Raw genomic sequence first — 72,089 nt, 5'->3', positions numbered from 1 at the left:
TTTAGCAGAAAACCTCATCAATCAATCTGTGTTTGATTCCACTCACTGGAGTCTGTCCTATACTGCAATCCTTACAATTCTTCCTTTAATTTCTCATTGCCAAGAGTGGTGAATAGTCAAAAAAGAAGATTTATTATTTTGAGATTTTTTTTTTTTTCCCAGAGAATAGTACTTTTCAGCTTTGGATGAGAAAATAAGACAGTGGTAGAGAAAACAGAAAGCTAAGACATTTATGATCCAGCATTTTTTTCTTATTCACTGTGAATTAGGGAACTTTACCCGTTGATGTCCACAGTCAGCGATTCCAATCAAACAGATGCTTTGAGAACGATGCCAGATACCTGTGCATAAGAAAAATGCACTCTCTGGAATTGCATTTTCTATTGCTCTATGCTTTCACACGGACCTATTTTCCAGAATCCTTTGAACATATAAGATTCTGTGTAAGAAGGGGCATGTTGCATTTTGCTAAAAAATTGAACATACATTTTGTAATAGAGCTGGCCAACATAGCTTTAATTTAGAGAGCACAACATACGGTATTTAATATTGCATTTGTTCAGAGGTCTAATTTTAAAAAGTTGGGTGCTTTATTGTGTGTTCTGCAATGTGACATTAAATGATGACTTGGTGTTTATTATTAACTTCCTGTTTAGATGGACTTCCCATGTAGCATGGCAGCTGATGGAATTTACTAAGTAAGGTTAAATAAATTTTGAGGTCTCGTAGAGTCCAATGGTTCTCTGATTATATTAAATCACTATAGAAAGTGAGTTTGACTAGTGGATGAGGTTTTGATACTGAAAAGTTACAGTATTTGACCAGAAGATGTGTATGTCAGTTGTCCAAGTTGCAGCATCGTTTTCTTGGATTCAAATGAGGGGCTTTCGTCAGGGTGGCACTGGTACTATACTCTACACTCTGGTAAAGGAGGCTTAGTCTTCAGCCCACCTTGGTTGGGACGTGATCTTATTTTCATTCACCCCACAGTCTCTTACTAGCAATCTTTTCTATGCATGGCATATTATATTGGTATCTTGCGTGCAGAAAACTAATGTTCCTGACATCCTGGAGGCCAGGGTCACTTCGAGGGTTCTCATTCACTTGGAAAAGACCACCGCCCTCCATGATATACAAGCACTGGGGAATATGCATAGTGAATGGACTCTGTCATTAATCCATAGGATTGTTACTAATCGATCTTATTTATCAAGGTAATTTCTAATCACCTCAGAGGTAAAAATAAACTTATGTTGTATTTTTAAAGTAAATCTAGTTTGTGTTTTTTCTCAGCATAAATTAGATAATGAGGAGATGAGAATAACTAGCTTTCGTTTCGATGAAAAATTGAAACTTTGAACATCTACATCTCCAATAAAAAAATTAAAATAATGATCACGGTGAACACAATGTCAATAATGAATATCCGTTAATGATATAAGTCATTTGAAAAAGAGAACGCATTAAAACATACAAAACAACTTCCTATACGACAAAATAAAATCAGCAAAAAGGAGTGGAGATGCCCATAATTTGAAGGGATTAAAGTGCTTGGATCTAGAAGAAGGTAAAGCAATTATTTAAGTGTTACCATGGTAAATATGTCCAAAAAGTTACAGAATTAAGAAAGATTCTATAACTTTAAAAAAAAATTTTTTTTTTGTTGCATACAATCATGGTTTACTCTGAGATTTCAGTATATATTTATTTGCAAGATGTTTGTAAGGTATTGGTTGCGTAGCTTATTAATGAATGTTATTAACTGTAATAGTCAAATTTGGAACATATTGGAAATTGCAAGGGAAAGGTAACAACACTTCCTTACTTGGCTCAGAAGGGCAATTCCAAAGCTTATCCCTATGTTCCAAAATGCTGATAAACCATCTAAAGGAAACACTGCTGCTTATCCTTGCCACAAGTGCTGACACATTCCACACTGCAGACAAAATTCTTACCTAGCCCTCTTCCTCTTCCTCAGAGGCATTCACCTTGCAGACTTTTAGGTCGCAGTCTATATTGACTAAGACACTGGATTAATGACTAATAAACACTAAAAATTATAGCTGCAAGTTCTTTTTAAAAATTATCTGTCTTGTGAGAGAATTCATCTTTTTAAGTAATACGAATCGATTTGAGGCTTACTGTTTCAGCAAGATGCTATTATTCATATCAAGCACAGGTGACACAGTCATCTCTAATTGGAGATTTCTCTACTTTGGAAGGCAACTAATACTTGCTATGCACATTTTAGACATACCGGATAGAGTTGACTGTGTTGTTGGCAAGAGGATCTAACATATGGAATGTTGTTGTTGTTGTTTGGTGCCATTGAATTGTTTCTGACCCATAGCAACCCTGTGTGCAACAGAACAAAACACTGTCTGGTCCTGCCCCATCCTCACAATTGTTACATTGCTTGAGCCCATTGCTGCAGCCACTGTGTTAATCCATCCCTTTGAGGGTCTTCCTCTTTTTCACTGGCCCTCTACCTTACCGTGCATGATATCTTTCTCTCGGAACTGATTCCTCCTGAAAACATGTCCAAACTATGTGTGTGAGTCATAGTCTCTCCATCCTTGCTGCTAAGGAGTGTTCTGGTTGTACTTTTTCCAAGACATATTGTTTGTTCTTTCGGCGGTCCATGGTATATTCATTACTCTTCGCCAACACCACAATTCAAAGGTGTCAATTTTCCTTCAGTCTTCCTTATTCATTGTCCAGCTTTCACCTGCATATGAGGCAGCTGAAAACACCATGGGTTAAGTCAGGAGCACCTTAGCCTTCAAGGCGACATCTTTGCTTTTCAACAATGTAAAGAGGCCCTTAACAGCTGATTTGCCCAATGCAACGTGTCTTTTGATTTCCTGACTGCTACTTTCATGGGTGTTGATTGTGGATCCAAGTGAAATGAAATCCTTGACAACTTCAATCTTTTCTCCGTTTATCATGATGTTGCTTATTGGCCCAGTTGTGAGGATTTTTGTTTTCTTTATGTTAAGGTATAATCCATACTTGATCTTCATCAGTAAGCACTTCAAGTCCTCTTCACTTTCAGCGAGCAAGGTTGTGTCATCTGTATAATGTAGGCTGGAAGCCCTGGTGACATAGTGGTTAAAGCGCTCGACTGCTAACTGAAAGGTGGGCGGTTCAAAACCATCAGTGGATTCTCAGGAGGGAGATGTGGTAGTCTGCTTCCATAATGATTTACAGCCTTGGAAATCCTATGGGGTCGTTATAAGTCAGAATTGACTCAACAGTAATGGGGCTTTTTAATTATTATTATTATTTACTGAGGAATTATGTACACTGAGATAACCTCAAATGATGCAAATGTATTTATCAAATGACACAATGAAATAGTGACTAAATTGTAAGTCTCATATTTAAGCAAGTTCTCTCAACTGCTGCAGGCAACACACCAAACCAAAGACTAGTTTAATAATTTAAATGATGAATGGTTACAATGATGAAGTAGCCATGTCACCGCATACACTCTTTTTAAGTTAATTAAGAATAAGAAGAGCTGCCCCTTGGGGTTTCCAAGGAGCGACTGGTGGATTTGAATTTTGGTTAGCAACCATAGCTCTTAATCACTGCACCACCAGGGCTCTTCTACCTGGTGGCATAGTGGTTAAGTGCTATGGCTGCTAACCAAAAGGTCAGCAGTTCAAATCCACCCAGATGCTCCTTGGAAACTCTATGGGGCAGTTCTACTCTGTCCTATAGGGTCACTATGAGTGAGAATCGACTCGACAACAATTTTTTTTTTTAAGAATAAGAAAAATAAAGGCTTAGTTTTATTTTTAATTTGTTGTTGCCATTGTTTTCATTCCTGCTTGGCGGTCTCCGAGACTCCTGAATTTGAGGTTTAATGTTTGTCATTAATTTGGGAAAGTTCTCAGCCATTGTTATGTTTTTTTCCTTCTTTAAGTATTCTAATTATGTGTATGTTACATCTTTTGAAAGTTCTTGGATATTCTGTTCTGTCTTTTTTGTGTCTCTTTGCATTTCAGTTGGGGAAGATTTCTGTTGACACATCTTCAAGCTCACTGATTCTTTCCTCAGTCGTGTCTACTCTGCCGATGAGTCCATCAAATACAATCTTAACTTCTGGTGCAGTATCTTTGATTCCTAGCATTTCCTTTTGATTTTCTATCTCTTTGCTGACATTAACATCTGCTCTTGTATGTTGCCCACTTTTTCCATTAAGTCCCTTAACATTTTAATTGTACTTATTTTGAATTTCCTATCTAATAATTCCAATCATCTGATGCTGATGCTTAATTTGTTTGTTCCAACTGTGTTTTTCTTTGCCTTTTGGTGTGCCCTGTAATTTTTTTGTTGACAGATAGATGTGCTGTACCAGGTATGGGCTTTTAGTGTGAGTTTCATAGTAATCTGATTAGGAGTTGGGCTACATTAAATATCTGCTGTACCTATTTGCACCAGAGGCTTTGGCTTCCTCTAGTGTTCTAATTTTTGTCTCTGGTCTTCACTTTGGGCTTCCTTAAATTCTGCTCCTCAGAGAGAACCTGTGTCTTGTAGTTCTTTCAACTGTAATCCAGTATTATTATACTGCAGACTTGTTAGTGTGCTGGTAGGTGTGGGGGAAGGAAGAGTTCAATAATCTCATGATCAAATCTCAGTCTTTTTAGTGGTCTACGTACCTGGCCTGTGACTTTAACAGGTGTTCCTTAGCTTTTTTTTCTCATCAACTTAGGTGGTACAGGAAGTATAGGGAAGGCTGGAGTGAGAGAAATGCCCTTTCCTCAGGTGAGATAAGGCTCTGGTAAAGTCTTTCTTCCTGGGGGTAGGTCATTGCCTTGGAGGAAGTTCTGGGCATATTTCACTAGGATTACTCTTCACCTTCCTTTGCCAGAGCCATGAAGGCATCCCACTTGACTCTTCACCAAGAGAACCTGGGGGAGTTCCTGGACAAACTCATGGATATGTGAGGTACCTCTAAGATTCTAATCCCCTGGAGTTTCTCACTCTCATGCTAGTCCCCATTCCTTATAGCTTCAGCAGCTTCTGTTTCCGTTAAGCAGATCTTGGTATGACTCCAGATTCACCTGTCTCTGCAGATTTTGGGGTTGCTATAAAAAAAAAAAATTTTTTTTTTTTTTTTTATTGGCCATGCAACCTCAGTTTTCTGATGGCCATGCAACCTCAGTTTTCTGATGGGTCCAAGAAAAGTCTTTGACTTTTAGGCTTTTCAGATTTTTCTTGCTGTAAGGATGGGAATGGCTGTTATTAGCTCTTTACATATTTGAACTGAAACCAGAAATCTATACACCCTGTAATAACCACTCCCAATGGCATCGCCTTCTCCAATTCAAAGAAAATTCCCTCAGCAAAAATAGTACCTTAGTGGAGAATGAATAAATTACTGATTATACTGGAAAATGACTATTATGAGATAAACTTTGAGAAGACCCAGATTCTAAATTCTACCCTCAAAATATGTGAACAAGCTGTTAGGATAACGCTGCATTGTTTTCCTGTGTACGCCTGACTTAAAGTTTAATCTAACCATTATTATGGATAAAATGTTTATCGTTTCTCAGTCTATTTCAGGTATGATAAGCAAGAAGATGATCCTGTGTCTCTCCTCACATATTTGGTACGTGGAGTCTAATTTTAAAGTTCAGAGATAATAGTGATGCTTCATATTTGATTATAATGGAAATCTCACATGCTTTCTTGATTATGGTTTTAGTAGGGCAATTTATTGTTTGAGCTCATGATTTGGCAAAAGGAAGTCTGTCCTTATGACATCCCATTTAGAGATGACTGTAATCACAGGGTTAATCACAAGGAACACATGTTTATAAAAATACTTGGATATTAATAAAGAAAACTTAAATAGCCATAAAGATCTATCCTCCACTATTTGAGCCATAGGAAATATACCTATGAAGACAGAAGGTAGTAAAAGTCAACTGATATATTGACCTGGCACTAATTGGCTTAAATAGACAAATACTCATATTAAAATTTGTGATGTAGTTTAGTAGAGAAAACATGGACTTTGAGACAACTTGGGTGGACATCCCAGATCAGTCATTTGTAATCTGCATGATCTTGGCTAAATTAGGAACAATTTTAACAACCTTACCAGATATTAAGGTAATTAAATAAGAAACCCCGACAAGTATCTGGCAATGCAAAATTATCACACATGGACAAATGTATAAACACGAACAAGTTCTATCTAATCATGGGATATTGGATACAGAATTCTCCTTAGGTTTCCAGCTGTTAGAATTCTGAACTAGAGGGAGATGAGACCTGAAAACCTGTTTCTACCAAGCCTCAAGAAAGATAGCACAGACTAAAACTCCAAAGGGAGGGGGGGGAAAAAACCTGTAATTTTTCATCATCACTGTTCTTAACCTTGATACCTCTTTCTCTAGTTTCCAGAACCATTGGATCTAAACATAATTCAGTTTAACCCAAATAAACAAACAATTATAGAGAATCTAATCGTGTACTGACACAAAGGCAACCCTCAAAAAGCTCAGAGTCTAGGGAAGAGTTCAGATATGAAAATAAAACAATAAAAAAGAAAGCATGGTACCGATATAGGAATAGGTATATAGCCCAATGGAAGAGAGGAGAGAATTGAGAAATAGACTCACCCATATATGGACACTTGATTTATGAGAAAAGGGGGCACTTCACTGCAGTCAGACCAAAAGGAGAATATTTTTAGCATATAGTGCTGGTTCAACTGGAATTTTGACACCTACTTCACACCATAAACAAACACACTCAAAAATAAATTTTAGATAGATGGTACATTTAAATGTTGAAAGTAAAACAAACAAGCTTTTTAAAATAGTTAAAATAAAATAATCTCATGAATTTGGGGTAGGGAACGATTTCTTAAAGAGGACAAAAAAGAAAATACTGATTTATTAAAACAGTTGCCATCAAGTCAATTCCGACTCATGGAGACTCTGTGTGTGTCAGAGTAGAACTGTGCTCCATGGGGTTTTAATAGGTGAATTTTTTGGAAGTAGGTCACCATGCCTTACTTTCAAGGTGCCTTTGGATGAGCTCAAACTTCCAAACTTTAGGTTAGTAGCCAAGCTCGTCAACTGTCTGTGACCCTATTGATAAATTGGACTAATGGAAAATAAGGTGCTTAAGCAGTAGTGGGGTGGAAAATAATCAAAAAATATATATAGCCAAAAGTGAGTGAATAGCTAGATTTCATAAGAACTCTTCCAAACTTAAGGAGAATACAGCCAAACAAATTAAAAACATGAAGAGAACATACACAGTTACTTCACCAAAAATGGATATCCAAAAGGCCAATAAACATGAAAAATAACCCCATCAGACGTTACAGAAATTTCAACTAAAACCACTATTTGTGACACATACACACTTGCTAGAATGGCTACAACTAAGAGCACCAGGAATTCCAAGTATTAGTGAGGATGTAAAATAACTGGAACTCTCAGGTCCTGATAGTGAAAATCAACGTTGAAATAAATGCAGGGTATCTCCATGGTGCTATCAGCTAAAGCTGAATAGGCGCATGCCATATAAACTATTGGAAACCCTGGTGGCATGGTGATTAAGTGCTATGGCTGCTAGCCAAAAGGTCGGCAGTTAGATTCCACCAGGTGCTCCTTAGAAAATCTATGGGGCAGTTCTACTCTGTTCTGTAAGGTCACTATGAATCGGAATTGACTGGATGGCAGTGGGTTACGTAAACTATTAATCCCACTCCTGTTTATATTACCAGTGGAAATGTCTTCCTATTACCAATAGAAATGTCTTCCTATCAAAATATACATGTAAGAATCCGAGAATATTCTGTGGATTATCCTCAATAGATCCAAACTGGAAACAACTCGTGTGCTCATCAACAGCAGAAAAGATAAATCAATTGTGGTATATTAGCACTCTGTATATTATACATCAAAGAAAATCAGCAGGCTACTGGTACACATAACAACACGGACAAATCTCACAAATACATTACTGAGTGAAAGAAGCCAGGTACAAAAGAATAGACACTGTACGATTCCATGTATATAGCTCAACAATAGGAAAACCTAGCGTACGGAGTTAGAAGTCAGAAGAGTGCCTTCCTCTGTGGAGTTCTGATTCTGTGTACAAATTAGTGTGTATGAATATTTTTACTAAAATCTCATTACAAGTAAAAATAAACAGCCTGACAAGATCAACAATGGAAGTATGACTGAGAGAAAAGGTAAGTCGAGTCAAAGAGTGATGCTCTCATTAGGGTAGGTGAAAGGAGAAGACCTGGGGAAGTTTTCACCAGAGGAGTGCTGATGTCACAAACTCAGTATGTCCAGCAGTGCAAGGCAGCAGGCAAAGCAAAAGAAAGAACTAGAGTGGGTTTAAAACAGCAACATGCATGGGATGGTAAAGGACATCTGGCATTCTGCTTCAGTATCAGGAAATACACAGGGAGAGATGGGACTGTGAGAACTGGAGGCTTGTGCCTTGTCTGAAAGGAACAGCTGCTGGTTAGCTTCTGGCAGTCATTGTCTTTCTTGAACACAGGTACAGGTTTTCTAGATTTTTTCGATGTAGTCTAGACATTTTTCCAGATATTCCAGTTTCTCAAAAAGCTGAACATTTGCATTTTTACACCGTAGCTTAGACATCATGCTTGGTAAAGTAAACCAAAAAACCAAACCAAAACCTCTGCCCTCGAGTTGATTCCAACTCATAGCAACCCTATGGGACAGAGTAGGACTGCCCCATAGAGTTTCCAAGAAGAGCCTGGTGGATTCAAACTGCCAACCTCTTGGTTAGCAGCCTTAGCACTACACCACCAGGGTTTTCTTGGTAAGGTAAAGGGTCAGTGGAAAAGAGGAAAACCCTCAAAGACATGGATTGACACAGTGGCTGCAATAACGGGCTCAAGCATAACAATGATTGTGAGGATGGCGCAGGACTAGGCAGTGCTTCCTTGTGGTGTACATGGGGTTGCTGTCTGTCAGAACCAACTCTATGGCACCTAACAATAACAACCTTAGTTTTAATTTGTGAAATCTCTACCCCCACACTTGTTTATGTAGATTAAGGAAAAATGTATCTTTAATCAAGATATGTCACAGAAGCTAAGAGTGTGTAACTTCTGACAAACTCTGATAGTTCAAGTGTGTCTTGTTCCCCTCTGTATCCTATTTTTCTAGCACAGGTGCCTTGGCAATACATTTTTGTTGAATAAATCAGTAGGGTAATAAATGAATTTGGGCGGGGTTTTAAAAAATAAAATCATGCTATGAGTTTTCAAGGCAGACGTAATGCAGAAGTGTATCCTGGTCTTCTTGACGACATGCAACAGGATGGAAAATTCTAAGAAGCAGCACATTTGGAAACTTGTAAATATGGAGAGGTCTTAGCATTTGCAAAGGTCAACACGCTAGGCTGCTAACCAAAATGTTGGAGGTTCGAGTCCATTCAGGGACACCTAGGAAGAAAAGCCTAGAAATCTGTTTCTAAAAATCAGCCATTGAAAACCTTATAGAGCACAATCCTACCCTGACACCCTGGGGTCGCCGTGAGTCAGAATTCATCTGACACCGTCAGGTAGCGTTTGCAATGTTGAGCAGTAGGAGATGAACCCAGAGACATAGTAGGAAGGAAGACAAGGAAGGGAACCAGACTTTGTGCCAAGGGGGTTTTCTCTTATGAAGTCATGAAAGATCTAAGCAGAAATGAGATACGGTTCAGTATGCAAGTAGAACATTTTGGTGGAAGTGTGTTCACTGGAAGAGAGAGGGCTGACAGAGGTGATCCCTAGTCTTGCCTTCTCAAAATAAATTCCACCAAGGTCTTTTTCCATTTTTCAAGTTCATAGGCTCAGAGATCTAGAAGGTAGCTTGAGGAATAAGCCATCGAGCTATTCCCCTGCTGTCAGGTAAGAACGTAAGGTTGTGTGTCACCTGTCCTACTCACTTGTTTTATAAGCAGTGCAGGTTGGTAATTTCTGTGTTACGATAAAATAAGCAAAGACACAATGATGACCCAGATACATAATTGTGACTTAATCTAATTTATTACAATACGAACCAAATAATTTTTCCACACCTGAGTGACATTGAACAGCACATAAACCAATTATTTTATGTCAAAGAGAAATGACTAGAATAAAGATTATGAAATGAGCAACTTGCATTTGATCAGGCAGAGTAAAACTGAGAAAAAACTGTCACTACGAATAAAGAAGCAAAAAGTCCCCAGAGTGTGAATTTCGGTCCAGGTTTCTCAGCATCGTTGTTCTCTGGAATGAGCAGGCTACTAGTACCCCAGTGCAGAGCAAGACGGACGACAAGTACTGAAAACATGGGCAAGAGGTTGGCAACCACTGGAGAGAGGCCTCAGGGGTCTGAGGCTGCTGGACACAATGCTAAATGGTTGCAAACCACAGGCCAAACCACTCAAGGGTTGGCATCCGTAAGTGAGGAGGCTCAGGGGTCGGCAGCTGTTGGGCAAACAGTTCAGTGGTCGATAGCCAATGGGTGCACAGCCCAAGAGATGGCTGTTGTAGAGCAGAGGACTCAATGGACGGCAGCCACTGGGCACATAGCTCAGAGGTCTACAGGAGACTGGGAAGCAAGAGCTTGAGATGGAAGAAGATACAGGAAGAAAGCTGGTTCCTTGGCAGGGTCTGGGCACATAGTAAGCAGTGGAAGGGCAGCAAGAGTTGCTGGGCTCGCAGTTGGCTGGCTGGCAGCTGGTTGGTTCACTGCAGGTCTCTTGGCAGTTGTCCAGGAGCCAGGAACTGCCTTGACAGCTGCTGGGTAGGCAGAAGGCATCTCCATAGCTCACATTGGTAGAGCAGAGGGCACTGGAGGAGGTGACAGGAATATGGCAGATATTCCTGAGGGATCCTGAGCTATAGTTTCCAGAGCAGTAGTTGTGGCAAGACATAGTGAGGTTTCTAGAGCAGGCTGTGGTTGAGTAGAAAGAAGTAAGTGTCTCGAGTTTGACTGTGCCCTCACTTGGTTTGACCCTTATATATCCCTAGCAGGCGGTGGTTCTGTATTCAGACTCTCTTCCTTGTTGTATGAAGTCTGCATCAGAACTCATCATTATAGCTCAGAAATTGGCACTACCCCCTCCCATAAAACCCAATGTTTCTTGCAAAGCTTCCCCTCGATAAAGAATGGCTATAAACCAGTGTAGCTAAAATTTTAATAGAATCTTTCCTTCTTAAATCATCCAAAGAAAACAGACATTTTAGAGGCCATATACTTATTCCAATGATAACCACCACTGGACAAACATTCCCAGAATTCCTGTCTTAGAATAGTCTTTAAAAATTGTAGGAAACATCTTTGAAACAGTGGCAATTGTTTCTCCGACAAGGAGAATTCTATTCATTTTGGAAATTGCTGAAGTAAGTAACTTGGAAGCAAATGTGTTGAAAAAGAAAGTGGGCAATCCTATAACCTATAAGGTTTAGAGCAGAAAGAGCTTGAAAGTACTATGATATGGTGCCCTGGCAGGGCCGTGGTTAAGAGCTCGGCTGGTAACCAAAAGGTCAGCAGTTTGAATCCACCAGCTACTCCTTGGAAACCCTATGGGGCAGCGCTACTCAGTCCTACAGGGTCGGTATGAGTCAGAATTCACCTAACAGCAGTGTGTTTGTTTGTTTTTATAATATAGAAAAAGTCCATGTGCCCAGTTTTTTGTTTTATTTCAGAATCCTGGTAGGAAGTGACTTTCCATCAAAACATCTTGATTCACAAAATTTGTGTTCAATCTATTCAGTTCAATTAAAAAAAATGCTAAGTCAAGCTGTAAGCTTGGTTTTTGTTTGCAATATTTTGTTTAATATAAATAATAGTTGGGCTCATTTACAATTACTGACCCTGCCCTGAGCAAAATCAGATAAGCAGAACTCTTTAAAGAAAGTTTGGTGACATGATTTTTTTTGTGATTTTTTAAGCTTATTCATTTTATGGTGTACTTATATTCCAGCTGCAAATTATTGTTTATGGTCAAAAATAAGATATAATGATTAAGACATGGATTTGGTTTTGCTTCCTACATTGGTCCTGACATTAATTTAAAAAGAGGTGTTCTAACTGTATTTTTTTTTTTTTTTTTTACAGGCAATAGCAACAGGCTAAAAGTATAGCCTTCCTAAGTATGAGTATTTTGGAGGCTACTTGGGAATAAATTGTATGGCAAGGAGGTTTTAAAATGCATGATTTGGCTTATTTTCAATGGTCCAACTCTGTTTTCCATATACCTGCAAATCCAGGGACAACGGTGGCTACTTTAGCGTGAACTTAAATTATCTGCTGAATCTCAGTTCCAATTCCCTTTGGCTAAAAATTCAATTTATGTTACAAAATTTCTTCTACTTTAGTGTTCATTGAACCCACCTACTCTTATCAAGTCTTTCTCAGTCCAGAGGGGGAAGAATTTATGAATTGCCTATGAGGCAATACAGGCTGATTTTGCTACCAGAGGTAAAAAGATGAAGAGAAAATTATAGTCTCTGAGGTTCTGTCCCAACATGTGGAAATTATCTCGGTATTTTAGTTTGGAGGCTATTACCCTTTCATGATTTGTATCTAATGTGTTTCAATAGCCCCAGGCCTTCGTCACCTGTCTGACACTGTTTGTACCCAGCTGATGGAGCCTTCTTGTGAAATCCTGGTTGCATCAGCTGAATGGCGTTAGTAATAGGTAAAGCCATCTTTAACTGAATGATTGTCAAAATTGTGCATCAATACTTTATGCCTGCTCTTTTCTATGATAAGCAAGAGCCTAAGACCTATATCATTTTGACACCCGTGTAAGTATGTCTCTGTATGTATACGTATTATATATGTAGTACAATGGACTCAAACACGCCAAAGATCATGAAGATGGTGCAGGAACAGGAAACATTTCGTTATGTTACACAAAAGGTAGCCAGAGTGGGAGCCAGCTCAATGGCAGCTAACAACAACAATATATGTAGGCATGGAGTCCCTGGGTGATACAAATGATTAGCACACTCAATTGCTAATCTAAAGGTTGGAATTATGAGCCCACCCAGAGGCACCCCAGAAGAAAGGCCTGGTGATCTACTTCCAAAAATTCAGCCATTGAAAACCCTGAGGAGTAGTTTTACTCTGGCACACATAGGTAGTCATGAGTCAGGGTTGCCTCGACGACAGTTGGTGCTTGTATATATACGAGTGTTTTTCTATGAGGAGAAAGACTGCAGAAGAGGGAACCAGCATTTATTTATTGCCTACTATGTGATAGACCTTGTGGTGTTCACAGCCATGCGTGAAATGTCACTTTATCCTCACAAATTTATATAGTACATTTTACTCTTCCAAGTGTTCCTATGCGAAAATTTGAAATTTAGAAAGGTGTAGTAATTGATATTAAGCGAAACCTTTGAATAAAGGCTTCTTGACCAATGAAACATTTTTCCTTTCAGTATGAAATATGGCACTATGTTGAATGTATTGATACTGTCATTTACTAGCTGTGTGACCCTGGACAATTTGCGTAATCTCCCTGAACCCCAATTACCAACCAGTATTATTTCTGGGAAAAAATGGGAATATTAATAATATCTATTTTTTAGTTTTATTTTTAGGATTAAATATATTGAGATATAATACAAAATTAATGTAAACTGCAAAACACTGAAGATAATCTGTTCTTGTTGTTGTTATCTTATTTTTTGCATCTCTACTCCCTCCCAAAGAGTATCATCCATGAGACCCTATTTTTTCTTATTATTGATAAGTAACACTTTGAAAATATCTACAGCATTTCAGAAAATGAAGTCCCCCAAATATAAGTTCTACCTTAAAATAATACATGTTGAGTTGACGTTACTGAAGAGTGACTATGCCACTAACATGGAAGGGTTTATTTGGGCACAACAGGTATCTCATTAGTATGCCTGCTCTTTTCTATTATAAGCAAGAGCCTGACACCTACATCGTTGCAGGTACCTGTAAACTACAGGTTTACCTACTTTATTGCTTTTTCTTTAATGAGCCAAAGGTCCTTCCCTCTCTTACTCTATAGAACCCCTAATCTCTCTCTGTTGGATACAAAGAATCCTCAGAGCGTGATACATAGTGAGGGTATGACCATAACTGACAGGCATGTCATTCATTCAGCAGATGTTTATTGAACATCAAGGATGTGTAAAACATTGCGAAAGATGCTGGGGATGATACCCAGATATAACTGGCTTCTGCTCTCCAGACACGTTCAACCTTGTGTGTGTGATAATACAGGAGCATAAATTCTCTAAGAGGGGTACAGAGGAGGACAAACAGAACTCATTGGCATTACCTAAAAGTTGGCATCTGAAATTAATTCTTAAGAATGGGAAGAAACAACCGGCCGTTTGGGGAAGAGGATGAGACTTCAGGCAGAGGTGTATCCAAGGTATGGCAGGCATGGCATGTGCCCTGGGTGCCATGTGGAGGGGGTGGCACCACTGAGCAGTTTCTATTAACCATCTCAGTAGTTTCCTTCGCCAGCTGTGAGAGATCATTCAGCAAGTTGAAAATAGTAGTTTGGTATTTGAGAGGCTCCATGAGTCAAGGCAAACTGTGTGATCTTGCTACGCTGAGATGGAGAAGAAACAGAAAGAAATGACTTTGAGCACATCATAGATCAGTTTTCACGAGTGAAAGCAAGGAATAGTTGTCATTTTCATGTAGTGCCATAATGTGTTAAGTAAAAGGTTAATGAGCTTGACTTGTATTTTTGAGCTGATATTATGATAAAGTTATCTAGAAGATGGGTGTCAGATGTTTGGACAGGGGCAAAATTAGTGCTTGCATAGGCTCCATTTTCCTCAGATACACCTCTGCATCTATGGGCTATGCAAAAAGTATACTGAAAACCAAAAAACCAAACCCACTGCTGTTGAGTTGATACCAACTCATAGCGACCCCATAGGGTTTCCAAGCAGGCTGCCACATCTTTCTCCAGCAGAACGCTGGTGGTTTTGAACTACCAATCTTTCAGTTAGCAGTTGTTCACTCTAACCACTGAGCAGCAGGGCTCCTTTTATGCAAAAAATACAGAGACAGAAAAAAAATAATGGAACAGTCTTTCAGTAGAGGATTCTTAGAGGGGAGCCATAGCCACTAAACTTAGATTCATATTCTGAAAGACATACAACCATCAAGGAAGTAGTTGAGATTTTATTTTGCAGGCTTGGTGATCCAGAGACTGATTTTAAGAAGAAAGTGCTATGATTAAACAATATATCATGGAATTCAACCTTGTTCCAAATAGCAGCATAGACTGGAATAAAAGAAAACCTATTATAATGTTTCTCTCCCTTGACCCAATATAAAATTGTGTCTCTTCATTTATTTTCCCTTTCTGCTATCGCTGCTATCTTTCAAGTTCAAGGTTTTGTTCCTGTTTGTTAGATAAATACACTTCTTACTGGCATATCTGACTTCTATCTTATTGTCTTCTACTTAACCTCAACACTGTGTTTAGATTAATGCTTCTAAAAATTAGTTTCATCGTGTGACTCGGTCACATGAAAACATCAATGACTCCCTGTTGTTCACAGAGAACTGTCAAAATGTTTACTTGGCCTTCCTGTGTTTCCCAATAGAGGCACTCTTCTGCTTTTTTGGCATATCTACTCACGTCTCTAATTAGTCCACATTCCCGTTATTCCACATCATCACCTCATTCATTCTTCCTTTCACTTGGAATAATTCTTCTCTGATTTTATCCATCATTCAGGCTTCAGCTAAATTACTGTTCCTTTGTAAATTATTTACAGACCATTTCTACCAACCTAAATCTCTCCAGCCTTTCAATTTGTGTAATTATCATTGCCTAATTCTCTCTCTCTCTCTCTCTCACACATGCACACACACACCTTCGCTGTGCAAGGAAATAATTCTTTCTGTATGTGTGCTATTCCTTTTTGGCTACTATTTACTGAGTCTTTAGTACATTCCAGATATCCTTCTAAGTGTTTTATAAGCATCAATTGATGTCATCCCTATGACATCCCTAATAGAACAGGTGTTATCTTTGTTCTTAGTAGATTCTTAATAGATATTAGTAAATCTTAATAGATCTTAGGAGATCCTTAATGGACATCTGTTGACTAAAATTGTAACATTCACACAATATAATTTAGGTTTTTCAGATCAAGTAAAAATTGGCATTTATTAATCAAGTCAATAGGCTCCTTTATATCTTTCCATTTTCAACAAGGAAAGTCAACTTTTAAGAAATAGAAAATAGCGTAAGGATAGAAGGAGATTCAGGGGGACTTCATACTTTTCTCCAGTTTTTCTCCTGCCCATTTTAATATCCCTGGTTAATATTGGGTTTGGGTTAATATTCACCTTAGGTTGGCTTAGAACAGACAACTAATTATCTGGAGTCAGTCCACTGCAGTCTAAGGCATAATGAAGAGTAACAAAGCGACCTAATTTAGCACCTCCTGTTGGGTGCTATGTGTCAATTATTGAACTCTAATCACTTGGAAAAATTGTAACTGCCTGACCAGCAGTGTAGATTCCTGGGTAAATAGTCAGGATGCAATTTACTTTCAATTCCATTTTTCCTGTATTTTAACCTTCTTGAGGGTGGAAGCTATGGTTCACACACGGTTTGAACAAAATTTTGCTCCCTGCTTTGCCACTGTATTCACACACAAGAACTTTCCACAGTTGGTGTTAGAAAACTGTTGCCTAGTCATTAGCCCATCCTTTCACACCTGTGTTCAAGACACTTTAGGGGAAGCTGTTCCTGCCACTGTCATAGTTAAGTGCAAGAATTGTGCCCTTTTATCTTTACAGGGGAGGTTTCAATTTCTTCCCTTCGTCTATACATTTTAACAGTTTACCACAACCAAAAAACTCATTGCTGTTGAGTCAATTCCAACTCACAGCGACCCTATATGACAGAGTAGAGCTGCCCCATAGAGTTTCCAAGGAGCGCTCGGTGGATTCGAACTGCTGACCTTTTTGGTTAGCAGTCATAGCTCTTAACCACTACGCCACCAGGGTTTCCTTTAACAGTTTATTGTGGCATAATTACATACAACAATCTGAGCACAAATAGAGTGTACAATTTGATGTTTTCACATGTATATACCACACATCAAGATAATAATTATACATTACTCCCCAAAATTTCCTCCTGCTTTTTGTGGTCCCTCCCTTCCACCTGTCTCTCCCTCATCCATCTGTACCCTTTTCCCCAGGCAACCATTGATCTGCTTTCTGTCACTTTGAATTAGTTTACATTTTAGAATCATACAATATTTACTTTTTTTCACTCAGTATACTTATTTTGAAATCCATCCAGGTCAGAGCATGTATCAGTACTTCTTCTTTTTATTGATGTACAGTATTCCACTGGAATACTCAGTGTGTTTATTGATAGTATTATGGATTGAATTGTTTCCTCTCCATCAAAAAAAAAAAAAAAAGTGTTGTAAATGCTAATCCCTGTACCTGTGGCTAGGATCCCATTTGGGAATGGGCTTTCTTTGTTATGTTAATGAGGCAGTATTAGTGCAGGCTTCATCTTAAATCAATCTCTTTTGAGATATAAAGTTGCAGATTAAGCAAGGATTAAGTAAGCAGAGATGTGGGGCGATAGATGTCAAGCCACATGAAGATCGCCAAGGAACAGAAACTCCAAGACAAGGACCTTCCTCCAAGTTGACAAAAAGAGAGGCTTTCCCTAGAGCTGGTGCCCTGAGTTCAAACTTCTGACCTCCTAAACTGTGAGAGGAAACCCTGGTGGTATAGTGGTTAAGAGCTACGGCTGCTAACCAAAAGGTCAGCAGTTTGAATTCACCAGGCTTTCCTTGGAAACCATATGGGGCAGTTCTACTCTGTCCTTTAGGGTCACTATGAGTCAGAATCCACATAATGGCAACAGTTTTTTTTTTTTTTTAATCTGTAAGAAAATAAATTTCTGTTTGTTAAAGCCACCTCCTTGTAGTATTTCTGTTGTAGCAGCACTAGATAACTAAGATAGATAATTTGGGCAGTATGCAATTTTGGGCAATTACAAATACATTATGAATCTTTGTGTAAAAGTCTTTGAATGGACGTAAGCTTTCATTTCTCTTGGGTAAATACCTAGGAGTAGGATGACTGGATCATATGGGAGATGGAGGTTTAATTTTTTTTTTGTTTTTTAAACTGCCAAAATGTTTTCCAAAATGACTGTACCATTTTACACTCACACCAGAAATTCATGAGAGTTAAGGTCTTCCACAGGTTGATCAACATTTAATATCGTCAGACTTCAATTTTATTGATTCTAATAGGTGTATACTAGTATTTCATTGTGGTTTTCATTTTCATTTCTCTAATGATTGAAGATGCTGAATGTATTTTCATTGATGAAGGGCCTTTTCAAGTTTTCTGTACATTTTTATTGGGCTATTTGTTTTCTCATTATTGAGTTTGGAGAATTCCTTAAATATTTTAGATACAACTTCTTTATTAGATATAAAATTTACAAATATTTCCCCCCACTCTGTAGTTTGTCTTAGTACTCCCTTAAGATAGACATTTGAAGAGCAGACATTTTTTGTTTTGATGAAGTTAAATTTATTACTTTTTTTCATTTACGGGCTATGTTTTGGTGTTATCTTTAAGAAATCTTTGCCTAAACTAATATCTAAGAGGTTTTCTGCTATGTGTTGTTCATTAATTTTATTAAAACTCAGTCATCCATCCTCACCAATATTTTAAGCTGTTATCTTAAAGATCTTTGAAAACAGAGTTCCCTGCCTCCCATGACTATTTTTGTCCCCAATCTCAAGTACATTTGCTGTCCTTACTCTTTACTTTGAAACCTTGTCCTATTTCAATTTTAATAATGCTTTTTCTAATATCATGCTTGTACTTCTCCATCTATGAATACCTGTTTTGTCTTTATACCTGAGTCCTTTTTCTCTTTCTGTCCCCCAGAATATAGATATTGCTTAATCCTCTTCATCTTCTGTTTTCTTACCAATCAGTATTTCATTAATCTTAAAATTTCAATTAATATTCCTACATAGTTTCTCCTATATTCATAATTACAGGTTTGTTCTCTCTCTTAATCCCCATTCCAGTGTTTTAAATTGTCTTCTAGACTGTTCCATTCAGACATCTTACAGTTCAAATTAAATATTTATATACATGTAAATGTTTTCTCTAAAGTTGTTTCCCCTTCCTATGAAATTTATTTTTCCTGTGATACCATATGGAAACCTTGATGGTGTAGTGGTTAAGAGCTACGGCTGCTAATGAAAAGGTCAACAGCTTGAATCCACCAGGCACTCACTGGAAACTCTATGGGGTAATTCTACTCTGTCCTATAGGGTCGCTATGAGTCGAAATCAACTCGACAGCAACAGATTTTTTTTTTTTTTTTGGTTTGTGATGCTGTGAAAGTTGGAAACAAAGAAGCAGGATCAGTAGTTGGAAAATATGGCCTTGGTGATAGAAACAATGCCGGAGATCGAATGATAGAATTTTGCAAGACCAACGACTTCTTCATTGAAAATACCTTCTTTCACCAACATAAATGGTGACTATACACATGCACCTCACCCGATGGAACACACAGAAATCAAATTGACTACATATGTGGAAAGAGATGATGGAAAAGCTCAATATCATTAGTCAGAACAAGGCCAGGGGCCGACTGTGGAACAGACCATCAATTGCTCATATGCAAGTTCAAGCTAAAAATGAAGAAAATCAGAGCAAGGCCACGAGAGCCAAAATATGACCTTGAGCATATCCCACCTGAATTTAGAGACCATCTCAAGAATAGATTTGATGCATTGAACACCAGTGTCCGAAGACCAGAAAAGTTGTGGAATGACATCAAGGACATCATCCATGAAGAAAGCAAGAGGTCACTGAAAAGATAGGAAAGAAAGAAAAGACCAAGGTGGATGTCAGAGGAGACTCTGAAACTTGCTCTTGAGCATCGAGTAGCTGAAGCAAAAGGAAGAATTGATGAAGTAAAAGAACTGAACAGAAGATTTCAAAGGGCCTCTCGAGAAGACAAAATAAAGTATTATAATGAGATATGCAAAAAGCTGGAGATGGAAAACCAAAAGGGAAGAACACGCTTGGCGTTTCTCAAGCTGAAAGAACTGAAGAAAAAATTCAAGCCTCGAGTTGCAATAGTGAAGGATTCCATGGGGAAAATATTAAACGACTCAGAAAGCACCAAAAGAAGATGGAAGGAATACACAGAGTCATTATACCAAAAAGAATTAGTTGATATTCAACCATTTCAAGAGGTGGCATATGATCAAGAACTGATGGTACTGAAGGAAGAAGTCCAAGCTGCTCTGAAGGCATTGGCAAAAAACAAGGCTCCAGGAATTGATGGAATATCAATTGAGATTTTTCAACAAACAGATGCAGCATTGGAGGTGCTCACTCGTCTATGCCAAGGAATAATGGAAGACAGCTTCCCAGCCAACTGACTGGAAGAGATCCATATTTATGCCTATTCCCAAGAAGGGTGATTCAACCGAATGTGTAAATTATAGAACAATATCACACGCAAGTAAAATTCTGCTGAAGATCATTCAAAAATGGCTGCAGCAGTATATCGACAGGGAACTGCCAGACATTCAGTCTGGTTTCAGAAGAGAATGTGGAACCAGGGATATCATTGCTGATGTCAGATGAATGCTGGCTGAAAGCAGAGAATACCAGAAGGATGTTTACCTGTGTTTTATTGACTATGCAAGGGCATTCGACTGTGTGGATCATAACAAACTATGGATAACACTGCGAAGAATGGGAATTCCAGAACACTTAATTGTGCCCATGAGGAACTTTTACATAGATCAAGAGGCAGTTGTTCAGACAGAACAAGGGGATACTGATTGGTTTAAAGTCAGGAAAGGTGTGTGTCAGGGTTGTATTCTTTCACCATACCTATTCAATCTTTATGCTGAACAAATAATACGAGAAGCTGGACTATATGAAGAAGAACGGGGCATCAGGATTGGAGGAAAACTCATTAACAACCTGCGTTATGCAGATGACACAACCTTGCTTGCTGAAAGTGAAGAGAACTTGAAGCACTTACTAATGAAGTTCGAAGGCCACAGTCTTCAGTATGGATTACACCTCAACATAAAGAAAACAAAAATCCTCACAACTGGACCAATGAGCAACATCATGATAAACGGAGAAAAGATTGAAGTTGTCAAGGATTTCATTTTACTTGGGTCCACAATCAACAGCCATGGAAGCAGCAGGTTAGAAATCAAAAGACACATTGCATTGGGCAAATCTGCTGCAAAGGACCTTTTCAAAGTGTTGAAGAGCAAAGATGTCATCCTGAAGACTAAGGTGCGCCTGACCCAAACCATGGTATTTTCAATAGCATCATATGCATGTGAAAGCTGGACAATGAATAAGGAAGACCAAAAAAGAGTTGACGCCTTTGAATTGTGGTGTTGGCGAAGAATATTGAATATATCATGGACTGCCAAAAGAATGAACAAATCTGTCTTATAAGAAGTACAACCAGAATGCTCCTTAGAAGCAAGGATGGCGAGACTGCATCTTCTATACTTTGGACATGTTGTCAGGAGGGATCAGTCCCTGGAGAAGGACATCATGCTTGGCAGAGTACAGGGTCAGCAGAAAAGAGGAAGACCCTCAACGAGGTGGATTGACACAGTGGCTGCAACCATGGGCTTAAGTATAACAACGATTGTGAGGATGGCTCAGGACCAGGCAGTGTTTCATTCTGTTGTGCATAGGGTCGCTATGAGTCGGAACTGACTCGACAGCACCTAACAACAACAACAACAATTCTCTTAGTCACAGAGGCTTGAACTATTATAATATTGTCCTCTTGGATGGAGACCCTAGGTGGTGCAAATGGTTAGTGCACTGGGTTGCTAACCAAAAAGTTGTGGTTTGAGTCCACTCAGGAGTGCCTTGAAAGAAAGGCCTCATGACACTACTTCCAAAAAATCAGTCACTGAAAACCCTATGGAGCACAACTCTATTCTGACACACATGGGGGTTGCCATAAGTCAGATTTGACTTGGGAGGGCAACTAGTTTTTCTTTGATTTATCCACATGGATAATCCCATCTCTACCATATTCCCTGGGGTGAGATTAATTGTAAAACTCAACTTAGATAATGTCTCTCCTTTGGCAACAGCTTTCTTGAGTATTTCTCCATTGCCCATAGAATAAAATGAAAGCTTCTTAAACTGACATTCAAGAATATTCACATATGGCTCCAATATATGTTTCCGAGCATATATCCTTTAAGAGTTCTTTCTATGAAATTCCAGATGCCAGTATTTGCCATTCTCAGGAAATGTTTCATTTGCATTGTTAGTTTCCTCCAGGTCTTTGAACCAGTTCTTCCTGGTTTGGCCATGGCTCATGAACCAAAATCGAAACAGATCTGAATTTTTAAAATTTGGATGATTTGGAACCATAACAGGAATGGAAAAATTACAGGTCGAAGTCCTGGAATGGAAGACTCAGAAGAGGCATGGTGAGCTTTTTTGGGAGCCTGATGCATGAGATTGGATTATTGCCAGCACTGAAGAGAGCAACACACATTGAAAGTGGCATGGTCAGCCACCATCTTTGAGTGGGTCACATTGTTTCCGACTCTATGCAAAATCCAACAGGCAAGAGATCTGGTTGCTATGCAACGTGTATGCTGCCCTTGTTTTCTAAGAGGTAGGTTAAGTTTCTAATGGAGCTTCCACCCATAATTTTTCCAGTTCTGGTTATGGTTCCCGTTCACCCAAATTTAAAAAGCTTGGTCCTGTTCATTTGTCATTTTCTCAGCCATAATTGAACCTTGGAGAGCTGGTTAGAAGCCCTGGTTTCCTTTTTCTGCCTTGAATGCTCTTCCACCCTATCTCTGCTTACCTGTATGGTTCAGGTTAAACCTCATCACTACCAGGACACCTTCATATCTGTTGAACCAGAAACAACACTGTCCCCTCTGAATTCTTTTTTTACTTTACATATCTCCTACTATGCTGATTATTCCATACCATTTGTTTTATTCAATTTATGTCTTATTTTTTAAATCAGTCATGATCATTTTAAAGACATAGTCTTATACGTCTTTGTATTGCTAAAAATACCCAATATGTTAACTTTGTAAATATTTATTCAAATGATAATCAAAAATGTCTTTGTCACAGTTTTCCTATGTTAAAGCCAAACATTTTATTTTCTTTTACTTTATCTCAAATATTTCTCATATCAGATTAACAACTTTCATGTAAATCAACACATATGATGATAAATTGTGGTTGAAAAAAATTGATTAGGGACAGATAGAGTCTGTCTAATTTAGGTCATATTTTATGACTATTTATAATCTATTTATTTGTATGAATGTGTATATTTTCAACACTTTCAGCCCTTAGCTTTATATATTAGAACTTATTACTGACTTTGGCTCTTTAAGAGCTTTCTACAATGAAAGCAAAGATTTATTTTAAACCTCCTAGAAAGCATAGTTCTATTATATTGCTTGTCACCAAAATCTTGGGTTTTCGCATTTAATACACTTTACAAACAAAAGAAGAATGTAGTTTTCCTTCCAGGTCTCAGAGAGTCCTTGTTCAGTTATGTCCCTGCATATCACAAGCACCTGTCCTGGCTTCTTTTTATTACAAACTGTCCAGGCACATAGGAACTCCAGGAGGGGAGTTTATAGCAATACATATCCTTTTAGAGCATGAACATTTTCTAATTTTTTTTAATAGAACATGAGATCAAAATAGCAATGCTGTGACTTGTCAGCAACTCAATGGTCCCACTAAAATCAGCAGGTGTTCTGCAGGAGTTTGGCCCTGGCAAATCTTTTATCCTGCCATATAAGACAGCACTCAGGACCAAATGAAGACTCTGAGACAACTAAAACATTTGTTTCCTCTGAAGTATTATTTTATAACACTTTATGAAAGATATAAAATCACCCCTTTTCAGCTGAAGGATTACTGACATTTAAGTGATTCAGCTCTTTCTCCTGGTCTCTATCACAAGCCATTCAAAGCTCTGATAGAATGGCTTTTTTTCTTTTTTTTTCCCCAGAGCTGAGGATATTTTTTTTCCCTTGTTAGTTTTCTCATAATGTTTTAAAGCCTCTCATTTATTTCTTTGTTCATCTCAAATCCAGAGATGATCTAACTTATATTCAAAGTAGATAATTCGTGATGGAACAATCTGGAAATCTGAGCATTGATTACCATAAATAGTAGTTGTATTTTTCTTTTTTTCAGTTTGAAATAGGAAAAGAAGGCCTGTTCAACTCTCATCTATCTTGCCTCATCAAGAGCCCTTTTCCAGCAGAATGTAGTGCCACTCTGAAAAGTACGGAGGGCATGTTCCTATCTGATAAGCATGTAGATTGGATTGTGTAGAAAATGACCCTTTAACCTAAAGAAAAAAAAAATCCCAAATCAGTAGGAACCCTGAATGTGATATGAAACATCACTAAGGCTCTTGAGAACTTAATTTTAAAGTAAAGACAGTATTATCTTTCATAATAACCATCCAATACACAGCTTTTCAACGTTAAGCTTAAGCATGAATAAACAGTCTTCAGACTTCAATCATTATGCGAAAAATTGAAGAAACTAAAACAGGGGCTCAACTGCCCTGCTTGCCCAGCGGAGATTTTCTTTTGGTGTCTTGGCTTGAAAATCAGTATATCAGGAAATAAATTCTTGACGGGTTTAAAACCCACACTCAAAACAAGTGGCTTCATTTAAGAATTTTAACGAGTTTTCAGCAAAGTTTGGAGATGGGTCTTATGTAGTATAGTCACAAGAATTCTGTAATCTGTTGTAACTGTGCTGAATCAATTACATATCCATCTCCCCCCCTCCCCAATACATTCTCATCATTCCACTTGGAAACAATGATAGGATGTTGACAAAGACGTAGCTTTTTGAATGAGGGAAGATGAGGACCTTGTAGACCGATTAATGGAATTGACCATCAAGGAAGTCCATGGGAATTGGTAGTGAACATGTTGATGAAAGTTTATGATTGATGGGCCAATGAATGGAATTCTTCTTTATTGCCCGTTAATAAGGAGGAATTGATGACGTGATTGAAGTCCCATTGCTGTGGGATAAGTTGAATGATAGCTGAGTAAATGGTACCTTAATTGTTCTCTGTCCTCTGTGTAGAGGGAACCCTTCTCCAGTCTAGCAGTCAGCCTCCCATTCTCCCCACTGCAATAACTGGTACGAAGATTTATCTGGGTGGGTAGAAGTCTCCTTCTTCTTTCAGACAACAGTTTTAGAGATACCCGTTTACATTGAACTTAAAATGAGAAAAATTCACAAATGCTACAAGTAGAAACCAGTTAAATTGTTAGAACTTTGGCTGGTTCTCTTAGAGGATGAAAGAATGGGGCACTCCTAGATTTTATAGTCCCTCCCTCAGAATTATAGACTTCTAGCTTAACCAATCACTTAAAATGTCTTGGTTATTCACTCCCTCTAAGACCTCTTCTCCCTTTTCGAAGAGAGCTTCTTGCCAGTTTTAGACCCCTTGCCCCTCTGTCAGCACATTAGCCATAATAAACATTTGTCTAAAGGATTCTGTCTTTTGTTACTTGAATTCAGCATTTATTAGCTTACAGCTGGGGTAAAATCTCAGACCTTTCTCAACTTCTTATGCCTCTTCCTGCAGATTTCTATTTTCTAGTTGAAATTATGGCACTGCTGCATCATCATTATGAACAACTTAGTTTTTGACAATCATTTTATAAGACTTAGATTTTTAGTAGAAATACAGTAATCATAATGATATTGAAATAATAATGAACAATTTATGCACCCATAGCTAGTAGTCACAGGTAGCTAGTAATTACTAGAAGTCACTAGAAGATAAATAAATGAACTTGATATTGTATTGAAAACACCCTTTAAAGACTTAAAGAGAATTGAAAGGGGAAAAAAAAAAAAACTGACAAAGAAAAGGAACAAATGTGTACCACACCTTAGTTAATAAACCAGACTAAGATGAACTAGGAAGAAAGGTCTACAATCTACTTCCAAAAAATCAGTCAGTGAAGACCCTGTGGGTCACAATGGTCTGAACCGAAAGTGTATTACTGTATTGTGCCTGTAGTCACCATGAGTCCCTGGCAGCTGCATAACAAAGATAGTCCAGTAGGGGTCAGCAGTTGCTAAAAAAAAAAAAAACAAGCCCTAGCCTTGGGTAACTCACAAGAAACAGCCCCTGGGGTTAGCAGTCATGACACCTATGAATCCTGGGACTATATTTCTGGGCATGTGGCCCAGGGTTTTGAGTACAGATTGCTGCTTGGTAGGAATCAAAGACTTAGGACCAAAAGGGCAGATGATGATTGAGAGGCAGACTCTCGTCACATCACAAGCAGACAGATTTAAGGCATGGTTTCACAGGAGCTGGCTACACAGCATGCTGGCTGGCAACTGGTGGGTCCCCTCATGTTTCTTGGCAGTCATTCAGGAGCATGGTTCTGCCACGTTTGCTACTGGCTAAGTAGAGGGTACCTCTGAGGCTCAGAGGAGATGACAGAAACGTGGCAATATCCCCTGAGGGAATGACAGCTGTAATTTTTACAACAGCAGTTATTGAAGGACAAGATGACCTTCGTTTAGATTCTAGGGAAAGTACCTACATTGACTTAGTGTTAATTCTCTTTCTCTCCTGGGGCTTCTAGAAGTGTTTTAATGGGCACTGGCATCTGGCGCAAGCTTTATTCTGACTCATTGTTTCAAAAATATTGATGAACATTAACTCAATGGTTTAGATGTCAGAGAAGAGGGCTAATTCACAGCAGTACCCACTGATTCTCCAAAACAAGGGAGCTGTCATCTTATTTATCACCTAACAGGCCATATATCTAGAAAAATTATATTTCAACTTTCTTTAAAATAAATTTGTAATTCCATAGATGTTAATGGTTATTCCAGCTGGCATATTAATTTAAAATAGGCTGCATTTATGATCCAACAAAGTTTTTTTCTTTTTTTTTTTGATGTGTTATGTGTAGCTTTTAAAGCACATATAGAACTCATTAAAAATTATTGTGCTCGGTGCATCTAAATATGTTTAATAAACTCCTCCTGAGGAATGCTTTGGGGTAACATCAATGAAGCAATGGGAGCACAGTCACAGCCTTGAGTCCCAGCTCTGACACTGCTGGTAATGAGCCAGATGAACTTGAGTAAACCATTTAACCTTGACAGATATATTTGCTCAACTGTATGAGTAAAACTCATTGAACATATCTTAGACACTTAGATATAATTGTGAGTCCGTGAAAACATAACTGTGATAGAAATGAGGAAGTGTAGGAAGAGACTGTCTTAGTAACAGCAGAAATACCACAAGTGGGTGGCTTTGAAGAACAGACATTTATTTTCTCACAGCTCAGGAGACTTGAAGTCTGAATTTCGGGCACTGGCCCTAAAGGAAGGTTCTTGCTCTGTCTGTTCTGGAGGACATTCCTTGTCTCTCTCAGCCTCTGGTAACCAGTGATTCTGGAGTTCCCGGGCTTGTGGATGCATCTGCCTTCACCATCGTCAGATAGTGTCTGTCTTCCCCCCTCTATGTGCTTCCTTGTCTCTGTGTCTATACTGTTCCTTACAACTCAGAAGTGATTCGGTTTAGGGCTCAGTCTGCACTGATCTGGCCTCATGAACATAACAGAAAATTCTATTTCCAAACAGGATTCCATCCATCAGTATAGGGGTTAGGGTTCCAACACATATTTTCGAGAAGCAATATTCAACCCTTAACAGAGACTATGGAAAATGTCAACTGGTGTTTGCCACAAATACAGTAAAACCTGGAAACCTGTCAGAGAAGGAAAACTCAAATATTTTCCACTAAATAGAGCAATAGGAAAGTGGTAAGACTGTACCCTGTCAAAGGCAGAAAACTTTTGAGACCTGGAAAAACAATGCCGTCCCACTGTGTTCCGGCTCTCACAGGTTTCACTGTGCATAGGCCACCAGCCCTACATTCAACTTCCTGGTGGAAGCATGGGAGACATTTACCTCTGATTGGACATCTACCAGAACAAAGCACAGCTTTGGCTGATATTTGTCCTCTGAGGAAAGTTCAGTGGTTCAGAGTGTAGAATATTGTTGTTTGATTGCCTAGCATTCCATTAGTAGCCTCACAGCCCCAGAGCCCTGGCACTGCCTTAGGAGACCTCCCAAGACCTCTTTAAGATCAATGCTTTGATCTCTACACTCATTCACCGCAGGAAATTAAACCAGACTCCTGGGGACCAAACCGCCATCAGCTGCAGCCCCAGGGAATTGGGAATACGGGAGCAGATCCGTTTTAAGCAAGGTGCCTGGAAAAATACAGACTTGAAAATGAAAGAACTACACTGATGCATGTTTCTGTTTTCCGGGAAAGATGAATTTCTCTCAGCAATAATGGATAGCTTCATGATAACCTGGTAAGTAGACCTACAATCAACAAACCTTTACTGTAATTTACTGTAAACGTGATCATTTAATAAATGTGTTGTAGCATATGTGACATCAATATACTAACATTTAAAATGTGTTCATTTCACTGGCTCTTTCAGTTTTTTTTAATAGACTATGAAGTCTAGAAGAAGGCATTTTGTTCTTGAGAATTTCAGCATGTATTACCAGGTCTGTTTCCTAGCATATAGGGTGCCAAAGTGAATGTAGCTCATTGCCAAGGGGAAAAAAAGAACAGTTTCATTACCCATCTATGAACTTTGACAGGATTTACAGAGGAAGAGGGCTTTTTACTCCAGGTGCTACAATCTACACAGTCAATTTAAACACACAGCAGGCAACTGTCCAGGAAGTAATAGTGACAAGGCAGGAAGGCAGGACACTGCTAAGGAGGTGCTATTCTTAGCCTACCCTTTGATTTTCACTCTTTTTTTTCTCATTATCTTTGTCAATTAGTAGTTGTTGAACTCCCGCAGGGGCATTGGCCTTGTACTTGAAGCAAGACCATATTGAGTAATGGGAGAAAAGAAATTGACTTAACCATTTTCAGATATTTACCCTTGAGATTTCTTTGTTCTTGTGTCTGGATGCAACTACATTGGTTTTCACCTCTGGGGTCCAAGGAGCAACACTCTTTGAATCCCATTAATAAGTTTTTTTCCATGAAGCCAGAGAAAGTTATACTAAAAGTCAGGCAAATGACTTAGAACTATGCCCTGGTGGCACAGTGGTTAAAAGCTTGCCTGATAACCAAAAGGTCGGCAGTTCGAATCCATCAGCTGCTCCTTGGAAACCCTATGGGGGCAGTTCTACCCTGTCCTATAGGGTCTCTGTGAGTCAGTGGCAATGGGTTTGGTTTTTTGGTTTTATGCAACCACAAAGGACCCTCTGTGGTTAAAGTGCTTGGCTGATGGATTCGAACCCATCAGCTACTCAGTGGGAGAAAGATGTAGCAGTCTGCTTCCATAAAGATTACAGCCTTGGAAACCCAATGGGGCAGCTGTACTCTGTCCTATAGGGTCCCTATGGATTGGAATTGACTCATTGGCAATGGGTTTGTAATCTGTTATTGTTTGTTTTTTATTTACTTTGGGATGTTCACTACATTTGAACCTTTCTGTCTATAGTATATTTTACCCCTTGTCAAGGCCATAGTTCTGATATAAGCAGTAGTGTCATTAATTGTCTGAAAGCCTATAATGCCATTACTTTGAGTTCAGTGTTCCTTTCTTAACTATTTCATTCATTCATTCATTCTTGTGATTTTTCTCAACAGTGAAATTACACACCAGAGTGATTAAAAGCAATATTTTCTGTGTCTGAATGCTTTTAATCAATCGTTATCATTTCCACTTGGGTCCAAGTGAAAGAATTTGGAACAACTTCCTAGGTGAAGGGATTTTAAGCCGAGAAAGGAATAGCCACTCTCTGGAGGTAGAAAGACTGGTGGCCTAGTGGTTAAGTGCTACAGCTGCTAACCAAAAGGTCGGCAGTTCAAATCCACCAGGCGCTCCTTGGAAACTCTATGGGGCAGCTCTACTCTGTCCCATAGGGTCGCAATGAGTTGGAATGGACTCGACGGCAACAGGTTTTAGAGAAGTAGAAATGGTAAGCAGACGTAGGGAAGGATATTCTGGTTTCAAGAAAGAAAATGCCTATCCTCGCTTGCCATCAGTGTCTACTGTGAACTCCGATGTTCAAAAGGGACATTATGGCAGCCCCCTTTATCGGCGGTTTCACTTTTCGCAGTTTCGGTTACCTGTGGTCAACCAGTCCAAAAATCTTAAATGAGTAGCAGGATGAAATCTCGAGCCTTCTCACTCCATCCTGCCCGAGGACCACATTTACAAAACTTTTATTACTGTATATTATTATAATTGTTGTATTTCATTATTATTGTTGCTAATCTTACTGTATCTAATTAATAAATTAAACTTTATCATAGGTGTGTACGTATAAGTCAAAACATAGTAGATGTAGGGTTCAGTACTGTCCATGGTTTCAGGTATCCACAGGGGTCTTGAACTGTATCCCCCGTGTGTAAGGGCGACTACTGTTATTTAACTAACGTGTGATGAAGAGAAGGGGTATGAAAAATGAAATTGCCGATGTCATTGAGACAATCAAGCTTGTATTTTAGAGGAGTTTGACTCCATGCTACCTAAACACCTTTCCTGGCACCTAGACGTTGTCAATTTACATAATTTGGGGTCCATTTTCGTTCTTTTCCAAGATATTTCAAGTGTATGCTATTTTACAAACTCCAATGAAAATATACCTATTTCCTTTTTTTTCTGCACTTATTTCTGAGTTACAAATAAGCCATCTGGTCAGCTATACTTAGTTCCCTGATTGTCTCCTCTATGGGCTCACGACAATACGGTGTAACCAGAACAAGCATTTCCAATCAAACCGTGCAGACTTCTTATATGGCACACAGATTTCCCCACATCCAAAGCTACTCTGATGACTAGAGGCACAATGTATTCAATGATAGCTCAAGCTCTGAAGTGAAATTTCCTGGATTAAAATTCTGGCTCCGACATTTACTAGCTGTATCGTCTTGCGCAACCTTAATTTATCCGTGCCTTAATCAAAAAAAAAAAAAAAAAAAATTTTTTTTTTTTTTAATCCTCACTGGAAAACTGAGGATCAAAAAATAGAACCTATCCCCTCCGGCTGTTTGAACTTAAAATCATAAAATGTGTCAAAAATCCCTGGTAAAATAAGCACGAAATTAATGAGCGCAGTACTATGTAGACAAAAAAAAAAGTCCTCGGGATTTACAATGCTCTACTTCTAGGAGAAAAACAAGAGGTTACGATACCCAAGTTTTAGAGACTAGGGTGAGTAGAGGAGCCCTGGTGGTGCAGTGGTTAAAGCAATCCACTGCTAACCAAAAGTTTGGCAATTCGAAACCAATGATGGCTTAGCAGAAGGAAGATGTGGCAGTATGCTTCCTTAGAGATTTACAGCTTTGGAGACCCTATGGGGTCAGTATGAGTGAAATTGATTCTACAGCAGTGAGTTTAGGGTGAGTAGAAGGAGCCCTGGTGGCACAATGATTGAGTACTCGGTTGCTAACCAAAAGATAGAAAGTTCGAACCATGGGAGAAAAGACCTGGCAATCTACTCCTATAAAGATTACAGCCTAGGAAACCCTAGTGGGCAGTTCTACTCTGCTCTATAGGGTCACTATGAGTCGGGATTGGCTCGATGGCACAACAACAACAACAACAAGGTGAGTAGCATCAGTACACAAATCCTATCAGAGCCTTTCTGTTCAGGCACTGAGACTTGATCAATGAAGGATGATCTGTATCGTGTACCAGCTGGATCCTGTCTACAGCTGAAGGATGGAGTGCTAGGCACACTGTCTCATTTAAAAGTGGGTACTATGTAGAATATCTGGGTCTTGTTCCATTCTGCTTATGACCTTCGTACGTGTAATAAAGGACTTTTCTCAGTCTCTGCCCGAGGGGTTAAATCTAGTATAAAGCAATCATAAGAATAAACTGAGATTAAAGTGTAAGAAGCAAAGATCAAATGAATAAAAAAAAAAAAATTAGCATATATTGTGCATTTATCATGTGCCAAACACTCCATTAAGCATTTAATGGGCATGATGTCATTTAGTTGTCACAATCATGCACTGAATTAAGTGTTACTGCCCTGATAGTGTAGTGGTTAAGAGTTACAGCTACTAACCAAAAGGTAGGCAGTTCAAATCCACCAGGTGCACCTTGGAAACCCTATGGGGCAGTTCTACTCTGTCCTATAGGGTCGCTTTGAGTCATAATCGACTTGATGGCAACGGATTTTTCCTTGGTTTGGTATCTCCATTTCACAGTGAAGAAACTGAGTCTCAGAAATATCCTTTTGTTCCAAGACACACAGCTTATATATAAACAGCAGAATTTGGATTTGAACAAGATCCAATCATAACCCAAAGCCCGTACACTTCCCATTACACTAAATCGTCTCTCAAATTTCTCTTCACGCCATCACACCATTCTCTATTCAAATACCAATAGCCTTTAATGACTGAGTCCACGTGGTTTCTCTCTGTAAAGAGCTCAAGTGTGCTTCTTGTTGGGTTAGATTAGATACTGGCCTCTTCTTCAGGTAATTTCTCCTTAGGGGAGTGGTCAAACTCTACCTGGAAAGGAAGAATTAAGGTTTGGGATGATGAACGAGGTAGGTTGGAAAATGAAGACCTTGTTTAACACAGTTGTTCCTTTCTCTTGTCTTACCCCCAGACCCCTCCCCCCACCACACCACAGGTGCACAGGCCCACACACACCCACTTCTCACCAAAGTTGTGTCTTCCCAACAAGCTGTGCCCAGTAAAAGAACATGTACTCGGAAGTCACAGGAAATGGCTATGCTTCCCCTCCTTTTCAGAAACAGGTGAATTGAGCTCTTTCCAGGCAATCAGATTTGAGTTGCATTCGTAACAGTCTGCACTGTGGACCAGTTTCATCTAGGTTTACCTGATTGGCCGTGACCTGAATGAAGTCTCTCCCTGCAGTGCCAATGCTGTGTGGCAGCCATCACTGCCATGGCCAGAAGGTTTGCATCAGCGTCTGTTGCTGCACAGATGGACCCTCTGCTGCTATGTGGTCTATTACTATTGAGGGGGATCACATAGTATTATGTCTCTCTCTTAGGCCTTCCTCAGCCTCCCTACAATTTCGACCCTCTACCTTTTTTTTTTTTTTTTTTTTTTTACAGAAGCAACTGTGTAAGTGGTGGTTTATAGAGTTTAGGTTGAAATCCTCTCCTTTGAAAAGGCCTGTGTCCAACCCACCCCCACAGCTAGCTGGTAAATAATCAATAACAATGAGGTTTGCCATAGGCTGACAGACACATGCCTGCCCACTTCAGCCAGATGTGGCACATGTCTTCTAAGCATTTTCCTTAGTAGAAGGTGCTGCCCGCATCTTTCAAACTATAAAATAGCTGATTTCTCATTTGTTGGATGACTAGTCATCCTCATCTGTCATACATTTCTGGATTTATTTCCAAATATACTCACCATATTGCATAGCAAACTGTGCAGCTAAATCTTATTATCTACTATATATAAGGTAATGCAGTGAGCACTTTAATTCACTAACTTATTAAGACTCACAGTGACCCTATTACTATCATCTCAGTTTTGAAGTTGAAGAATTGGTGGTGCAGATTGGTGAAATAACTTGCCCGTAGCCACACGGTTGGAATTCAAACAGCCTTTACTCAGTACAGCTAAGATTCAGACTCAAGGAGGTCTGACTGTATAATTCCCCTTCTTAGGCACTAGTTTATGTGGCCCCTAAAGATGAGAGATCCATTTAAAAGCACACACAAAGCTTCAGAATATCTATGCTAATCTAAATAAAATTAATGAATTTTCACGTATTTTGACTCTGTGGTTTTATAACCTTTATATTAATTATGTTCCCCATCTTCCGCTCACTATCACAAATAAGTTCTTTAATTCTGGTTTATTCCATACAAATTATGGTCAGGAAACAGGTTTTCTTTATTTCTTCCAGACTTTCATATCCTTTTTATCAGGCAAAAAACCTATAAAACTCACAAAAATATTGAATAAAAACAATACAGTGACAGTTAAGTTTATAATTCCAAAGGAAGTAAATTTATTAAATATAAAGAACTTGTCCCAACTCAACAAACACTTAAGCAGTAGTGAAGACTGAGGAAAAAAAAAAAAATAGAAATGAATATGCTAAATGTGAGCTCATGCATATACAAAGTTCTTTGGCTACTATGTGGCTATGACACCCATGGAGGTGAAATTCAAAATTCTCACGTATTTTCCAAGCGATATATTCAATCTCATAGTTAACTGAAAGAATGCTGTGATGTGGTAGTCAAACTAGCAGGTAACCAGTGTGGACACAGGCTTTAGTCATGGTCCTGACATCATGGACTACCAGCACAGCCTCTGATAAAGTAGAAATTATCAGAATTCATAAGGCTAGATGGGTTTCTAGGTCTCTTTTAACACCTATTTTTAATTGCTTATGAATTTCTGATATTGGTAGTATATTGATTAACAAATCAGATCCAAAGCTAAGTTTCCATGGACAGTAGCCAGTTGCCAAAGATTAAGGCTGACTTGTTAGGAAAAGTGCTCACGTTATTACCTGGTTGCAACACTTAACTGCTCTATAACAAATAGTTTCTTCCTGATCTAAAACAGTTTCAACACCAGTTTACCACCAGAGATTCCCAAAAGATTTAAAAAAAAAGTCTTGTTTTTAGAGATATTAGAAAACATGTTCATTTACATACACACTCACACACACATGCTCGCCACGAGCATGAAGAATAATTCATATTTAGAGAAATAAAGGTCCCTAAAACTGTCAAAAATCAATCCATCTGAATTACAATATGCCATCTTCTTTACAGTTTCTTCAATTACTAGGCAATTGCAAACCACCCGTAACACAGCAAGTTGGTTCATAAGTGCTAGAAGATTCCAGGAGTTGTGGTCCAGGTGAGACAAGGGCCAAGGGTCTACAGGAGCTAGATTCAGATTCCTGAGACTGGCTTTGACTAGATTCGCATTCCAGAGTTTGGCAATTCTTAGACACGTAAGTCTTGGTTGGGCAGCTCCTTGCCATGTAGCTTGCAGGCTGGTAGCCCCGAACTACACAACTCGTTTGCTGGCTGCCTTCTGACTGACAAGACTGGGGATCCCACTCGGACGCTGGTGAAGCAGCTCCTGCTTGGCATGTTGTCCTTTCACAGGGCCTGGAGTTAATACACGTTGTCTGGACATCTCTGGTGAGGCAGGAGCTTTGCACACAGCTCTCCTCTCTGCATAAGTTCTGCTTACAGTTTTTCAGTTGGCAGCTGGTCCTTTCACGGCAGGTTTCTTGAAAGTTTTCCAGGAGCCAGGTTCTGCCATGGTAGCTGCTGGGTAAACAAAATCCATCTTCAAAGCTTACAGGATTAGAGCCATGTACAATGGCAGACAGTGGTGGGACATTGTAGAAGCTCCTGAGGGACCGGCAGTAGCTGTGGGACATATTGTTAAGACCTTGATTGGAGTTGGTCACAAAGACCCAGCATGCTTAGTTTGAAGATTAAATTCTTTGCTGTGGAGATTATATACTCAGAAAACTGGGTGTTGGCTTCTTCTTGAGACTTCTTTCCACCTCATTGTTTGAGCCAATTTGAAGGATCCCATTCATTAGCACTTTGTTTAGTTATATATGAAGATGACCTCTTACTAATAAAGAAGCAAGTCCATTTTGAATCTTCAGAATGCTTCAGAATGGCTTTCATCTTAACCCCATAGCTGACTCATTAGTTTAGAGTTCACCAAATACCAGTCTCAACATGCCACCCAAGCTAACTTTTTTTCCCTTTGTCACCATGACGCTGCATATTGGTGAATGGACAATAAGGGATGTATGTGGAAATAACCAATTGAATATTAGTTAATACTCAGCACTGGGGTTTTGAGAGATGCCACTTCGGGAGAACATGATAATATGATGTTCATGACATTTTTAAATGAGAACATCCAATTGAGTTCTTCCTCATTCAGGTCAGGTCCTGGTCTTGCCAACTAAAAAAAAAAAAAAAGATCACCGTAGAGTTGGTTTCGACTCACAGCAACCCAATAGGATAGAGTAGAACTGCCCCATAGGGTTTCCAAGGAGGGGCTGCTGGATTTGAACTGCCAAACTTTCGGTTAACAGACATAGCTCTTAACCACTGGAATGGCATTCTTTCTTACTGTCCACCCTAAGTACTGAAAGTAGCCGATTTCCTATGGATATCTCTCCCATTGTCTAGCATTTTGTTCCCCTCATCTCCTTGAAGGCCAGGTTTAAATGCTTCCTTTTTATGATACTTTTCCCTGATCTCCTCATTTGGAGGTGATTGCTTCTTTCTCTGAATTACCAATGGATTTTGACTGTACTTTGCACCAAGTACTGTCTTTACTTGTGTTTGTGCTTCTCAAAGGTTGATAATTTGTTTTTGTAATGGACCTATTTTGGACATGATTTTTATTTTATTTTATTTTTTTTATTCTGTGTTTTATTTTTAGGATACTGAAAAATAGTCACTCCTACGTTTATCACATCATCATGCTGAACGTAACGCAGTTTCATACTCACAGCACAGTTTACTTAGCTCACTTTATGACAGTGACACAAAATAAAGCATTTTTTTTCATTTTTTAAGAATTTATTTTATTTATTTTTTGTTGTTGTTGAGAATATACATAGCAGAACTTTCACCAATTCAGCAGTTTGTGTATGTACAATGCAGTGACAGTGATTACATTCTTCAAGTTTTGTAACCATCTCACCCTCCTTTTCTGCATTGTTCCTCCACCATTGACATAAACTCCCCGCCCTCTAGATTTCCTATCTAATCTTTCGAGTTGCTGTCAATTTGATCCCTCCACATCACTTAATCACGAATATGTCTTTAATTGCATGCCATATAGAGTTTATTCTATTAAATTTTTAATTCATTAACTACATTTTATTTCCGAAATTTCAGTTTGGTTTATTTAATTTTTTATCATAATTTAGATGAAAGTTTACAGAGCAAGCCAGTTTCTCAGTAAGCAATTAATACACATATTGTTTTGTGACCTTTGTTACCAACCTCATGATATGTCAGCACTCTCCCCATCTCAATCTTGGGTTCCCCGTTACCAGCTTTCCTGTCCCCTCCTGCCTTCTAGTCCTTGCCTCTGGGCTGGTGCGCTCATTTAGTTAGAAGAATGTTTTAAGCACCGCATCTTGGTCTCCAAGTACCAGTTTCTCATATCTGAAGAAACACAGAAACATTCAGGAGCTCTGAGTAATTTTTACTACAAACCCCTCCTTGGCATGTGAAGAACCGGGAATAGTTTCTAAAAAAGGACACACCTGAATATATTCTGCTTGAAAGGATACAACTTGTACACAATACCTTTGTAACCCATGAAAGTTATTTATAATTTTGAAAGGTTACTCTTGGGTGTTCAAAGATCCCATTATGCCTCCTCATGAACCCCATGACAACCTGTTTAATTCTCATGCATATTTGTATTTGCCATTGTACAGATGCTTACATTATAACTTGTGACTCTCCTGCCTAAAGGTCTTAAATGGATTCTCATTATCCTTAGGATTAGATCCATTATCCTTAGCCTAACCTAATAGCTTGCAAGATCTGATGGCTGCTTATTTTTCTAACACCTTGCAAGATCTGATGGCTATTTTTCTAACTCCAATTCTTGCCATTTCTCTCTGTCCTGTATGCTCCATTCTCACAGCCTTTATTCAGCTCTTTTGTATTGTTGCTAGGTGCTGTTGAGTCAGTTCCAACTCATAGCAACTGTGTGTACCACAGGGTGAAACACTGCCTGGTTTTGCACCATGCCCACAGTGGTTGTTATCCTTGAGCCCATCATTGCAGCCACTGTGTCAATCCATCTCATTGATAGCCTTCCTCTTTTCCACTGACCCTGTACTTTTGTACTTTACGAAGCAAAATGTCCTTCTCCAGGGACTGATCCCTCCTGACAACATGTCCAAAATATGTAAGACTCAGTCTCTCCATCCTTGCTTCTAAGGAGCACTGTCATTGTACTTTTTTCAAGACAAGTTTGTTCAGTCTTTTGGCAGCCCATGGTATATTCAACATTCTTCACCAAGGCCACAACACAAAGGCATCAATTCTTCTTCCATCTCCCGTATTCATCGTCCAGCTTTCACATGCATATGATGTGATTGAAAATACCATAGCTTGGGTCAGGCGCACCTTAGTCTTCAAGGTGACATCATTGCTTTTCAACACTCTGAAGAAGTTCTTTGCCTCCGAATTGTCCAATGCAATGCGTCTTTTGATTTCTTGAGTGCTGTTTCCACGTGTGTTGATTGTGGATCCAAATAAAATGAAATCCTTGACAACTTCAAATTTTTTCAGTGATCATGATGTTGCTTATTGGTCCAGTTATGAGGATTTCTGTTTTCTTTATGTTGAGGTATAATCCATATTGAAGGCTGTGGTCTTGGATCTTCAGTCAGCTCCTTGAGTGTGTGAAGTTTTCCTTGGGTCAGGTTTTTGTACTGGCAGCTGCCTGTCTGAATTGCCCTTTCACTGCCCTCCTCTTCTTTTTATACTGCTTTTCCTCCTCCTCTTTTAAGAGTTATCTCTTACAGCAGAGCTCCTTCATTACCCTATATAAAAAAGGATTCTGCTCTCAGGGCCTCATCCTCTTCCTTCATAGAACTTATCTCAACTTATGATGATTATAAAGAGTCTCTGAGTGATGCAAAATGTTAAGCGCTCAGCTACCGACTGAAAACGCTGGCTGCTTGAATCCTCCCAGAAGTGCCTCTAAACAAAGGGCTGTCAACCTGCTTCTGGAAAATCAGCCTCTAAAAACCCTATGGGGCACAGTTTTACTTTGACACACATGGGGTTGCTATGAATCGGAATGGACTCAATGGCAATGGGATTTTTTATGATGATTTTATTTATTTGTTTCTTCATTGTGTCTTTGTCACTCACTAGCCTGTGGATTCCACAAAGGCAAGAAGCACTTATGGCTTTATCACTATGTATCCCAAAATAGTGTTTGGTTGGCACATACTAAGAGTTCCATACAAGTATGTTAAAAAATTAAGGAAGAGAAGGTGCTAAGAAAAAATACAGTTTTGAAACCTTGATATAACCAGTGGATTTTCGAGAATTAGCAAGACCATGGAGAGTCAAGAAATAGAAATATCCATGTCTAGCTTTCAGCTACTCCTTTGTGAAATTAGGAGAACAAAATCATTAAGCAAGCCACTCATTAGCATGGCATAAGCTGAGTCAATTATTTTGAAATAATGTTTGATTGCATGCAAGTGTATTTTAAAAAGCTTTTACCATAAAAATGGGCAACACTTTTCACTGCCAAGCCTAGAGTCCTGTAGCTAGATCCTGTGGACCCAGGCCAGACATCCAGTAGGCCAGCATTCACACAGTTGTCTCCAGCAGACAGCCTTCTTATTAACCTCACAAGAACTGGTAAATTAGTGAGGGCCTGTGCAGCTCTACTGCAGGCACACATGCTTCAAACTCTAGATGATAATATTAGGGCTGTCATTTGTGAATGAAGCCACTCCATGAGTTCTTCTCCCTTCGGGATAAGGCATTGACTTACAAATTCTAGTTAATTAGGTGCTGAATTAGTAGGTGTTTCAGCATGCAATCTGGATTTAATGAGTAGACAGATTTCGGCTGGTACTGGGTTTATAGAGGGAGTTACTTGGCTTGTTAGTATGGATTGACGTAGACTAGAGCAACTGGTCGCATCAAACGTGTTTTCATGCAACCTATTAAAAATCAAGTATTGGCTTTGTAGGTACTTGAATAATGATAATTATATAGTCTACTTATCTTGTACTATTCTTGAAAAATGGATAGAATATATAGCTACCTGGTTGCTCTGGCGACTGACTATTCTGCTACTCAGTGGCTGAAAGACAATTCCCTGATATTTAAATCCATGGATGATGGCAGCTGCAAGGGCACCTCTTAACCACCAGAGGGTAGAATACCAACATTTGCGTTGGCGAAGCAATTAAACATAAGGATTCTAAAGTCACACGGTCAGGATTCAAACACAAGCTTTATAATTACAAGCTGTAACCTCGAACGATTCCCTTAGGCTTTCTGTGCCTAAGTTTCTTTACCTTCAAAATGAACATGGTAAGAGTGCCGACCTCAGAAGGTAGTTTTAAAGATTAAATGAGATGATAGATCTGAGGCACCCAATTGTCCAGCACATACTGAGTGCTAAATAAGTGAAAGTACCTATTATTCCCGAGCAGACTGAGGATCTTCATGTAGACAAAGAACCTTCTTTATCATGGTAACATCAGTCCAGGGTTGGTATAAAACTATAATGGAAAACAAAGAGAAGACCTTTGTGTGTGTGTGTTTTGCAACATGTTATTGGAATATGTGTCTATAAGTGTTTCTTATTTCATTCTTTTAAAGATTGGATTGTGCTTCTCATTCCAATAGGGATCTACATAGCTTGTCTCTGTCTCTCCAGAGTTCAGCACTTGGCAGTTATATGGTTGAATAGTTTATATCGTTTTTATTTCTGGTTATGTGGCTATGCTGGGCTTCTAACTACATGTTCGGTCACACATTAATAATATAATTCAGTCCAGTTATCTCCGATTTATTTCCTTTAGCCTTGCTTCAGTTTAATCTCACAAATCAAACTTATGCCAAATTACCTAAATTAATTTAAATCCATTCTTCTTCTCTTCTGTGTAGCCATTAATACAGAAAGAGAGCATAGCAATGGAGTAATAGTAGGTCAAGAGTAAAGAGACTTTGGCTTCTAGCCCTGTTGGTTCCATTAATTTGCTGCATGAATTTGGACAAGTCACTCTGCCTCTCTGGCTATCTTATAAGATAATGAGATTGATGAGAAGCTCTCAAAGGCCCTTTCCAGCTGTCACATTCTATGATTTTCTACCAGAATCTTAATATCTTAGAGTTGAAAATGACATTCAATGGCATCTTGTCAAATCTACCTACTGCCTTGAAATTCACATTTAGATTTAAGGCCACCTAAACGTTATTAAATTCACTTATGAAAATTTTAACAGGACAGACCAAACACTGCAATTGTTAGACTATTAAGTACTATGCATGCTGATAGAAATATACAACTCTATAATCTTTAGAATGAACCATTCTATACTCTTTGAGAGTGACTCCTGAGAATAAATAAAGGGTGTGCTGCTATGGCTAGAACACATTGATGTGCCCCCAGAGAGTATGGTAAAGGAATGACTAACTTCCTCTGGGTATGATAGGCTGTGAAGTAACTCAGTAACATATACCCCTCCCTGGACCTTGCAATGCATACAGAAAAAATATTGTAGGCTCTGGATTACTTCAAAGTTATGATACCATGTTAATAATTTAAAGTATGTCCACTTTGATCCTTACATTCCCCCAATGCGATGGAAAGTGGATGTGGTCTCTGGACAGCTTTCTCTGTTTCTAATCATAAACAGATTCCCTTAGAAGATGATAATATAAAAGGTCATATATGACATCATCTCAGAGACTTTATCATGAAATAATTTTCCTCCTTGGGATAAACCTTGATCATCTATAATTCGGTTATGTAATACTTTGGCTATGACAATAATGGGCAATTGGAGACGCGAATGATAGAATTTCTACCATCTGAGAATTATGAGCCAGATTTTCCAAACTTTTCCTCCATTTTGCCTTCAGTATGAAAGTGTCATGGTTTCTCATAGAGGGTCATTTAAGAAACTCCTTAAGAAGAAATTTACCAGAAGTTCTTTTCCTCACTACTCTTTGCTTCTCATTGGTTTCATTTGGATCACATGCTCCTTCTTGAAATAATCATTTTCAGTAGGGGCAGGGGTGCTGTGTTATTGTCAGATGCCGTCCGGTCAGTTCTGACTCATAGCACAGACGTCTTTTGAAAAACAAGACACAAAAACAGGAAGACTTGTGAGCTAATATAAGATTAAATGGGTTTACTTGAAGAAAAATTGACCTCTTGGTCCATTTTGAAATAGAGAAGTAAGGCGATACTGAAGAAAAACAGAATGGGCATACTATGAGACAAATGCTTTTAATATTAATAGAAGTTTTCTTCAATTATCATTCATCTAGGTAGTAGAATATAGACTCTAGCCAACTAATAGCTGAAGTCGACCTTGAGACAGGTAATAGTGATGTCTCAGTCTTGAACCTTTAACAAGCTGGTCTGTAGAAGCCAGATCCCCAGGTTGGTCAGTAACAAGAATATTGGCATCTTCTAGAAGGAAAATATGTTGAGTGGCAGGAGCTTGATTTATTGCTCAGGGAAGTAAAGCCATGGACTCTATGAGCCAGGGGTCTGAAGCCATTGGATCCACAGCTCAGTGAGTAGTGGCTTCTGGATCCATAGCTCAGGGGGTGGCAGCTTCTGAAGCCAAAGCCCAGAGACACAGTGTAGGGCACTTGGCAGGGACTGCAGAGCTTGGAGGTCCTCTGGCGGTACTAGGATGTCTGGTAGGGGCTGGGCACTACACAGGAGAGCTGGCAGCTGCTGGGGTCAGAGCTGGTCTCCTGACAGCCCCTGTAGGGAGAGGAGCCCAGGTGGCAGGTGCGGGGAGAGCAGAGATCAGTGCTGTAGACCAGATGACTGGGAGGGGAAGAGCCCCAGGAGGACCCTGGGTAGCACAGGGAACCCTGCAGGTAGTGGGAAGAGAAGTTTCCAGAGCAGCAGTTGTAGGACATGGTGACAGGAGACATGAGTTCAGCTGAGTTACAGTGAGAAGGTGCTCTGATGTCCCTGCTTTCTCCCAGTGGTATGTATATACCCTGTCTATTACTCTCTGGAAGTCATGCAGCATCAGAGAGCCTCCCCATTCTTGTGCATGTCTTGTCATGAAAATAACTAATCAACCTAGGCTATAATTATAGTTAAACACATTCAAGTGTTCTTAACTGTGGTTTAATCATTGTGGTTTATAGAAGCCACTCAGTTGATCTCCTTTTCTTCAGAAATAAGGTGTGGTTTGCCTTCAAAGACTTTGTTCATGATGCGCCTGCTGCCCTCCCTTCTTCACTGGGCTTCACTGGGTACAGGGGAAGGAGGGTGGGATTTTGAGCAGGAGTGTTTGGATGGTTTATAGTAATGGTCTCCCAACACTCATCAGGGCACTCACTCCCAATTATTTACATTTGTTTTATTGAGCACTTACTGTGTGAAAAACACCTTAAATATCTAGTATCATTTAATCCTGGCAACAACTTTATGAGTTAGGAATTGTTATCACCAATTTAGAAATGAGGACATGGAGGCTTGGAGAGAAGGACCCTGGAGTGGTATACTTTCTCATGGTGTACCCCAAGTACTGAAAGTGGCCATTGCCCTATGGGTGTCTCTTCCTTCATCTAGCATTTTGCTCCCCTCATTCTCTTGAAGGCCAAGTTTAAATGCTTCCTCTTTATGTCACCTTTCCCTGATCTTCTCATTTAGTAGTGATTGCTTCTTTCTCTCAATTACCAATGGATTTGACCCATTCTTTACTTTGACTGTACTTTACACCAAGTGTATGTTTACTCATGTTTGTGCTTCTCAAAATTTGATAATTTGCCTTTGTATTGGCCTTCTTTTGGATACGATTTTTATTTTGGCTTGTTTATGTAACTTCCCCAGGTCATAAAATAAACAAGTCATGGACAAACAAGTCTGCCTCCAAAGCCTCTAGGAATCACAATGCCACACTGACCACTAACGAAGCTTGTCTTCTCTCCCTCCAGGGCCACATGGATGATCGATTACCCAGGTGGGAAAAAAAAAAAGGATATTCAAAGATGATAGTAATTTCATTGTATCTGATATGCCTACCTGACCTGAATATTCCTACCTTTTCATGAAATCCCCATAACAGCTCAAGGAACAGCTTTTTAATTTGATTTTGTTCATCTATTTTTTAGTATTCAAAATTACTATAGAGATTCTTGTTATAAACGATCTTCTATTTGCCCTCTCATTTAGCTTATCATTGGTAAGCAACTCATGTTTTATTCACCATGGAGTTACTGGATTTTTTTTTTGTTTTTTCCATGCAAGGCAGAAAAATTATTTGGCAAACACGTAGACTGTCTCTGGGAATAATTGCTAAGAACTGGTATACCTTTAGTGAGTCGACTACCAATGAAATACTTTTGCAAAACTGTGAATTTTAATAGTGTGCTAACCTTTGTCAACTCAGTTGGGAGTGAGAAATTAGACACCTTAGAGAGTGATTCATCTCACTCCCTGCTGAGTTCTCTTCTGAGCATCCTTCTAGCAAGACAGAGCAGCATAAAACTTACCTTCATACTAAGGACTTAAAGTCATCCTTATTACTGTAAAAATTGAATGATACAATGGAAAGTTCTAGAATTAGAGATTTTTTTTTTCTGTTTATTTTAATATCCAACTTTCTGCCGAAAGCACCTTTCAGAAAGTGGGAATCAAAAAGCGATTGTGTGATTTGATCTTTTCTACCTGTTTCATAAATGATTGTTTCTTCTTATCACCTATAGTGTCTGCTTATCTGATGGCAATGGAATATTCCACCATTGTTTTGTTCACAAGTTTCTATCAAGTGAATTGCCTACTTTATTTCTTTTCATGTCTCCTAATTCTTTTCATCCCAAGGGCCACAGTCAAACTCATATCTGGCAGGTGTTCATCTGAACTAGACTCATCTGGAACAAAGTTCTCAGTATCTCATAATCTAGGGCAATTTGGGTGAGCATAAATACACACACACACTCATGCCTACACATGTGCACAAGCACACATACATCCTGGAGGAATTGGGCAGGACAGCTTTAGTAATTGGTTGTGCAGGATAAGTAAGGTTTCTCATCTGTCCTTGGTCATATGTCTGTCCTTGGAAATTACAGAGCAGTCACATGTGTGGGAAGAGGGGAGTAAACAGAAGTTTCTCAGGGTCAGCAATGGTGCTTAACCTGCTTTTATCCAGGTTTTGACACATAATGGTTGCTCAGAAATTATTTCTAAAATGAAGGAAAAAATAAAATCATTCAAACTTATCATTTTTACTTATATGTTCAAAGTGAATATATGCATGCAAAATAATTGTTTTTTCAGTTACTTTTAATGCATGTTGAATGAATATAAATATCTCTTTCATAATTAAGTATAACCCCCAAGTTAATCATAACCACACTCATAGTCATACCTAGAGTCTTTTAAACTAGTGTGTGGACATGAAGATAGCCATTTTGGCTTTAGTGTGGGGACTTCCTGGACAATTTCTGTGGTCCTCTTGTGTGAATGTGTGTTTGTTTTCTTCTCGTCACACAAAGCAACAGGATTACCACAGCTGGAAAGTGTGCCCAGTTAGCTTAGCCAGAGGTCTGGGTGTAATTTTACATTTCAGTGGTATGTTAACATTGTCTGTTTTCAATCACATTAGGGATGCTAAAACCACATACGTTAGCCAGGTTCTCTCCTTAGCACAAATTCTCCAATACGACCAGTCTCTACCAACTTCCCTGAATCATTCTGGCTCTGAGTGTTCTAAGGTGTCTTCCTTCCCTCCTGTAGGCATTTTATTTTACTGAGGAGATGATAACAGTCTACTAAGGCCACTATTAATCTCAGTTGGTTAACAACTTCTCAAACTCAGTATACTAGTCTAAAAATTACCTAAAAACTACAATTTTTTAAAAATATATATATTTTTTGCATTTCTTTTGTAACTTTGTATACATACTATTCTAAAAATAGAGATAATTCAACTTTAAAGTTAAGATTTTGGGTACAAAAAATAAAATAGACCAATCAACAGGTACAGAATTTTCTAAACAAGGACAGCCACTTTTTTGGTAAATTAATTTGAAAATTTCCCTCTGAGAACATCAAACGTGTTGCTGTTGAGACGATTCTGACTCATAGCCACCCTATAGGACAGAGCAGAACTGTCCCATAGGGTTTCCAAGACTGTAATCTTTACCGAAGCAGACTGCCACATCTTTCTGCCAAGTAGCAGCTGGTGGGTTTGAGCTGTTGACTTTTTGGTTAGCAGTCAAGTGCTTAACCACTGAGCCACTGGGCTCCTTCTGAGAATGTCAACACAATAAAATATCTTTATTATGCATCTGAACATATGCATATATATGCTCACAGACTTTGAGAAAGATAAAATGTTATACTTAAAATTTTCATACATTAGGAAATTCTGCCAAAATCCTTCTCATTGCTTTATGTTACATTCTTGTGAATCTATACTGGTCTGAAAGTACGTTTATGGATGATACACTAACGCCTCATAACATGTTTGTGACATGACCAAAGAAGATATAAAAGAATAATAACTTGGTCAGGTTGCTTGGGCAACCAACTGGAAGAGATACATATTTGTGCCCATTCTAAAAAAAGGTGATTCAATAGAATGTGGAAACTATTAAATATGAAGGTAAAATTTTTCTGCAATAATTCAGAAAAGGTTGCAGCTGTACACTGACAGGGAGCTGCTAGAAATTCAAGCTGGATTCAGAAGATGACATGGAATGAGGCATATCATTGCTGATGTCAGATGAAATAGCATGTTTCTCTGGGAGAAACGAGGCAGCTGGTGGCCAGCTAATTTCCGAAATAGGGTTTGTACTAAATGAACGTGATAGAAAGCAGCATTTCCTGTAGGTGTGTGAAGAGTTACTAAGCTGACCTATTGAAGTCAGGCCTGTAGACTGGTCCATATTAAAAGACAGAATCAACTCGATGGCAACTGGTCATTTAGGTGGCGGAAGAATTTTGGGAACAACTAGATCTACAATTGAGAGATTGGAAGCCATTGACTTCCTAGACAGTTCTCTGGAAAAAGAATCATGTCTGGCTGCTGGTGGGATTAGAGCAGGTCTCCTGAGAGTTCACAGAGACCTATCTTGGTGGAGACCTGGAGAGCAGAGGCCAGTGGGGTAGACCAAGTAGCTGGATAAGGAGAGTCACATGATAAGACAGAGTAGACCAGGAAGAGAAGATTCCAAGGTAGCAGCTGCACAATTGTGCTAATGTTATTTCTGATTTGTTTGTTGTCTGTGTCAGAGCGTGTCTGAATGTCGTCTCCTGGCCTAGAGGGCTTATGCACTGTCGCCCTGTGGGTGTGATGTTCTGACAGCCAACGTTAATACTATAATTTCTATACACAATTTGCATAAGAATACCTCCTTAGTGCATTGTCTGATTTCAATCAGATAGATTAACACCAGCTTAAATATGCATACTTGTATCTTATAGCCAGAAGCCAGTTTAGTGTTCTGTCTTGGATTTCAGATAATTGTTGCACGCTCAAAACAGTTGCTCATCATTGCCAGCATAATTTGTGACTCAGAGGGTCATTTACAGTATGCCGAAATACATTTCTTTTTGTTCTTTCTGTTTACAGTATTAAATTTTACTGTGATTCTTTTCTCAGCCCTTGCTAAAGTGGCTTGCAATATTATAAAGCATGTGCTTATGTCTGGTAACAGCTAATATGCAAGATATGAATGGCGCATAAAAGATAAAGACACCATCGTATAATCATGATACTCCATAATAATCAAATGAGTTTTATGGAAAAATAACTCTGCTTGGCTCTCTTTACAGGCTGGATGAGTATGGAGTGCCTCATGTAAGTGGACTTTATATTAGCTAAGAAAAAAAAAAAAAAAAATTTTTTTTTTCTTATTAAGAAGATAGAAATTTCAGTCCAAATACTTTAAAAAAGTAATCTACTATTAAATTTATAGTGTGTAAGCTTTTAATGGCCCCTTAAGGGCCTCGTTCATAAGCAGTAAAGCAAATACTAAATTATTTCCTTCAAGTACGTGGAGAACTGCTGAGCAAATAAAAAGGTCCAGAACAATGTTACAGACAGGCACATTTCCATATTATGGGAGGGTAGGCATTACACCTAAAGACCCTCGATGAAACCAGGAAACCACAAAGTGGTGGCATAGAGAATGGTCAATAGTGAGGACAAGGAGTCAATGGCAGAGAGGGGACAACCTAGAAGGATCATAGTGTAAAAATATTCCAAGAATGATGAATATAAAATCATTAAGGAAGTGCCGAATTGGGTTACACACAGGATACAAAATAGTATTATAAAGGAAGTGGATGAAAACATATTCATTATGTTTGGGAAGGGGTGGAGTACCCATTAGGTATTATAATGGATATTTAAGATGCTAAGGAGGTTAGAGGGAGCCCTGGTGGGGCGGTAGTTAAACATTTAGCTGTTAACCAAAAGGTTGGCTGTTCAAATCCACCAGCTGCTGTTTGGAAACCCTATGGGGAAATTTTACTCTGTTCCATGGGATCGTTATGAGTAGGAATTGACTTGACAGTAAGGGTTTGGTTTTGATTTTGGAGTTGAGTGTAAATACAGTTTTGAGCTACATAAAGGAATGTAATGTTTATGGCTTATCCAATCAGAGAGTTGGGTCAAGGGACCTATGTGCATTTACCTTTTAGACATATTTTGCATATATAATAGTATATAAATAATTCATGTTGATGGAGTGCTTTCTACCTGCAGCCAATTCATTAGGTGCTTTACATATCATTTGCTCCTGTGATGTGAATGCTATCACTATCTCTGTTTTATATTAAATTTTTGAAAAGTACCACAACAGGCAAAGGTGAATAGCTAAAAAGTTTTAGAGTTGAGGATTTAACTATAGGTAGGGTTTCTTCAGGACTCACATGCTTAAACAGATTAAATGTTTTGACCCTTTTAGAGTTTCTTCAGGACTCACATGCTTAAACAGATTAAATGTTTTGACCCTCACAGAGGACAAATGTGCAAATAAAAAGTAAGTATTAATATCTAAGTTCCTAAATTGTTTAAGGAATGATTCTGTGACACAAAAACTCGGCAGATCTTCTGGGTGTAGAAAACAAAGCGGGGGACCATGGGCACCCAGAAGGTGGCATTCTGATGCCGAAGTAATCACTTTGTCTGGAGGACATAGGAGCCCATGTGCAATGGGGCAGGTCAGTTGGTTAATAGGTAGGACTGCCCTGACTCCTTTGTTTATTGAAAGGACTTATCCTTACCTAATACTCATTGCTGTTGAGCAAATTCTGTCTCATAGTGACCCTATAGGACAGAGTAGAACTTCCCTATGGGATTTCCCTGGCTGTAAATCTTTATGGAAGCAGACTGCCACATCTTTCTCCCGCGGAGTGGCTGGTAGCTTCAAACCACTCACCTTTTGGTTAGCACCAAGCCCTTAACCACTGTGCCACTGTACCTATTATCAGGTTGAGTATCCTAGTTCTACTTGCATTTTGGGAAGGAGTTACTGCTAATAATGAAGATATAACTTACTAAAGAGGCCCAGACATTGAGAAATTCTGATTATTGACAGGTAGGACCAGGGAAGTAAGTATCAGTTCTACATGATTTCAGCAGCTTGAAGACGATGGGCCTTCATTCTTTACCCACATTGGAAAGACTTCAAAGTTCATCAGGCAAAGATTATAACTTATAGTGCTCATCCATTTTGAGTTTCAAAACCTCAGTAAGCAATATTCTGTTTGGTATTTCCAACTGAATCAAGGTAGAGTAATGACTGATATTGCCACCATCAAGAGTAGGACCTGTTAGTCATGCTGGTGGGCTAACGGATGCTTTAATGTTGGTGTGTATTCTGATTTTCTGTGCTTGTCATCATGTGCTACTGTGATTTACAGGGGTTTGTCCAGAGTAGAAGTCCAGCAGGTAAGGGCTCTTTTATTGAAGCTTTGTATATTCTTTGCCTGTTTTACACTGGCCCAACAAAACAATCAGTGAGATGTAGGCAAGAAGATATATTAATCCAGTCACAACTAAACTTTGGTAAACAAAATTTATTTTCCTCCACATTTAAAGAAAATAGCAGTTTTTTTGCTTATACTTACAATAGTGATGCTTTGTACATGCCTTTTGGGACCTCGGTAATGCAAACCAAAGCTTATTCTACGCTCCTCCTGCTTACCGATTGTAGATTAATATATGATGCTAATTGACAAATATACAGTGATTAAATTCTATATTAAGGGCACTGTGTTCAGTGTAACAAAGATGTCTGAGGTACAGTTCCTTCAAGAAGTTAAAGATTTAAATTATCGTCCTCTGTATTAGAGAATATTCATATATATTCTTCATTATGGCCCTGTGAATTAACTATTACTACTGTCATTTTTTTTTTTTGTCATTTTGCAGATGAAAAAGGTAGAGACACATCAGATAATTTGTTCAAAATATTATTTTTCTGAGACCTTATAAAGCCTGAAGGCAAGAGTAGGTCAGTTTGTCTCCAGACCTTTTGCTCATTCATGACTCAATCCTGCATTTGTATTGCCAAGAAACATTATTAAGCTTAGCCAACGCTGGGTACTGAATGCATGACACAGATGGCAGGAAGTTTTCTTGGTAAAGCTCTTTAACATATAAAATTTCTTAGAAGATAGAATTTAAATGGAGGTGAGGAAGAGAATATCCCAACTGAAAACATAAAGCACACGATAAAAGACGGGGAGTAGAAAAGCAAAAGGGAGATCATTTTAGAATTCATAACCATGTTCTTTCCCTGTCTAGGAGCTGAAAATGAAAAGCTTGCTGGTAGAACTGCATTTCATGACTTGCAGTTAAACTCAGGCTTGCTGTACGAACCATTCCCTTCCACGTGTTGACAATTGATTAAGAGAACATTTCCACATCATCTCCCAGAAGGGAGTTTGCAGCTCCGAGGATGTACTAAATGTGGCTTGACTGGTTTTTTTTTTTTTTTTTTCAGTGTTTCCCCTATAAAAAAAAAATAGACCATGGAAAATCACCCTAAAATTGTTGAAGCTAAAGCGGTTTTCAAATTTGGTTGATAGGTTGGAGAAGAGGAACAATCAATGGTGCCTCTTTACCTTGCAGTATCTCCAGGACACAAAGAGTAAAGTCCTCTGGAATCAGTTTTACAGACAGTGCATTAACCTCTGTGGTCATTCGCCCAGCAGGAAGAGTAAGCGGGTAAGCCGTTACACACACAGAATCAGGCACTAGTCACGTCTTTTTATGATTGTGAGTGTGATATCAGCTCTCCATTCAGTTACAACACTGGGGTTACTTTTTCTGGTGGAACACTAAAAAATAAAGTGTATAGCAAAGATAAGTTTCAATTTAGTCCCTTTATAGAAATTTCCAGAAGTGAGGGCAGTAACTCTTTATTACCTTGAATATGGATTTTGACTAAAATTGATTTTGGCTAAAAATTATGGAATTATCTGGCCAAAAAGCTTGGGACAACTTGTGCATCTCCATCAACTCCACTGTGGAGAAGAGACGGGGAGGAAAACTATAAGCCTCTTCTCCCATTTTTGAAATTCATAATATGCTTATATATATATATATAATATATATTATATATAAACTGTTAATGATTTCTAGTTTCATTCCATTGTTGTAACAGAAGGTCCTTTGTGTGATTTCAATCTTGTTCAATTTATTGAGGATTGTTTTCTGACCTGGCATATCCTGTCTCCTGGAGAATGACTCACATGTACTGAAGAATGTGTATTCTGCTCTTGCTGTGTGGAATGTTCTGTATTTATCTGTAGGTCTAGTTGGCTTATAGTGCTGTTCAAGTCCTCTGTTTCCTTACTGATCTTGTGTCTAAATGCTGGCTCCACTATTTAAAGTGGTATATTGAAGCCTTCAACTAATATTGTAGAACTGTCTGGTTTTATCAAGTTTTACGTGCACCCATTTGTGTACTTGTATAGTTCTAAGGAATAAGGTGCACCTGAACCAAGCCATGTTGTTTTTCAATCACCTCATATGCACGCAAAAGCTGGACAATCAATAAGGAAGATGGAAGAAGAACTAATGCCTTTGAATTATGGTGTTGGTGAAGAATATTGAGTGCACTGTGGACTGCCAGAAGAACAAACAAATCTGTCTTGGAAGAAGTATAGCCAGAATGCTCCTTAGAAGTGAGAATGGGGAAAATTTGTTCCACTTATTTTGGACATGTTATCAAGAGGGACCAGTCCCTGAGAAAGACATCATGCTTGGTAAAGTAGAATATCAGTGAAAAAGAAGATCTTCAGTGAAATGGATTGACACAGTGGCTGCAACAATGGGCTCAAACATAACTACAATTGTGAGGATGGGCAGTGTTTCATTATGTTGTACATAGGATTGCTATGAGTCAGAACTGACTCAATGGCACCTAACAACAACATAGTTCTATGCACTTTTTTGGCATGTATAGTTTCATGAAATCTTGTGAGGTTAATTGATCTATTGACTGCTTCATCACTATAATCACATAAGAAGATGGCATATCCATTTGGAGCATATAATAGAGTTAAAGGAAGAATGATCCACCAAAAGGAGGAAGGAATTACTAGCAAATCAGAAGAGAAGTCTGGGGAGATAAATCAATAAACACTCATGGCATATGATTAGAGTAAATGATGATCTTTGATAGTTTAAGTATTTTTGTGTGAATAACACTCTTGCATAAATAAAGTGTCCACCCATATAATGCACATAGCACTTCGAGGAAAATAATGGGCAAGGGGATTGTGCAGATGGCAAAAAACGTATAATGTGCACAATATTTGTGTAAAAATTTGCAATCTCCAATTCATGGAGATTTATTACTAAATATGGAGAAGTTTTAACTTCATTCTGACACTGCATTTAGCCTCTGAGATAAGTAAGTTGCTCAAATTAGAATAAATTCAGATCTGTCTCAGCATCCTACCAGGATTTATTTTTTTCTCACTACCACAGCTGAGCAGTGGCTCATAGGGAGACCTAGGCAGAGGATAAAATCTAGAACATTGAGAGTAATCTAATCTCATCTCCTATTCAGCGCAGAATTTACTAAAAAAGGAATTATTCATCTACTTGTCAAAAATTTCAGAAGCTTCAAACGAAACCACCTGTCTTAATAATTCTATAAATTTATAATTTATAAATATGTATTTATTTATGCCAAGCCAAAACATGTCACCATATAACTTCAGTCCATGTCTCTCAGTTTTATTCTTTAAATCTCTCTCTCTCTCACATACACACACACTCTGAATAATCCATTTCCTATATATTTGAAGACAACCATAATGATCTCAAGTCCCACCACATATTTTCTTTTTTTCACGCCAATGTATCAAGTTCCTTCAAACATTTTATGTATATGTTTTTTAAATATGACATATAAATACGTCATAAAAATGACATCTTTCTTACAAATGCTAACGTATCAATACTGTTTTGAATATGTAAACCTAAAATCAAATGTGATTATCAACATAGAGTATCTTGATTGAAAACATGAGAATGTTGGCCTCATTATGGGCATACTCCAATAATGCTGTTAAAAATCCTCCCAGCTTTGGTGGCAAAGACACAGTTGTTATGGCTTAGGCAATGGTGGGCCCAGAGGGTCTTCCTGTATACCAGACCTGATGCTGCCCAAGCTCCAAATCCATTTCCTGGGGAAGGTCCTCTATAGAAAGCTCTAAAGGCATATCGCAAATCTAACTTTGAAAATCAATCAAGAACAATGATAACATGCTGGATGCTGGAGTGCATGAGTTTATTAGGTCGATCACAAGTGAACGCCTTTCCCTTTTGTAAGAGGGGTTTACGACATGAATCTAAATCGTTTCACTATTGCAGACATTAAACTTCATATTTTTGTCATTGATAAATTTCTCAGTCTGTCAGAGGTAGCCTGTCAGCCAGTTCTTGATATTAGAGAAATGGTGAGGAGCTGGTATTCAGAGATGTTAGCTCACATTATTGAGAAAGCCTGTGAGGGAAGCTCTGAGTAGAGTCTGGAATATTCAGCTAAAAAGGTCTGGAGACTCAACAAGTTGACCAGTAGAAGTGAGATCCACAGGCTGGTCTGTAACAAGAAGACTGGTAGGTCCTAGAAGCCAGGTAGGCTGGGCAGTAGAATCTGGATCCATGACCCAGGGAAGAGAAGCCACAGATTCCATATCCCAAAGACCTGGAGCCACTGGATCTACAGCCCTGTGAGTAGCAATTTCTGGATCCATAGCCCAGGGAAGGGAAACCATGGATGCCATAAGTCAGGGGTCTGAAGCCACTGGACCCACAGCTCAGTGAGTAACGCCTTCTAGATCCATAGCCCAGGGAGCAACTGCTTCTGGAGCCAAAGCCAGAGATGCGGTGTAAGTTGTCCGGCAGGGACCACAGAGCATGGAGGTCCTCAGCCAGTAGCAGGCTGTCTGGCAGGGGCTGGACACCACAAAGGAGCACTGGTAGCTGCTGGGCTTACAGGAGGCCTTCTGATAGCCCCTGTAGAGAGAGCAGCCCAGCTGGCAGGTGTTGGGAGAGCAGAGACCAGTGTTTGTTGTAGACCAGGTGGCTCAGGGAGGAAGAGCCTGGATAGCACAGGGAACCCTGCAGGGAGTGGGAGGAGAAGTTTCCAAAGCAGCAGCTATAAGACATGGTGAGAGGAGACATGAGGTCAGCTGAGTTACAATGAGAAGATTCTCTGAGTTTCAATGTCATCATCTGGACTCCAAGTTTTATATACTCTTAGACCTAGGCGTGCCCTCTATCCAGATGCTTCCTCCTCTTTGCTCATCTTTTTATACAAGGACACCTCACTAGTTTATTGTTGAAGTTTAAATTATCACATCCCCACATCCTTAATTGTGCTTTAATCACTCTGGTAAACGTTAAGAGGTACCTACTCAGTTTCTTTCTCCAGGAATTAATGTGGTTCGACCTTCACAGCTTTAGGTTATCACATATTCAAATGTCTTCCCTACTTATTATCCATGTGTACTGTGAGCCCTTGTCCTACAAATGAAATCACATGAACTTTTTCCTCGCTTCAACTAGTTATCAGGAACATCGGTGGTTACTATTTTGAATTGTTTGTTCCTTTCTTCACAAGGTCATTTTAATGAATTTCTCCAAATACTAAGCATGTTGAGTAATCTCAACAATCTGGCAGTTGAAACTTTTATTCTTTTTCTGTTTATATGACTCTGTTTAATTCTTAACATACATTATTTTAGCTAAACTCAGTTGTGAATTGGAACCCTGCTGGTGTAGCCGTTAAGAGCTATGGCTGCTAAGCAAAAGGTCAGCAGTTTGAATCCACCAACCACTTTGGAAGCCCTATGGGACAGTTATATTCTGCCCTATAGGGTCTCTATGAGTTGGAATTGATTTGACAGCAACGGGTTTGGTTTTTTGTTTCATAGTGAATTCATTGTCAAATCACTCGGGCTGTCTTTTCTGGCTTTCTCACAGCCTGAGCTTGTGATCAGAATGAAAGGCTAAAAATCTCCTCCTATAGATTTCCTTAAAAGGAGGCTTCCTTAGACTACACTTACGTTGGAAACAATAACCACTACTCTTTTAGCGAGACTGAATAGTAACATTTGCTGGAACCGAGTGTTTTCATATTTTTCTGATAAACCTGTCTCGTAGCAGGCATTATTCTATGTGTATGCCCTAAACTCAACTCAAGGTGACCATATAGGACAAAGTAGAACAGCCCCATAGAGTTTCCAAGGCTGTAATCTTTATGGAAGCAGACTACCACATCTTTCTACTAAGGAGATGCTGGTGAGTTCCAATCACAGACCTTTCGGTAAGCAAGCAAGCGCTTAACCACTGGGCAGAATTGACTCAATGGCAACAAGTTTGGTTTTTTTGTGCCCTAAATAGGAGCCTTGGTAGTACAATGGTTAAGTGCTGGGCTGCTAGCTGCTAAACGAAAGGTCGGCAGTTGGAACCCACCAGCCAATCTGTTCTTCAGAAAAAAAGACCTGACGATCTGCTTCCTTAGAGATTAAAAAAGAAAAGTTGCCTTCAATTCAATTCTGACTTATAGCGACCCTGTAGGACAGAGTGGAACTGCCCTATAGGGTTTCCAAGGTTGTAATCTTTATAGACCGCCATGTGTCTGTCAGTTTGTCATACGGTGGGGGCTTGCTTGTTGCTGTGATGCTGGAAGCTATGCCACTGATATTCAGATTTCAGCAGGATCACCCATGGAGGACAGGTTTCAGCTGAGCTTCCAGACTAAGACAGATGAAGAAGAATGACCCAGCAGTCTACTTCTGAAAAGCATTAAACAAAAACCCAAGCATTAGCCAGTGAAAATCTTATGAATAACAGCGGAACATTGTCTGATATAGTGCTGGAAGATGAGCCCCCCAGGTTGGAAGACATTCAAAAGATGACGGGGGAAGAGCTGCCTCCTCAAAGTAGAGTCATCCTTAATGATGTGGATGGAGTAAAGCTTTCAGGACCTTCATTTGCTGACGTGGCACAGCTCAAAATGAGAAGAAACAGCTGCAGACATCCATTAATAATTGGAACCTGGAATGTAGGAAATATGAATCTAGGAAAATCGGAAATCATCAAAAATGTACTGGAATGCATAAACATTGATATCCTAGGCATTAGTGAGCTAAAATGGACTGGTATTGGCTATTTTGAATCGGACAATCATGTAGTCTACTATGCTGGGAATGACAACTTGAAGAGGAATGGTGTTGCATTCATCATCAAAAAGAACATTTCAAGATCTATCCTGAAGTACAATGGTGTCAGTGATAGGATAATACCCACACGGCTACAGGGAAAACCAGTTAATATGACTATTATTCAAATTTATGCACCAACCCCTAGGGCCAAGGATGAAGATATAGAAGACTTTTATCAGCTGCTGCAGTCTGAAATTGATTGAACATGCAATCAAGATGCATTGATAATTACGATTGGAATACAAAAGTTGGAAACAAAGAAGAAAGATCAGTAGTTGGAAAATATGGCCTTGGGGATAGAAACAATGCCAGAAGGCAAATGATAGAATTTTGCAAGACCAACGACTTCTTCATTGCAAATACCTTCTTTCACCAACATAAACGGCGACTATACACATGGACCTCGCCAGATGAAACACACAGAAATCAAATTGGCTACATCTGTGGAAAGAGATGGTGGAAAAGCTCAATATCATCAGTGAGAACAAGGCCAGGGGCTGACTGTGGAACAGACCATCAATTGCTCATATGCAATTTCAAGCTGAAACTGAAGAAAATCAGAGCAAGTCCACAAGAGTCAAAATATGAACTTGAGTATATCCCACCTGAATTTAGAGACCATCTCAAAAATAAACTTGAGGCATTGAACACTAGAAAACGAAGACCAGACGAGTTGTGGAATGATATCAAGGACATCATCCATGAAGAAAGCAAGAGGTCACTGAAAAGACAGGAAAGAAAGAAAAGACAAAGACGGATGTCAGAGGAGACTCTGAAACTTGCTCTTGAGCGTCGAGCAGCTAAAGCAAAAAGAAGAGTTGATGAAGTAAAAGAACTGAACAGATCAGTCCCTGGAGAAGGACATCATGCTTGGCAGAGTACAGGGTCAGTGGAAAAGAGGAAGACCCTCAATGAGGTGGATTGACACAGTGGCTGCAACAATGAGCTCAAGCATAACAATGATTGTAAGGATGGCACAGGACCGGGCAGTGTTTTGTTCTGTCGTGCGTAGGGTCACTATGAGTTGGAACCGAGTCAACAGCACCTAACAACAACAACGATCTTTATAGAAGGTGACTGCCACATCTTTCTTCTTCAGAACAGCTGGAGGGTTTGAACGGCCAACCTCTTGGTTAGCAGCCAAGCACACCACTAGGGCTCCTTTGCCTTAAAGATTACAACCTATGAAACTTCATGAGGCAGTCCTACTCTGTCTTGTAGAGTTGCTATCAGTTGGAATCAACACAACAGCATACACCAACATGCCCTAAATCAACTTTTATTTATTTATCTTTTATGATGGGCAGATTCTTAGGTGCAATCATTAATTTATACTTAAAATGATATTTTGGTAATGGGAAAAATTTCTGAAATCCCTAACTTTAAGTATTTGAGTCACATGGGTCTTTAAACACCTGGTCAACCACCACAGGATGAAACTTTTTCGGATAGGCTCAGTAGTTTTCCCTTCATATTCAGTAACATAGAAGAAAAATTGAAGTTTTGAGTCTAGTTTTAAATAACTCTGCAAAGATAAAAGCATCCAGAGACAGGATTCAACTCGAACTTGTCTCAGGAAAGAATCTGTTAGGCTTATTTATACTAAGTTATAAAGGTCTGATAAAGCCTTATTTAATTTTTTTTTTTAATGAGTATTTACGTTAAACAGTGCCTAGCAGGGGAATTTCGTACATCAGTGATCCTTTTACATTTAAAGTCTATTTTACTTTCTATTTCACAAAAAAGAAAAAGATCTGGGTAATCCATACTTAGATTAATGAAAAAAGAAAAGAAAAAGCTTCTTATCGGGTTTGTGTTCATTATTCTTCTTTTGAATCTGACATTTTGTTTGGTTTAACTAAGAGAAATGGCATTCGCAATTGTCATTGAAAAGGAAGTCCCTTAACTATCCGAAAATGAACTTGTTTTATTCCAAAGCATGCTACTTCAGAGAACTTGGTCACTTTGTTTTGTGGTTATCTCTCCCATGCAGAATCCAAGCGTGGCATGCATCCCATGAAGTCTCCTTGTGCAGTACTTGAACCATCGCTCTGATTCACTGAAGTGAAAGAAGCTGAGCTTCCTGAATAGGCACCTATTAAATTTGCTAAAATGCGTGCTCCACCCCGAACATGGGATTCTTTAGAAGCCTTTAACTTCTTTACAGAATGAGAAGTATTTCTCGCTTCTTATTAAAAGTTGATTCTGGTACAAAAAGTCTTGCTGACATCCACGGTTCTTGCTTTCCCAGGCCAGCTTCCTATGTCTTGGAATAAACATTAAAATAACTTGGGGATAAGTCAATTACAATTAACATTCCCCCCTCCACTCCTAATTAGGTTAACATTTTTCATTAGAGTTCTTTGAGCACTTTATACAAATGCTAATGAGTAACTAAAAAATGCTAATAAATTTGTCTCTCTAAAAGAAAGAAAAAGAAAAACAAAACTGGAGTAACATTAATAGCTTAGAAATGGGTCCTGGAACTAATGAAATACTCTGTGCTCTAGATACACAGGCAAAGTTTTTAAGAAAAAAAAAAAATTACTATCTGGTTATGTCAGAGGAAAAGTGCGATATGACAAATATTTCTTTCTTTCTTTTTTTTTAAGGAATTTAAGGATACCAACACTACAAACAACAATAAAACAAATACCAGTGTATGAACTGAAAGATCCATTGCCTGTGTAAATAGATTTTGGTGGCTGCCCGTTAGGAATGTTGGCCAGAAATCTAACCTGGGTCTCCCACGTGGAAGGGGGGAATTCTACCACCGAACGACCACGCCCTCTCTAAACTTTCTAACCTTCTAACAAATCCTTAGGTCTTCCCTGAATAGTGGCCCTCTCTTTTGATTCACCTGAAGTCCAGAGAGTTAAACTTCAAGATTCACCCCAAGTAATGCTTCCTTCCTGAGACTTTTTCCTTGCTTTTCTTTGACAAAACCGTCTTGGTTCAAATATATTCATCAACTTTGTACTTTTCTGAGAGTTGGCCCCCAAAACTACCTCATTTTAATTTCTAAATTTATGTGTCATAAGAAAATAAGGTACAAGACCATGAAAATACAAGTTCAGGACTACTACTCATCAAAAGTAAGCTCATATAGGACAAAGAATAGACAAAAAACAGTAAGAAATTGAAAAGGTTTGGTTCAAAAAGGCTTCCTGGGCAAAGAGAGATTTCCTGGATAAAGAGAGATTTAAACACAGAGAAATGGAGCAGCATAGAAGTTAGACGAAAGGGAAAGAAAGTGCCACGGCTAACGTATACTTGAAAAACCCTATGCCAGTCATTTTATGTATGCAATCTCATTTAACTCTCCTGAGAAATGGATGTCATTCTCATTTTTCATATGTGGAAACAGAGGCAAACACAATTTAGCAACTTATGTAAGATCACGTATCCCATAAGTTATGGAATTGAGATTTACATTCAGGTTTACCTTACTCTGAATTCCATTCTTTTCATGCCATTCCATTGTATTTCATTCCATTCCATTCATTCCATTTATTCTCATAAGTTCCTTACACAGGAGAGATTTTTATTAATTTTGAACAGATGAATCAATGTATAGGTAGACAAATGAATGCATAAATGGATAAAGTCTATGAGGTAACTGCAGATTGATTATTTGCTATCAAATTAATTCTCAAATTCTCTAAAACTCTGACTCTGATAGAATCCTGAAACTTATTTCTGCATGACAAGAACTGTATTCTGACCATAGGTTACATTCCAATTCTGCTTTTTTGAGGTCACTATTAGGAAACCCTGGTGACATAGTGGTTAAGTGCTACTACGGCTGCTAACCAAAGGGTCAGCAGTTTGAATCTGCCAGGTGCTCCCTGGAAACTCTATGGGGCAGTTCTACTCTGTCCTATACGGTCGCTATGAGTCGGAACCGACTCGACGGCACTGGGTTTGGTTTTTTGTTTTGGCTTATTAGCGTAGAAGATAATCCTTGACATAACATCTAGTGCAGAAGAAAAACCTTTTTTTCCAGCACATTTCTTAGGTTATACTCTTCCATCGCACAAAGGGTGGAACAAAGCTAATTATGTTTGGACTCTTTAAAAAATGTCTTCCTTAGGGTTTCAAGTTTGAATAGAGACCAAGAGGAGAAAAAAGAGAACTAGGAGAGATAATGAAGAGTCTAGCTAGAGTAGGGATTCAATCTCTGGAGCATGTGGCTTAAATAGTCCCCAGAAACTCTATACCTAGTAGTTAAATGGTTTTCTTTAAGGAAAGCAAGATCAATGCATTTTCAAGATGAAGAAGAAGAAGGAGGAGGAGATGGAGGAGAAGAAGAAGAAGAAGAACTTCAGTTTTTCCTCAAGTTCAGTTTTCCTTGGGTGAAATGAGAAATTGGAGTGTACTTTTTCCTAAATAACTTTATAAATCCTTACAGCTGGGTGTGGTGTATGACGAAGACATCCTGATATTCAGAGTCCTTTGTGATTTGAGTACTCGGATGTCTAATTAAAACAAAATTGATTTTCCTCCACACAGACATAGCTGAATGTGTTTGATTCATTTACTTAAGAGACAGAGATGATTCTCTTCTCATTCATAAGATGAAGGTGGCTCTTTTCAAGACCAAAAATCCAGTCATCTCTATGAAATAGAGCAGGGCCTCCTGCCACCTCCCACTTCCTGCCCCCACTCTCAGAGTGACAAGATACCAGCCACTTTTATTTCCATTTCCTAACAAATCTCATCGCTCATGAGGTGATATTTTCAATTGCTAGGCAGTAAAAACTAAAAAAATCAATACCAAAAATGCTTGTATTCATCTTTTTAACAAACATTACTGAAAGTCCATCGAGAGCCAATAATTGAGGGATAGACATTATCACTGTCATCAAAGTCCTTTCAGTCTGGTAGACAAACATGACATGTTATATAAAACTGTACAACAAAGTTTCAACAACACTAAGGTAATTTAAAAAGTCACTATCAATAAAGATGATAAGAAAGGAAGAAGGAACTCAGTGTGCAATACTTCCCAGGAATAAGTGGGCTAAACTGGACTCTACAGCCTTTTAACAGCTTTCATCCAAACCTTAATCTACTTTGAATGGACTGAACTTGCAAGGAAATACTCTCTGGGCACCAGCAATGTTTCTAAAAGCAAACTTGAGAGTTGTAGAATTTGACCACTGAAATGGAAAAAATGAGCAAACAGAGGCAATCAGTTTGCACTGGTGATAAGTGAGAAAACCAGAGCAAGTGCCCTAAATTAGAGGTCTCCCAGATATTGGACCTCCCTCCAGCTGCCTCTAACAGAGTCTGGGATACGGTTACCTCTGCCGAGCCTGTGCCCTCAATCAGCCGCCAACAACAGTGCTTTCTTAAGTAACCAAAGCAATATAAACCAAGGACAACTCCAGAGAGAAACAGGTTCTATTCCTGTGTAGAATTTCTGACTTGATCTTGCTCTGCTTTCTTACAAAGGTAAGGAAGTCTAATAAACAAAGAAACCTCAAGTATCCTCATTTTCAATCCTCTGAAAATCTGGGAGCTCAGCTGAGCCACCTGTTCTCCTTTAGCTTCTTCTTTCTGCTCTCCTGGCCACACCATCTCCTCCCATGCTACTTCTTCCCTCCAGGGACAAAGAGGACTCACGAACAGAAAGCTTTCCATGTTCTATGTCACTTTCCAGAAGCTGGAGAAATAAATGCAGAGTAAATGTAGAATTGGGTACCTGGGTGGTGCAAACGGTTAACGCGTTCAGCTGCTAACCAAAAGATTGGAGGTTTGAGTCCATAGAGAAGAAAGGCCTGGTGTTCTACTTCCAAAAAAATCAACCATGGAAAACCCAATGGAGCACAGTGCTGCGTTTACCTACATGGTTCCCATGAGTTAGAGTCAGTCAACTTAACAGTAACTGGTTGGTATTGCTAAACATAGAAGTGTCTTCCTTATGCCATTTATCATCCCTTTAGTGTCCAGTAAAGATTTTGGAAATGAGGCACAGCATGGTGACATCCTGTAATCAGAACCCCACCAAAGAGGCAAGTTCTAACACACACATGATTTCCAGGAGGCCTTCTACAGTGTGCTCTTTTCTTAGTAACCGGCTACTTTCCCTAGGCCAGTATTGGGTATCAGCTAGATAACACAAAGCCTCGTGTCTTATTTGACCCACTGCTGAGGCTTCCTACTTCTGAGTGGAAAAGCTTCCAAATCTTGTTAATAGATATAGCCACCTTCATTCAGCTGCCCAATCAATAAATGAACAAGCACAAAGTAGTTAATATTTATATAACCTTATCATGTTTTATTTTATTTAAGAGCATCTGCTATGTCTAACTTCTCTGCTCATTCAATCAACACATATTTATTTAAAAAAAAAAAAGCTACCATTGAGTCGATTTTGACACACAGTGACTCTATAGGACAGAGTAGAACTGCCCCATAGGGTTTCCAAGAAGTGACTGGTGGATTTGAACAGCCAACCTTAAGTGCCTACAATATCTCAGGGACTAGTTCAATTCCACTCATATATTCAGCATGCCATTAACCTGATTTTTAACTTAAAAGCCCTTTTTATTCTCTCTCCCAGCTTCAGCTGTCGTAGTCTGTCAAAATGATTATTCTTCTCTCATGCATTTATGGTGAAAGGAGTCATTACTAGTCATCACGAGGCTGTCCGTATGGTACCAGTGGGCAGTGACTTGCAGCCTTTGTTCAGCCCTAAGATGCTACATCTTACATGATGGATGTGAATACCACTAAATCCATCTTCAATATTCCCAAACAACAGCATTTGTAATCTCTATTACATCTACCTGCACAGTAGCATGACGGGAGGGCACAGCATGCTATAAGCCAGAAGTGCCCCTAACAATAAATTATGGTGATAAAAACATAAAACAGACTTCCTTTTCTCTCTTTGCCATGTTATACTCTATGTTCTTGGCAAGACAAGCCTGATCAGGGATGGTCAAAATAATTAAACCAAATCAAACCAAACCCACTGCTGTTGAGTCGATTCCGACTCATAGTGACCCTACAGAACAGAGTAGAACTACCCCAAAGGGTTTACTAGGCTATAATCTTTACTCGAAGCACTTACTGATGAAGATCAAAGACCACAGCCTTCAGTATGGTTTACACCTCAACCTCATGATAAATGGAGAAAAGATTGAGATTGTCGAGGATTTCATTTTACTTGGATCCACAACCAACACTCAGGAGCAGCAGTCAAGAAATCAAAAGAAGCATTGCATTGGGCAAATCTGCTGCAAAAGACCTCTTTACAGTGTTAAAAAGCAAAGGTGTTACCTTGAAGACTACAGTGATCCTGACCCAAGCCATGGTGTTTTCAATTGCCTCATATGCATGCCAAAGCTGGACAATGAATAAGAAAGACCAAAGAAGAATTGATGCCTTTGAATTGAGGTGCTGGTGAAGAATAGCGAATATGCCATGGACTGCCAAAAGAGCAAACAAATCCGTCTTGGAAGAAGTACAACCAGCATGCTTCATAGAAGCAAGGATGGTGAGACTATCTTGCATACTTTGGACATTCTGGAGGAATCAGTCCCTGGAGAAGGACATCATGCTTGGTAAAGTAGAGGGTCAATGGAAAGAAGGAAGACCCTCAACAAGATGGATTGACAAAGTGGCTGCAACAATGGGCTCAAGCATAGCAACATTTGTGAAGATGGCACAGGACTGGGCAGTGTTTTGTTCTGTTGTGCACAGGGTCACTGTGAGTCAGAATGAACTCGAAGGCTCAACAGCATCTAACAACAACAAGAGTTTTTACAGAAGCAGGTCGCCACATCTGTCTCCCACAGAGCAGCTGGTATGTTCCAACCACCACACTTTCAGTTAGCAGCCAAATGCTTAACCACTGTGCCACCAGGGCTCCCTTTGCACAGTGATTAGTCCTATAATATGATTTCACAGGACTATGAGGGTCTCCTGAGGACTTCTGGCTAAATGTTAACATTTTAATTTAAGGAAATGGTTTCCAGGATCTGAGGAAGAAATCAAGCATTTATTTTTTGTTTGTTTTTATTTACTTGTTCTCAAATGATCTATTGTGAATTCTGTTCTGTATTCAGAACTAAGACACCACTGATTCAAGTCTTTGTCCTGCATATAAAAATCAATCCAAGTTCCTCTGGTTTGCAACCCATTCTGAGTCAGAGGAGATAACTTCAATTACTACAAGACCCAGATAGATCATGAGCATTAAGTGAGGTGGTCCAGTCCACCTGTGATTTGTTTCATGACTGGTGTTTTATATTCCAATCATCACCACAGATGCATTGTATTTTCCTACTGAACATGGGTGAACCTCCATCAAGTGCGTAAGGAAGTTTGTTTTCTCCAACTTCCTTAAAACCCAAAGGCTCTGGATTCATCTCTCATCCTCCACTTGTGATAAAGACATGAATTAGCACAGCAAAATAATTGTGCAGGCTTGACGACTAACGGCAACTGAAATTTGGCCTCGGAGCTGGGAGGAAATGAGAGGCACTGAGAATTGAGAGAAATTATAGGAGACATGCCCCACATGAACAGAAAAGCTCACATTGGGTTCTAGCTAATTCCTCCCATGGGAATAAGAAAGCCCAGCATCACCAGAATATCAGAATTTTAAAAGGAAGTCATAATTCCGTATTTTATGTGAATTCTTTTGATTTTTAAATACAGGCAACTAGTTTAACAAAAAAAAACCATGGGACCTACACTTGTAAGATAAATCAACTTACGTGTGTTGGATTGGATAGAAGACCCGAGAATTGGTGATCTATTATGTAAACTGGTATCATTCACTACCATATTAACATGACTGGGGAATTAGAAATTTACAGGGAAGAGAAGGACATGATCCGATGCCTGTGTGGGCAGCCAGAAGGTGGGGGGTCACTGAAGACCAATTTCACTGACTTCATTATTTTGCTTAACACTGTTCCTCTCTCCAGCCAGCAAAAATCACTCTTAGTTGTGATAGAATGGTTGTTTTCAAATCGTTCTTTGGAAACTAGAGATTTCAGAAAGGAATGATCTTGACAGTCCTAACACATGAGCTAGGACTTTACTGCCCCAGCCAGAAGCCCGTAGAAAACAAATTCAAAATTGAGACCATCAGCTACGCTTTGTAGAAGTAGCTATTTGATGTGGATGCAATTAGTTCATCACGCCTTTGACTCGCAAAAATCTTCTCTAGTATTTTTTTTTCTAGTTTCAACATACTTTTACATTGAGGAAAAGTCGATATATTCAACATGTGAGGACAGTGCTACTCTGAAACACATGGGGTCACCTTGAGTCGGAATGAACTAGACAGCAACTGTTTTTTTTTTTTTTAGGTAGTATATATTTATTGTACTGTTATTAGCTAGAGTTGCAATTCAGGGCCCTAGGCAATGACATTATGCTTCCTGAGTCTCTACTCCATTTATTTGACCTTCGGTGCATATAGGGTCGCTATGAGTCGGAATCGACTCGACGGCACTGGGTTTGGTTTTGGGTTTGGTTTGCATATTGTATCAGTGCATTTGTCTATAATTGTCAGGAAACATATCATTATATTCAAAGAATATGATAAATCCATCAGGCGTTTTCTGACTTTTTTGTTTGTTTGTTTTGGTTTAAAGAGGAGCAAAGACAAGCAAGAAAGCAACAAATACAGTGATTTAATCAGTAAAAGTTAGACTGGAGAAAGACATTTACGTGAAAGAACTCCTGAAGGAAGACCTTGGCACTGCGCATAGGTCCCTACTGCTTTGGAAAGAATGCCTGTCCCAAGCACGTGGTCAGACGTTTTGGACAGGTGGCTTAGGCAGATGCAGAGGCAGAGGCAGAGGCAGGGGCAGGGGCAGGGGCAGGGGCAGGGGCAGGGGCAGGGGCAGGGGCAGGGGCAGGGGCAGGGGCAGGGGCAGGGGCAGGGGCAGAAGCAGGTCTAACTGCATAAAGCTTACGTGTCCTGGTCCCTCTTGCCTGACCTCTTCCAAAGCTCCACTGGCACTCCACCAAGGAGGCTGGGAGAAACGGCTTCTCTCGTTGCACCACTGGAGCATGGCAGTCACTTCTTTGCTCCCATGGGGCTGTAGGTGGATCCAGAGGGCTGTCTACCCTGCCTCTACAGGCATCTTTCTCTCAGCAACAACCTGACAAATCTTGACCTCAAGAGGAACGATTGGAAAAATACACTGCTGTGCTGCCTGCTAAGGGGCACTACAGCCCCGAACCACAACAATTTGCAGCTGATACATGTACACACGCTGACCTTCAGGGCCAGCAGACCGGGGTGGAGAGGCGAACCAGGGACACCTGGCTGAGCTGAACACTATCCCAGGCTTGAAGTGCTGACTGAGGAGAAGCTGCAGCAGATGTTACAGCTGTGGCATCAAAAGTAACAAATGAGGATGCAGAAAGAAACGTTTATGTCACCAAAAAGAATTTAAGTCATTTTGACATACTTTAAAGGAAAAAACCAAACCCATTGCCATCAAGTCAATTTCAACCCATAATGACCCTATAGGATGGACTAGAACTAGCTAATAGGCTTTCCAAGGCTATGATTTTTAACAAAGCAGACTGCCATATCTTTCTCCCACAGAGCAGCTGGTGGATTTAAACAGCTGACTTTTTGGTTTGCAGCTGAGCACTTAAAAATTGCACCACCAGAGGTCCTTTTGAAAAACAGAATTGCATTTCCATCATTCCTACTGAAAATTATGCTGACAAGTCATCATCACATGCAGAGACAATCAAAGATCCTGCAGCCAAAAAATGTAGTGAAAATGTTATAGAGGCCACTGTTGCTATTGATGACAATCATAGTGATGCTATCAGATGACTCTATTGGTTTTTGTAATACTGTTTTTTGCCAACTTTGGAAATTTGTATTTGTTAAGGTGAAGTATATTCTAAATTTAATATTCATGCTTATATCTATTATTAAAGTCATAATAGAAGTTTTTTTTTTTTCAAAAGTAGACTGCTCAAAATTATAAATTTCAAGACCCACAAAGCCTATGTCCAACTCTGGCAAGAAAGCTGGGACAGAACCCTGTCCCACATGGAAGGAGAAAATCACAGAAGCTGCCATGACTCTGAAGATGCTCAGAAGGCATTCAAAATTTTAAGGTGGGTGTTTGGAGATGGTGTGGAAGAGCAGACTCCAGGATGTTTTATAAACATAAATGTATCATAGAAAAGCCATGAATTAAGTTAATTTTGAAAAAAAAAAAAAACTGATTTGATGAAATTAAGATTGGAGTTCCCATTGGTAGTCCAGCGGAGTAGAAGAAAATCCTGACAGTCCTGTCCCTCACTCTGCCCACTGTCATTTATTTCCTCACTACCTCTCCACAGCATCTGTCACTTTGCTTTCCTTCATGTGTCCGTATTGGCCTCTTCTTGTTTCTGGTTTGATTTCATTTTTTTAAACACTATGAATTGTAAGTACTTGTTCAGATTTATGCCTGTTGCTAGGCATATCTCTCAATCCCATTGACTTACTTTTATATAACCCTCTAGACTGGATGCAGTAAGCGCTTATAACAGTAATAGGTAGGAAATGATTTTGGAGAATGAGAATCAATGGTGTTATGTCAGCACAGTCTTTAGAAGATTGCTCATTAAGACCCAAGTTCTGTCACTTGACCATCGACACAAAAAGAAAGATGATCGTACTTCAATCCCCACCCTTAGAGGAAAGCATCCCCAGGCAAAACAGGAGCAGATTTATAATCTTGACAGAGTATGAGGGACTTTCCTGGCTGTGATGAAAAAGGCATCAGTGACATACAGCCATAGCATTTCTAACATAAAAGTCATCCGTTGACTTAGAGCTATGGCAATAAAGTGCGTTCCCCCATAAATATAAGATGAGGGGAATTAGTTAACTCCATTTACAATGAAATTTATTGAGTTACGAGTATGCAAATGGAGGAGTCCACATACAGGAACTGAGGATTCTGTGTCACATTCATTGCTGAGGGTATAAAAATGCCTCAGATCAGAAAGAAATCGGAAATTGGGATCTTCTCACTGTAACAGCTGAACTCACATCTCCTGATACCATGTCTTACAACCACTGCTTTGGAAACTTCTCCCACTCTCTGGGTGGCTGTGTCTGCTACCCAGTCTCCTCCTGTGGCTCTTCCTCCCCCAGCCGCGTGGTCTACAGCACTGGTCTCTGCTCTCCCAGTACCTGCCAGCTGGGCTTCTCTCTCTACAGAGATTGTGAGCCCAGCAGCTGCCAGCCCTCCTGTGCGGTGCCAGCTGTTCTGCTACCGGCCAAGGACCTCCATGCTCTGCAGTCCCTGCCAGTCCACTTACACTGGGTCTCTGGGCTTTCGGTCTAAAAGCAGCTGCTCCCTGGGCTATCGATCCAGAAGGCGCTCCTCACTGAGTTGTGGATCCAGTGGCTTCTGACTCCCGAATTATGGTGTCTGTGGGTTCCCTTCCCTAAGCTATCGATCCAGAAGTTGCTATTCACAGGGTTGTGGATCCAGTGGCTTCAGACCTCTGAGTTATGGGGTCCATGGCTTCCCTTTCCTGGGCTAGGGACCTGGATTCTGCCTCCCAACCTAGCTGGCTTCTGGGACCCACCAGTCTTCTTGTTATTGACCAGCCTGTGGATCTGGCTTCGACTAATCATCTTATTTTCACTCTTGTTGACAGATGCCATGAATGCTTCCACTTACAACGTTTGTTGTTTTCATCATCTCTGGAAAGGACTAACCTCTTATTCTCTCATTATCAATTTCGCACCAGGTCTCTGGTCCCAAACATTGGCTGACAGACTTGTATCTGAAAGACTCTATAATTAGTTTACCAACTCAAAATAAATTCTAAAGCCTGCATTGGGGATGGAATTCATATCATTGGACTTTCTTCCAAAGTTGTATAAAGTATCAAATCATTTTAATCTAATAAACTTATTGATTCTAATATCTAGCTATCTTTATTGTTGTTGGTTATAAACTAAGTCTTTGGTTATGTTGGATTAAGGGGAGTTGAGGAAAAGATCAATATGCATATATGGAAATGGTTTGGAATCCTAATAAGTTGGGAATCTTAACTAATACCTCTTGGATTTAATTATTTTTCTCTCTCAAATTATAGTCAGTTATTTGGATATATAGACTTTTATAAATTAAAATCTCAGAATCATGAATTAGAATGGTTTTCTCAAAAGATGTGGGTTCTGCTTAGAAGGCCAGCATAGCAGGGGCGGGGGTTTTGGGGCCATGGTTTCAGGGGATATCTAAGCCAATTGGCATAATGAAATCTATTAAGAAAACATTCTGCATTCCACTCTGGAGAGTGGTGTCTGGGGTCTTAAATGCTAGCAAGTGACCATCTAAGATGCATCAATTTTTCTCAACCCATCTGGACCAAAGGAGAATGAAGAACACGAAGGACACAGGGTAATTATGAGCCCAAGAGACAGAAAGGGCCACATAAACCAGAGGCTACATCCGCCTGAGAGCAGAAGAACTAGATGGTGCCAGGCTACAGCCGATGACTGCCCTGACAGGCAACACAACAGAGAACTCCTGAGGGAGCAAGAGAACAGTGGGATGCAGACATCGAATTCTCATAAAAAGACCAGACTTAATGGTCTGACTGAGACTAGAAGGACCCCAGAAGTCATGGTCCCCAGGCCTTCTGTTAGCCCAAGACAGGAACCATTCCCAAAGCCAACTCTTCAGACAGGGATTGGACTGGACTATGGGATAGAAAATGATACTGGTGAAGAGTGAGTTTCTTGGATCAAGTAGGCACCTGAGACTACGGGTGCAGCTTCTGTCTAGAGAAGAGATGAGAGGGCAGAGGGGGTCAGAAGCTGGCTGAATGGACACAGAAATAGACAGTGGAGGGAAGGAGTGTGCTGTCTCATTAGAGGGAGAGCAACTAGGAGTATATAGCAAGGTGTATATAAGTTTTTGTATGAGAGACTGACTTGGTTTGTGAACTTTCACTTAAAGCACAATAAAAATTAAAAAATATATAAAAACTAAACCCAGTGCCGTCAAGTCGATTCCAACTCAAAGCAACCCTATAGGACAGAGTAGAACTGCCTCATAGAGTTTTTATACACACACACACACAAATTTGGGTTCTTTTGTCTATGTTGACAGGTAGAAGGCAGCAGGGTAGTGACAGATATATTAGGAATGCAGAGAAAAAAATAATACCTAGATTTAGATAGTGTTATACGTGAAAGTAAATTTGAATAGAAGTCAAATAATAAGTGATTAAGTATGAACTTTAAGGTACTTTGAGGTCTTCCAATATTTTTTGGTAAATGTGGTCACATGCCTGTATTTCAATGATGAGTGTTCAATATGATCCACTTAACTACACATGGGAAATGAGAAATGCAATGAAGCATAGGGAAAGGATCTAAGATCATAAGATTGAGATTCCACCTTGGTGTTTACCCAAGTTTCAAAGTAAATAATATTGCAAAAATAAGCTTTTAATATCACCACAAATAACAATTTAATGTGTATCTCAACTTAAAATTGGGGATATGCTGTGTTATTAACCTTGGTTTTCACAAGGCAAAAATTTCTGGGAACCGTGAAGTGCTAAGATACATAGCTTCTTGATGAGGAGTCTAAAATTGAGAAGAAAAATAATTAAGGCAACACTCAATAAATATTCCCATCCATTATTTATTTGAATTGTCCACCAGCCATTAGAAAAATGTGCCCATTGCATACTTAAGTCCTGATAATTCTGAGAAAATGGAAACTCAGAGAGGATTAGGAACTGCCAAAGGCCCAGTCTTATAGAAAACAAGTTCAATGTTAACTTAAAATATGAGGGCTTTGTTGAATTGCAAAGATACCCGGAATATTAAAAGAGAGGAAAAGGGAAGTCCGAGAACATGAAATGGAATAAGCACAATGGACTGAAAATACCTTGTGTATTCAAAGAGTGATTGGACATTTAGATAAGTTACAATGTAAAGAGATTTTATATGGTGTGGTAATGACAAATATGACTAAAAATATTTGATTAGCAATCACTCCATCATTAAATGTTAAATCACAAAGATTCTTGTGATCACCTTCTCCAATTCAAACTGCTAATACAGCCTTGTGACTGGACACTCTAATGTTTTTCTCTTATTCTCAGCACTACTGTATACTTTATTTAAAAAAATTCTTCCGTTAAATTATTTGATATGTATTTTTTTTTCTTGTTTATACCTAATGATTGTGAGCATATCACAGGCATATTTATTGATCTTTATCATAATCCCTCTTCTATAAGAACCTAAATTCATATCTAAGAGAGATTAAGATAAAGATCAACGTGCTCACCAATTAAGTGATCAGCAATAATGTACTAAATTATTTGGAACTTCAGTTTTGTTGAAAACATCTGGAAAAACTAGGCCAAAAATAAATCCAGAAATTGCCAAAGCCAAAATCTAAGAGAAGTAAAAAAAAAAAAAAAAAAGTCTTAGCGCGTATGGCTGCTTTTGGAGT

General features: G+C 39.1%; 3 protein-coding genes and 2 pseudogenes across 3 annotated transcripts; 1 reads left to right on the top strand and 4 right to left on the bottom strand.

Annotated features, from left to right (window-relative positions):
• Positions 1 to 10,293: 10,293 nt before the first annotated feature.
• LOC126061757 (keratin-associated protein 26-1) lies at positions 10,294 to 10,926 on the bottom strand. The gene has a single exon (XM_049858499.1). The coding sequence runs from the start codon at positions 10,924 to 10,926 to the stop codon at positions 10,294 to 10,296; it is 633 nt and encodes a 210-aa protein (XP_049714456.1).
• A 24,007-nt stretch (positions 10,927 to 34,933) lies between these two features.
• On the bottom strand, positions 34,934 to 35,551 carry LOC126061756 (keratin-associated protein 27-1). Its single transcript, XM_049858498.1, has one exon. The coding sequence runs from the start codon at positions 35,549 to 35,551 to the stop codon at positions 34,934 to 34,936; it is 618 nt and encodes a 205-aa protein (XP_049714455.1).
• Positions 35,552 to 42,624: 7,073 nt separating this feature from the next.
• On the bottom strand, positions 42,625 to 42,809 carry LOC126061755 (keratin-associated protein 23-1). The gene is given in 2 exon segments (XM_049858497.1): positions 42,625 to 42,692; positions 42,695 to 42,809. Coding segments are annotated over 2 exon segments (183 nt in total).
• An 11,129-nt stretch (positions 42,810 to 53,938) lies between these two features.
• Positions 53,939 to 54,547, bottom strand: LOC126061569 (keratin-associated protein 13-1-like; annotated as a pseudogene).
• A 14,098-nt stretch (positions 54,548 to 68,645) lies between these two features.
• Positions 68,646 to 69,237, top strand: LOC126061754 (keratin-associated protein 13-1-like; annotated as a pseudogene).
• The last annotated feature ends 2,852 nt before the right edge of the window (positions 69,238 to 72,089 follow it).

The sequence above is a fragment of the Elephas maximus genome, chromosome 18, assembly GCF_024166365.1.
Source record: "Elephas maximus indicus isolate mEleMax1 chromosome 18, mEleMax1 primary haplotype, whole genome shotgun sequence".
NCBI classification, from domain to species: domain Eukaryota; kingdom Metazoa; phylum Chordata; class Mammalia; order Proboscidea; family Elephantidae; genus Elephas; species Elephas maximus.
This window is presented reverse-complemented; position numbering and strand designations above follow the sequence as displayed.

Coding starts and splice junctions, on each gene's coding strand:
- LOC126061757 (XM_049858499.1), bottom strand. CDS start 10,926: ATGTCTTGCCACAACTACTGCTCTGGAAACTATAGCTCAGGATCCCTC.
- LOC126061756 (XM_049858498.1), bottom strand. CDS start 35,551: ATGTCCCACAGCTACTGCCGGTCCCTCAGGAGCTTCTACAATGTCCCA.